Raw genomic sequence first — 72089 nt, 5'->3', positions numbered from 1 at the left:
TGCTATCTTTCCTTTTGTTTCTACTATTCAAGAAGGCTCAAGTTTAATTAATGCAAATTCTCTTTTAATAAAATACGTCTGTGTTAGACAATAACTAATCACTTAATGAAACTATAAATTTTATGTGTAATTTTTATGGTACTGGAAGGCAGTTTCATTCCCACTATCATTGATAACACTTGCCACACGTTAACTTCAGATTATTAGTTGTTTTGGCCATTATATGTACCGTCACTACCCATGGTAAATTATTGTTCTTTGTTCAATATGTCAATTGTTGTGTTTAATTTAACGATAATGAAGAGACTTCATGAACTTGAAGTGTTTTATTTGTTTTAGATAACTCTACATGAATGTTAATTGAGGATTTGAATGGAGAATACACAACGTTCTTCATTTTTGTACATATGTAAGTTTATTCTTTCTCTTTATAAAGTACATGTTTCTTTTAGATGTTGGTTACAGTAATTGCCTATTACAGTTCATTTTTCCCCTCTTTCCTTTTTTTTTTAATTTTCATGCTACTTTTATACTACAATTAAAACTCTATAGCAATATTGTTTATCCTAATATTTTTCCATTAGTATAGTGAAATATTGTAACAGAATATATAATATAACACAAAATGAAAGATTGTATCACTTAAAGACATGACATTTCATAATAAATGTTATTATAAAGAATGATTGTTTTAGAGAGATGTGACTCTATCAGGAGTATACAATAAGAAAAATTGTTTGCTCTTTACTAAACTAGAGATATTTCCTTATTATGTTTTATTTTTTCATGTTGGAAATATGGTTGGGGTACTCTTTTATTTTACTTGCCATGTTTATTGTAAAATAATGTATTGATATTTTCTTTCCTTACATATTTCATGTAACTTATTGTCCTGTATTACTATCTTCACCTTGCAAGATTCTTATGTCCTCAACTGTATTTTCCAGGAAGTTTTTGTAGTAGAGAAAAGCTCAAAGTTGCTCTGCATGATGTTGCTTTAAAAGGTACGTAACACAACTAACCAAAATTTATTGCTACTACACTCTACAAGTGTTATAACACTTCTCATGTTTCCATATAAGCAATGGATTATTTGTAATCTTGGCAGGTGTTTTGTCAACCACATCTCACACAACTACAATAGTAACGAGAAGATCCAAATGATTATCAATAGCATAGTAGGTGGTTGTGTTAGAATTCTACCTTTCCCAGTACTAACATATGTAAATATGTATTACATCATGACTGTATGTATGCATATGAACAATTCAAACAATATGCTTAATTATATAGTAATGAGTGTATAAATCATTCAACAAAATGTTATGCTACCCATTAAATAGGTTGCCTTGAATTATATTAAAATTTGCATCTCAATACAATAGCACAAATATATATATTATAAATATTAGGCTCGTGCACACACGGACAACCACCATCTAGTAATAGTATAGTAGCAAGTGGGAACCAAATGTCTTGAAAACAGACAATTTTACTTGTCATACACACCTAACATATTACATGTATTAACATTAATGAACATGTGTTATTGTACCTTTATCTTTAAACTACCACAATATGATTTTTTTTCATTATAATATTTTATATTCATTTTGAACCTGATTTATTAATGTCACAACCCAACCACCGACTCGTGTGGGCGCCTAGGCTAACACCTAAGTAGGAGGATGCTCGATTCTCAAACAGTTAAATACATGTGGAAGATTTAGAAAACTGAAAAATAGACAAAAATTTATGTAGATTTCATAAATAAAATTTTAAAACAAATCAAATTTAACTTGTGAAGTAATGAACTTCCCCAGAGATGTAGTTTAAATATGTACAAGAGCTACTTATATTACAAGATACACATAATTAACAAATGAGGCAGCTCCCACCACTTGGAATGAAAAATGGAAGTTGTTTGAGATTAACTTAGTCTTCACCTATGAAACCACACTGACCCTGCAACCAAACTATGCCAAAAAAGAAAAGTAAGAGTATATATATTCACAAACACACGTACTTGTAGGAATTATCGGTCAACCTGATACCCACCACATAATATAAGAAATCAACTAGCAAGAAACATGCAATAAGACTTATCATTTATCCACCTTATAATTTCCTGCCCTTACCATTCTCGGATAATTTAATCATATCAGTAAACTTGACTCTAACCCTTAATCATTTTTTTCTTGATCATAACTTAACCATTCTACCTGTTAGAGGAGGTTCCATATGTAACAACTACCAACCCGGCCAACTACTCATGATAAGTCCTTACTTCTTCCACCTCACCACTGAACCCTTGACCCCATAGTACCTTCTATCAAGGCTTGTTAATTGTCTCAATACTGATTCTTTTTCCAGGGTATACCCAAATGTTACATTAACGACATAGCACCACCAAATTCATAACAACAATGCACATGACCATCTCTAGAAGTAAGACATAGAAACACCTAGACTCTTGGCCTCCTCTTATCATACGACATCTCAATTTATGCCTGACCATTCAGAATTTATTCAATACTAGATACACCAAATTTTCTAGCGACACCGCAACCCATATTAGCAAGAACATAATTCAGGTCAGTCCCGTTGAAGAACCGTCGCACTAATGGTATATAGCCCGCTCTAGCGGGTTGATGGACCTAGTATTTGCCCCAAGTTTTTCCTTTCATAAATAATGATGGTTCTAATTGTTACAATGAATACCAATTTTCCCCTTGTTTGTCCCCGAACGACAAGCAAAGGGGTCAGTATATGCCCTTTTTGAGTACTTCTAAACTAACGAATCGGCCCTACTATCGAACCACAAAGGATGGTATTTTTTCAATCTTAAGCACAAAAGGATAAATACACAATGGACCGATTTGGGGAAATGAGGCAACGCACGGACAAAGAAGTGTGTGTAATTGCACAGCTCGGCCTTGCCAGAGCGGAAGCCTTCCCGCTGGGGCAGGGCCGCTATGGCGGGGACACCCCTGTTGTAGCGCGGATGCAAATGAAGTAATGGGTTAAAAGAGGAATGGATTCCCCATTTCTTCTCTTTCTCTTTCCAAAACTCCCAAAATCCTCTTGGTCACTCTACTGTAAACGTCAAAATCAAGGTAACGTTCTCATCCCTTAATCTATTTACTTCAATAATTACTTAACAACGATTTCATGACTTTAAACAATTTATTGGAAGGGTCTTGAGTAGTTTTTTAGAATATAAACAATAGTTTCCTTGATTTTCTCAAAAATGTAGCATGAACACTTCAATTACGTCCCCAACATCTCCACAACATCCTCAACATAAGGATCTTGCAAAAATATGGCTAAAGGATTTTCTAAATAGGTGGGGGAAGGTGAAACTTACTTGGTGTAAACTTGGATTCGAGCACCATTGAGGGGTTACTTTGCTAGAATAATTGCATGTTTAGGTACTAGGTTACTTTATAGACTTTGATGTGTTGAAATTATTTGAAAATGAGGTTTTTGGGAGAACATGGCGATACAATAACACCTTGAGTTCATCTTTGATGAAGGCCACCCTGGAGACATGTCTAATACCATGGATTTCTAATGGTATGTTTCATAATTTTTGCAGGTTTGTCTAAAATGACTTCTTTTAAAAAAATCTACCCTTTGTTTGGTTTACCGATGTTGTCAGTCAGGAAAGGTACCACGATCAGCAGAACATAAGTTCTTCTATGAGAGGGGTTTGTATTTATTGGACCTATGTAGGAAAGTTCCTACCTTTTATACCAGGTTGATGGAGTTCGGATAGTCCCCGCTGACAGAGGCTCCCTCGGTTCCGCGCTCTAACTGGGTGAGGGAGTTCTATGACATTCTCACTACTATTCTTCTGGGATGACCCTCACCTTACCATCTGCATCTGGCGAGTCAACACCCCCCCCCAACACACAATTCAAAAATGATGTGCTCGAGGTTCTATAGGTACGCAATATGAAGTTTGAGGTCGAACTGCAGGAGATAGACTTGAGCTAGCTAAAGGACACACTAGTGGAGCCTGCACACCAGAACCGAGTCTACTGGGGCTACTACAGAAGGAATCACCAGTGCTAACTTGTCACTTGATGCTAAGAGGTGGCTGCACTTCGTTACAAATTTGATTCGCCCGTCGTGCAATCGCAACGACGTGACCTTTCCTCTAGCTTTGGTGGTGGCATGTATTATACAGGGCATTTGAATAAATGTGAGCGTATAGACCATCTCAGAGTGCAAGGTGTTATATCGGGGCAACAGGAAGGCGTTTTCCCTGCCTGTGCTAGTCATTGTAATGTGCAAAAGGGCAGGAATGCCACACTTGGACACTAACAAAGTACTTCTTATGGATCTCCCATCCCACCCTCTTTTAATTAGGTAAGGTTCCAGCTCTAAGAGCAAGATGAGGAAAATGGATAGGGTCAGTAGCAGTCAGGAAACTAAGGAGAACGATGATGAAACAGGGGAAGACGATGCAGGTGAAGACACTCTTCCTACCCAGTCCCAGCCCCTACTATCATATGCTTGGATAGAGGAGGACCTGGCCGCCATTCGGAGCAGATTGAGATGCTCATATGCTAGTGCCTCTCCAGTTCAATCCAACACTTTTCTTGAGGTAGAGATGCTCCGCTGCCAGTTGAGTTAGGAGAGGAGGAAGGTTTTGGTGAGGGATCGTTTGATAATTTCTTTATAAGAGTTAGAAGAGTCAACTAAATCTTTTATATAATTTGTTTTTAAGAGTGTCAAAAAGGTAATAAAGTTTGTTATATTTAATATTTTGCATGGAAAATTTTAAGTAATAAAAAAGAAGATAGGAAAAAATGGAGAGTAAAAAAGTGGTTGATAAATATATATTTTTTTAAAAAGGTTTCAGACATAATATGAACATCATTTTTCAGTTTTTCCCTTATAGTTATTAGAAATGGTACAAAATAATCATACATCCATATATTGGCTCAAAAATACCCTTCCCACCCATCTATTGACTGCAAAATACCCGTGTATCCTCCTTTGGGTTCAAAATTGACAATTTTATTTAACGATTATAAATTTAAACTATTTAAATATTTTTATAAGTATGTGGCGCTCAACTATTTGTTATAATTTGACTTATTAATATAATTTATAAATCAATCCACTACATACCCGTTACTAATTTAACTCCACCCAATTAATAAATAAACATGCCCATTACTAATGCAACAACGGGAAAAGTATTAAGGAGAAAATGTCTATAAAAGTACACATTTATCATGCATTCAAGTCCTCTATCAAAACATATTATAATTGAAATGTCTAAATAAAAATCACTGTTAAACTCTAACTATGTTCATATTAATTATTCCTTCGTCTAAATTATGTGATGTTATTAAATAGATAACTTTTTTTAAAAAAATAATATATCAAAGTTTTATTATTTAAAACAAATCATAAATATTTATAAAGTTATATTTTAAAAAATGCATGAATTAATTTGGGATGTATTATTTCTTTACCTTTAATCATAAATTTCAAATTCAAAATTGAAAAAAAGAATTACATTGGAAGTGTCCTCCTAAATAATTCGCTCAACCTAAAATAAATTGGGGCTTCGATTCAGACTCGGATAAATTTGGATGTGATTTTTAAAAATCTGTAATTTTGTCATTTTTCGTAGTGCTTAGAGCGATTTTGTTATTGAATTAGTTTCTTAATTGGGTGGGATTTAGTTAGTAACGAGTGGGTAGTGGGTTGGTTTATAAATGATATTGATAAATTAAATTTTAACCAGTAGTTGAGCGCCAATATTTTAAAAAATATTTAAACAGTTTAAATTTAAAAGCGTTATAAAAGTTGTCAATTTTGAATCCAAAGGTGGATGACAAGGGTATTTTGGAGTCAATAGGTGGATGATAAGGCATTTGGGAGTCAATAGGTAGATGGAGAGTAGTTTGTACCATTTCTAATACTTCAAGGGTATTTTAGGTCATTTTCCAATAATTCAAAATAAATTTATAAATATGAGCAATTAACTATCTTGAACTTATCACATAAAAATGTAAATGAGGTCAAAAAAAATGAAAAAGAAAATTCATACATTTATTTTGAACTTTGAATAATTCACTTATTTTAAACTATGTAAAAGAAACCCAAAATTCATTTAATATAGAATTTATGTAGCACAGATGAAATGAGAAGAGTCAACTAAATATTTTATGTAATTTCTTTTTAAGATTGTTAAAAAAGGTAATAAATTTTTTTATATTTAATATTTCACATAGAACAACTTAATTAATAAAAAAAGACAGGAACAAAAAAGATTATAAAAAAATAGGAAACACTCATGTTAAGTTATGCAAAAATAATAAGTAGGTGATAACAAGAATTAAATATTGTTCCACTTAATTTAAGAGACATCAAGCATGCATGTTGATACTAGGGAGGTTTCCACTCTTCAAATAAGTAGAAAAAAGAAGAAGAAAAGAACAGAAAAGAGAATTTTTTAAAAAAATTGTTAATTATTTTTTTAAAAAAATGATGGAATGCATATGTATGAAAAAAATTATTGTATTTGAGGTACAATTAGTACTAGTTGTATGAGAAGATAGTTTTATTAATATTATATTATGATGCATGTGTCACAACCCAAGGGTACCACTAGACATAACAAGGCACATAAAACCCCGAAAAAAACCATATAAGTCACTTAACATATCATAACATAACAATAAAGAGTAAAACACATTTTCTAGACTAAAATTTTCATAAAAGAAAGCGTAATTCTAGACTTGTCTCAATCAGCCATCTATTAAAATACTTGAGTCAAATAGGGTCACAATACTTACAACATAATCGAAAAGTTAAATACAAGAAAAAAAAAAGGAACTACAAAGATATCTTCCGACCTTGAACAATGAGGACCCATGACAAGCAAGGAGAATAGTCGAATCCAAGCTTAAATAAATGAAGATCGCCTTAAACACCGGACCGTACACTTATGGAAAATGTAGGAAATATGGTTAGTACAAAAATGCACTATGTATGATAATCATACATAAAATCATGAAGACATACTAAAAAGGACATTGTAGTTGAAAAAACTAGCACTTTACCATGTGTAAAAGTCATCATGAACATTAGTGTAAAAGAATAAGTCATAATCATATACATATAGATCATCATAACATAACGGAAAGATAACATAAGCACCCTTAAAATCTACTTGTGCAATGCATGTGTACGATCCTATAATCCTACCCACCCTAAGTAAAGCTTCTTGAGTAGCCATAGTTTATAGTTCATATTCTTGTTCACATTATTATAGTATGAGACTAAGTCTTAACCGACATAGACCATTTGAGCTTATCATGGAATTTGGTGTCTACCCCACACCAAAAATGGGTTGTCCTACTTGCCTAATGTAGAATCAAACTCTGAAATTAGTTGGATCCACTAGTTAAAGACCTATGAAGGCACATAGTTATTGGATAAGGAGATTGCTTCTAGATAGCCGTACTAAACTAAGGTAGAAGGTTTCCATCTCATGAGATACATACTTGACGAACCCAGACTCAACTATGGTAAGAGGAACCCATTTGGAAATCCTGACTCAACTAGTGTAAAAGTTTTCAAGGGGAAGTTGGACTGAACTATCGTATAATTAAGCTTTAATCTCATATTTATATCCACTCGGTGATAAGAATAAATTCTCATATATTATCTATTAATTCTTTTTCTTAAGATTCATACTCATGGAAGAATGTCTTGATACTCAATCCAACATAATTCATACTATAGCTACTAGATTCAATATGTGATAATTACCCGTTCGATATTAGAATCATCATATTGTGAGAAAACCCTTCACATAATATCATATTCATACATAAGTGTGTTCATCAGGATAATATTCCAACACAACAACAAATAGATCACAATGATATTCACTTCACTCTCAAAGTCTTCTTCAAGCATATACATAAGCCTCATAATCATGCATAATTCACATGCATCACCCTTCAAGGACCATAGATTATAATCAAAACATATAATATTACTACATAATACATGGATGATAACAAAAATTTTAATAGTTCAAGCATTGCATGCTTAATTCTATCATATTCTACTTGTATCAATCAACATCCACACTTTTAATCCAAATTGAGAAAATAAGGAGATTCATGGCTTTTTGGAGAATTCATCATAAAAATAGTAATAATTCAACAATTTGATCATAATATAAAGCAATTAAATCATTAGACTCATTTTTGAAAGAAATCCATGAATTTGAGTAAAACCCTAGCTTTTGGGAAAATTACATTTTGAGAGACTTCTTAAATGACGACTATCCATGGATGAAAAACTACCATACCTTGGTGATGAATTCCCACGAAATTGAGTAGAAAATAGTGATCCTTCAACCCTATCATCACCTTTCGTCTTCTTCATCCTTGGAGTTCTAGAGAGAGGATATTTGGAGAGGGTTTGGTTTCTTTTTAGGGATTTAGAAATTATGATTTAGATGAGTTCATTAAGGGGTATAAAATACTTATTGTCACAACCTAAGCCTACACCTTGTACGTGGCGGGCACTCGAAAACCAATGTTGGTCCCCAAGCGAACCCTCATCTTGGTTGATCAAAAATGGAAAACTAACTCAAGCATATAAAGCTTAAAACTGAGTAAAAATTAATGAAACTGAAATACAAAGTTTTACCTCAAATGGTAAAAAAACTCTAATAAAAATAATATATTCAACTCACTATAAAATAGGCAACTTAAGTCTTTAAAATATTAAATAAGCAAATGAACAGACTTCTGAAACTCTGCAGTCTATCTATAAAGCCTCTAAACGAAAAAGAGGGACGTCAAGACAAGAACCACAACCACCTAACAACTGATATAACTGAAACGTAAATGAAATCATTCACAATCAAGGAGTCTCGCCATAGCTAAATCAAACTCTCGGATGTATCAACGAATCTCATGTTGATGATCCTGAATACATATGTTTGTATCATGAAAAGATGCAGGTCAAATGGCTCAGTACGTGGAATATACGAGAATGTAAGAGAAATTCTAAAACATAAACATAGGCTTAAACTTGATAAAAAGGAAACATACTTGCCTTTTTTCAACTCAACTCAACTGAGGAATAAGATATCAACTCAACTCAACTCAAGAATAAGATACTCAACTTAAAGAATAAATACTCGACTCTAAGTACTCAACTTTGGATACATAGCTCTGGATACTCGTCTCAATATAAAGCAACAATACACATGCAATATATGGAAATCTTTTAAAACAATAAAAAACAACTTTGTGTATTAAAGAATACAATAATAATTCAATATATATAATAACAAAATATGATATAGATTTGTGGGAGTTTATCTAATCGACAATCACCACTTTGAGCATAAGAGATTATACAACGTCTTTCTCATACTGCCAAAATTATCCCATACTTTTTCGTCATATAGAACGTCTTAACTAAGTGGATCAACTAGTATATGATAAAAAGCACTAAGGAATCATCTAAAAAGTATGATCCTTTCTACCCGTAATGGCTACATGGTTTATGGAGGCTGTGAGTTATCTGAACTCTCTCATATCGCTGACCAATACTACTCCCAAAATATACTAGCTCATATGTTTTAAAACATAACTTTTCTGTGGTTTGATATAATTACTCAAAAACTAGCCCGAAGGCTCTCTTGGAAATCAGCGTTTCCTATCTTGTTTAATTAGGAAAGCATTTATTCTTTACAGGAAACTAGCTCAAATTCTCTTCTGGAAACGGAGAAGGATGACTAAGAGGTTTTGAAGTAGCTAGAGCTAGCAGGAAATGCCTCAAGGTAACTCATCTACAATATGTTGATGATACCCTGATATTATGTGATGCTGAAGAGGAACACCTCAAAATTTTGAGACTTATTCTAGTCTTGTTTGATGGAATGTCTGGACTTCGTGATAACTGGAGAATTTGCTTATTGTATCCAGTTAATCAAGTGTCAAGTATGGAAAATTTGAAGTTAATTCTTGGTGGTGAAGTAGGTTCTCTTCCAACTACTTAATTGGGTATTCCTTTAGGGGCCAAATCCACTTTTTTGGAAATTTGGAATTGGGTGATTGACAAGTGAGAGATGAAAGTAGCAAGGTGGAAGTCTCAGTGCCTCTCACTTGGAGGAACACTAACTTTGATCAACTATGTTCTTGATGCACTTCCAACATATATGATGTATTTAATTTCTATTCCTCGAGGTGTCATTAATAGGTTGGATAACATCAGGAGAAAGTTTTGTGGCATGGCAACAAGGAAAGAAAGGGTTACCACTTAGTTAAATGGGAAAAAGTGATAAATGATAAGAGAGTTGGAGGTTTAGGGATCAAGAACCGTAAGAATCAAATTTATGCTTTGAAAATGAAGTGGCTTTGAAGGAATATGATAGTTGATCTATTTGCACATTCGGGTTTACCCCCTAGGCGTAACCGGCGTCGTCATCCCTTTTATGGAAAAATACTAGCCTCTTAGTTTCATGTCATTACATTCATAGGTTGAAAATGCAGAAAAATTTAAAACTTTCATTATCACTACTTGGAGGTTTACATAGACCTCTACATACACATAATATATATTCATATCGAGTATACATAGACAATTCATATAGGAAGGTTACGTAGCCTTCTACTTGTATTGCACATACATATATAAAAATAAAGAAATAGTCTCAACGATTGTCTCATCTCATACCATCTAAACGGATATCACTATATGGGCATAGCCCTTACATCAATTCAACAACACCATGTAGAGGTCATACAAAAGTACAATATTCAAAAAACATTGAAAGAAATGATAGAGTCAATAAGCTCATAACAAAATCAAAAGCTAGAAGATGACATTTCCCTCTAAAGTTGAGGACCTACCCTACTTGGATGAAAGGAAGAAACCAAGCCTTCAACAATCACGCATCCCAAGACTCTTCAACGACCGGAACCTAAAATGTTTGGGAAAAGGGAAGAAAATAGGGTTAGTACTTAACATTTACTAAGTATGAGATCTTACGCACTTACACAAGCAAAACATGCTAAGAGGGACTCTTTTTTATAAAAACATGGCATTTTATCCCTTTAGGGACTTAATGCAAACTCAAGTAAGTCATATCAACCAACAAACATGCTTACTATCATTCAAGTAATTCTTATCCCAACATACTTTAAACCATGATTTACTACAACCCTAACATCAAAGAATAATACCACAAGATTGAATAAGAGTTAAACATATCATAATAAGCAAGACAATTAATCATAAGTCCTTATCAAGTCAAAAAGTGCAATGACCAAGCAAATCCCCATAACCTTACTCAACCAAGTATCCTTAACAAGAAAACATGAACAATGTCCAACTTTATTATCATGGCATTTAGGCTTGCATTTCATCATATTATTATCATTATAATCCAAGGCATATTCATAAATGAACTAATCAACATATAGTATCAACAATGTACCGTGGTCATCATATATTCATCATATATTATCATAACATAAAAATATATAAGTACCTCCTCCTAAGATACCCCTCAAGGTTAATTAGTGCAATGTCTAGGTAGAATCCCATACCCCTACCTAGACTAATCTAGACCACTTAGGTTATCCAAGTTACAGTTCAAGTCCTTAAATTCATTTTACCTTTTTGGGAACATCTTGCCATAACCAACATAGACCACATGATCTAGTGTGGAATCCAGTGTCATAAAACCTTTAGCCGAAAGAAGGTGTACTACTTGCCAAGGTAGTACCAAAACATGAAACATAGCAACTACGTGGATCCACTAGCTAGTATTCCTATGGGGACAACTTAGTTCAATAACTAGCAGATTTAGTTGGGACCCTCTTTATGTGCCATGCATTATAGTCTCCAATCTCAAAAGTAATGTAGTGTTCCTGCCTTCCCTATGTGAGAAGGGACACTCCTCTATCTAGTTCACTCGGTGCTAAGCTAGATTCCCTTTTTGAAATGTCTTTAAGCCTTTAATTATCAATCATAACTTAATTTAACCATAGGGTCTACCCCTTGTATAATCATCATCATTAATAGCTCAATAACAATTGTATGACTATATGTCCTTTCATCACAATTCATATAAGTGAGGTTAACATATTAGCATTTCATAACATATTAAGGAACCTTGATAGTTTTCACCATCCTTATAGCATATACACCTAATCAACCTCACAACATAGTCAAGACATTTCAATTCAATATCATACCACCCTATAATCCTAGTAAAAGACTCCAAATGTAATATCATGACTTAGCAACAATTAACCACAATTGGAAGTAAAGATAGAGATTCTAAGACTTACCAAGTAGTCCTCATAGTCTATCATCAAGGTCTTACCATCAACCCCTAACCCAACCTAACTTGAGGAATAACATGATCACACAATGATAACCAATAGAATAACAAGGCCAATTGCATCTCTTTAACACAATTCATCTTTGGATAATTTAACATTATAATTCATCATCCTAAATCACATCTCAAGAACTAGCATGATAGGCCTATAATTCATCTTAATTTAATCATAATAGCACCATAGTATATTAATCAAATCAACAACCAACTTAATTGAATGATCACAATACAATATAGGTCAAGATCACTACCTAGGGTTAGGGATAGAGGATCATACTCTTCAATTTAGACCAAACCATCAACAATTACCATTAAAAAGTTGAATTACATGTTAATCTACTCAATATAATCCTAAGAATTCATTAACAATTCAATCCATAACTTCAATTTCGTAATTGAATGAAATCCATAAGAAACTTAACTTTTTGATATCTATTTTGAAGGAACCCTTTGAGGAAAGGATCTCAAAGGTGAATAGAATACCTTAAAGTTTCTCAACAAATTGATGAAGAATCCACCCTTTTTTTGGCCCCCAAAACCTAGTTTTTGCTAGCCTTCAATGGTGAGCTCATGTAGAAAGAGAATAAGAGATAAGGAAGAAAGTTTATTTTTAGAGTTGCCTTTAGGTTAATGAGGGTTGAGGGTATTTATAGTGGGACTAAATCAACTTAATTAGTCTTCCTTTAATCCCCACTTACCCCTAAACCTCTTAAAATGTGCAGGAATTCGCAGACCCCATCGACGAGACCTCGATCGACAGAATGTTAGTCCACCGACAGTCCGTGTTGCACATCCGTAAGTTTGGTCAGAGACTGGTGCAGGTGAGGCTTTTCTCCAATTTTCTAAGTGTGGGACTACGGTGGCATCGACGCTCCGTTGATCCATACACAGAACGTAGCCTTCACCCCACACTCCATCAATGATTCCAGAAACTGTGCAGGTGAATGGACCTTCTCCACTAGACTAAGTGTAGGACGAAGGTGAAATTGATGCCCCGTGATCCACACACGGTCCGTCGTCTTACCATCAACCCCTAACTCAACCCAACTTGAGGAGTAACATCATCACACAATGACAACCAATAGAATAAAAAGGCCAATTGCATCTCTATAACATAATACATCTTTGGATCACAATTTGAGATAAGGTACATAGTCTAATTTCACATTATAATTCATCATCCTAAATCACATCTCAAGAACTAGTATGATAGGCCTATAATTCATCATCCTAAATCACATCTCAAAAACTAGCATGATAGGCCTATAATTCATCTTAATTAAATAATTACCATAAACAAGTTGAATTACATGTTAATCTACTCAATATAATCCTAAGAATTCATTAACAACTCAATCCATAACTTTAATTTCGTAATTGAATGAAACCCATAAGAAAATTTAACTTTTTGAAATCTATTTTGAAGAAACCCTTTGAGGAAAAGATCTCAAAGATGAATAGAACTCATACGTTAATGTTTCTCAACAATTTGATGAAGAATACACCCTTTTTCCAGCCCCCAAACCATTTCTTGCTAGCCTTCATGGTGATTCATGTTGAGAGAGAAATAAGAGAGAAGGAAGAAAGTTTATTGTGAAAGTTGTCTTTAGGTTAATCAGAGTTGAGGGTTTTTATAGTAGGACTAAATCAACTTAATTAGTCTTCATTTAATCCCCACTTACCCCTAAACCACTTAATTATTCAAATGAATTTAATTTAAAACGTGTAGGAATTTGGAGATCCCATCGACGGACCATTGGTCCACCGACAATTCGTGTTGCACATCCGTAAGTTCGGTCAGAGACTAGTGCAGGCGAGGCTTTTCTCCAATTTTCTAAGTGTGGGACGACTGTGGCATCGACGCCCCGTCGATCCACACACGGACCGTAGCCTGCGCCCCCGCACTCCGTTGATGATTCCAGAAACTATGAAGGTGAAGGGACCTTCTCCACCAGCCTAAGTGTGGGGCGACGGTGGCATCGACGCCCCATCGATCCACACACGGGCCGTCGTCTGTCCCGTCGATGCACACTGACAGGCAGTGCTGCATCAAATTACAACGGTCCTCCTCAAGGGCCCTTGGTTGGTCCTTGGGGAGTCGTACCCGGATGTTTTAATCATGGAACAACTCAAACACCCATTAGTTGCCTTTCCACTAATTTTCGTACATTTCCGACTCCTAAAAGTTAGTCAAAAGGCTAAGGTACACTAACATCCCTTTGCACTAACTTCCCCAACGTTTTGGACATTGTGGTTCTTATATATCCTAAATGACCTATATTCACTAAAAATATACTTAGAAATAGTGTTTAGACTTTATGACACCTATGTTAGGCTTTACAATAAGTCTTGGATTTTCAAGGTGTTACAACTATGGACACCTCATGGGTGAAATATTATATTTAGAAGGCACCTCAATGATTGGGAAATTCCAAGATTTACAAAATTCTTCTGCGTCATTGAACAATTTAGTGTCTTGGAGATAGGAAAAGACATATTACAGTGGTTAGGGAACAATACTGAGACTTTTTAAGTAAGTGCAACATATAGGAAGTTGAGCCACCCAATTATGCAGGCACCAAAATGGCCCTGGAAACACATTTGGAAGGCCAAGATCCCATACAAAAGTGGTTTGTTCATCCAGTGCAAGGTCACTGGCCATTTGTGGAGTCAATTCCTAAGGAGCTAAAAAACATCTCATGGATCATGTGGTAGAATTGCAGATGCCTTATACAACTGGAAAGAAGTAGAATTACAAGTACAGAATAGAAGAACTGGAGAATCATTCCCTCTACTATTTGGTGGACTATAGAGAGAGTAATATGTAATAAGTAAAATTTAATTGTATTCTAACTTTGTGTTTTTGGTGTAATCAGATCTACTCTAATGACACTGTCTCTATTATTGATGGTTAAAACTCATTATAGGGATAGGACAGTGCCATTGAAGTTCATTATGTATATATGATTTCATTACAACCCATGTATTGATTTAAAGAAATAAGAAACAATTAGCAATCTAAAAAAATATTTCATGGTCAAATATCAATTTTCAAATAAAGTGAATATTATATATATATATATATATATATATATATATATATATATATATAGGTGGATCATAAAAGTAAAGTTAAAAAAACAATGAAATATAAGGAATTTTTTTAAAGTACAATAAATGAAAAATGGAAGGAAAAGAAACAAAAATAGTTTTAATGATCAATTAACTTGAATATTTTTATGCCCATAGCCTTTAATTATAGAATAATAAAAATTACAGTTTGTAAGACATTTTCTATTTAACCAAATAAGGAAAATATAATTATTATTATCCTTTAAACAAATTAAGATAATAATTAAATTGATTTCCAAATAAAATTTTTTTAAAAAAGGAAGAAGGGTGATAAAGCATAGATCCCACAAACAAAAATAAAATAGGAATAAAATAACCCACCCCTTATAGAGTTGGGAACCAAAATAAGCCACAAAAATATAAAAGTAATCAAAATAAGTCACTATTTTAGTATATAACTAAAATAAGTTTAGTGGAAAAAAAGTTCCACTATATCCAATTTTCTAAACGTTTTTCGTTAGTGTGATAACATTTATTTTTAATATATAATAGAACTTTTTCTTCCACTTTATAAAGTGAAACTTTTTATTCCATTTTACCTTTTCACCTTCACCTTCACCTTCTCTCCCTTTCCTTTTCATGGCTCCCCAAAAAAATTCACTTTGAAGATGGTCCCAATCCGACATGTTGGAGAGGCCCCACACTAAACAAATCGAAAATTTAGAGTAGCACAACCTGACAACATACAACTCATATTCGTTGCTTTAGGTGCAAAAATAGATAAGATTGTAGCCTTGTACTTGTAGGGAAATTTTATCTTTTTTAGAATGTGATTTTGGTTTGATTTACTTTTAACCTTAGACTTAATTTAGTGTTGGTTAGGAAGGCATCTAAATTCATTAATAGAAAACTTTAGGTTACACATCCTATAAAAGTTTTAATAGTAACACTACTTCAAAATCATATGAAAATAAAATAAAATAAATTAAGAGGCAGAATAACGTAAAATATAAGACAAAATAAAAGTATCTATGTCATAAAGTACACAAAAATTTATCTTTTTGTCTAGCTTTAAGTTGAAACATTTTCTGATTATTTTCTTTCAAAAAAATATCAACAAATCTTCTATAATTTTCCCATATGGTGGATGTTATTGTTTGACTATTTCTGCACCAATATGTGTCTTGACTATCAACATACAAGTGACTACTCTTTCAGGACTAAAGTGTTTCAAAGCTTCCATGAACCTCGGCAAGTCGGCAAAAGAACCCTTCCAATACCATAAACTTTTTCAAAAGCCCGCTTGCAACCAAGATAGGCTTTTCTTTACTTATTGAAATTTCATATGCTTTAAGAACAACTGTTTGACAATCTTTGATGGAAAACCTAAAATTAATAATAATATTAATTATCAAATAAAAAATAAATATTTCCTTATTAAATAAAAATCATCTAGGGATAAAATATTACCTGGGCGTTCTTTCTATATCAACACGGAGGACTTAGCAATCATCTCAACATCCAAGTTGAAATGCCCTTCGATGCACGTACCCATATCACATATATGTTCTTTAATGTATCTTCCAACTTTCTTCATGTTAGTATGTTTATCAATAAAAGAAGTCAACCTAAATCGGCATCCTTGTTCTACACGCCTGCAAACAAGTCGTCATGATCTCTTTGTTGATTTAATAACAAAGCACTCCCTTACTATCTTCAAATGTAGCAGTTTAACTGCTCTGTGCAAATGCTTCTTTGAATTTAATAACATGTCTTTTTCAATATAAATAGCATCATTCACGAAATCTTCTGGTTCATGCCACGCACGTTGTGATGTATACTCATCATGTGTATTACCAAAGATATCTGGACTATCCGGGAGATGATCAAGATAAGGAATTTCATGATTACAAAACGGACTCATGGACATTAGTCTTGGCGATCAGTTGGGAGTCAAAAAATCATCATCACTAGATTATGCCTCAAATGAAACATTATCTCCTGATTCCTCAGCATTAGGCAAATCAACACTATCACTAGCTGAAGGTGAGCCGTAATTAGGAAGGTCACCATCATCGATATTCACAGTATCAATGGGCTCATCTTGTGTAATATTTTTTCTATATGTGTAAAAATATATCTAAATATTTGGCCCATGCAATTAATTTACTCAAATAAAAAAAAAGTGTTAGACATAGCGATAATCATCTGCATCAAAAGTAGGCGAGATATGAAAATTTGAGGATGTCCCAACATTTTCCTTCATTTCAAAGTGTGAGGACTGCCTAAAATAATTATTTAGTCCATAACTTGGAGCAATATTCCTATCTTGCTTAAGTAAACCGCTACAATATATATAATAATAAGAATAATAAATAATATAAATTAATAAATAATTGACAAATCAACAAACAATAATCGAAATATAATAATTGAGCATTACCGATCACTTTAATTGATAGTTTCGTTTAAATCAAAATCATATCGGCTGGTAAGAATATTTTGATAATGTGTCATTTTAGGAAAATCAGTAGATTCGATTATTGGAAATCCATCAATGCTATTACGATTTTCTAATTAGGGATGGACATCGACTGATAAAGGAGAACATTGTTGACTAATCTTAGGATCCTTCCTAACATATATTTCAAGTATTGTTAACTTGATTTGATCTATATAGTCATTTGGAACCCTCAAAAAGTCGGTCAACGATTCGTCATTATAGATAATCCACTCTCCAAAATTTACTTGTTCTTGTGATAAAAATGAAGTAGGGCATTTTCCGACTATAATCAAATTATAATCCGTACTGTTTATACGCATTCTTTTATAAATTGATGAAATAAATTTATGATATCGGACATTAATTGGATATTTAGCATTGTGTTTAGGAGGACAATTATAATAAACGGTATTTTCGTCATGTATAGTTTCGTCATCCCAATAAAATGAAACTTTAACTTTAGGTGTAGATGACATTTTTTTAGATCGAAATGAACAAATATATAAGACTTTATGTTGTAGGTGCTATCAACTACATATAAACATCCTTAAATAGAGATTGAAAGATTTTTCAGAATAAAAAATTAAAAATACATAATGAAATATTTTTTTCCGTTTTAATGACATATCAAAATCAATATAATTTATATGACAACACTGAAAAAGCTTCTTAAAGACGTGAAAAATATTCTTCTTATAAAATGTAATAAAAAGTAGAATAAAAAATTTCACTTTATAAAGTACAATAAAAAATTCCACTTTATAAAATGGAATAAAAAGTTCCACTTTATAAAGTGGAAGAAAAAACTCCACTTTATAAAGTGTAAGAAAAATTTCCGTTATATATTAAAAATAAACGTTATGACACTAACGAAAAACGTTTAAATTATTGGATATAGTGAAACTTTTTCTTACACTAAACTTATTTTATTTACTTACTAAATTAGTAACTTGTTTTGGTTACTTTTATATTTTTGTGTGTTATTTTGGTTCCCAACTCTCCCTCGTACAACTAGTAAAATTTTTCCATTTGTATAGAGATCCTCCAATTGTGCAAGTCCAAGTGCCACAAAATTTCATCGTCCAGCTTTGCGTCTCTACTCTGTATCCTTAGCCCTCTTTGTTGACCGCAAAGCTCAAAATCGCCATGGGAGATGTCAGAGGAAATTCCAATAGCAATCGGCCAGAGTGGTTGCAACAGTATGATTTGATAGGGAAAATTGGGGAAGGGACTTACGGGTTGGTTTTTTTGGCTAAGATCAAAGCTAACCGTAGCAAATCTATTGCTATCAAGAAGTTCAAGCAATCCAAGGACGGTGACGGCGTTTCCCCCACCGCCATTCGCGAAATCATGGTCCCACTCTCTCTCTCTATCTATCCCACTTTCCCCTTTTTTTTTTGTTTCTAGTAAACACTATTATCATTAAGAACGACTATCTTGATGCAGTTGCTTCGGGAGATATCCCATGAGAATGTTGTAAAGCTTGTCAATGTGCATATCAACCAGGCAGATATGTCTCTCTATCTCGCTTTTGACTATGCCGAGCATGACCTCTATGTCAGTATACATTTTGTTCCATTTGTCTAAACTCTAATCTAAACTATATTCCCTTCCATACGTGTTTACCTTATTTATTGTGGATTTTAAACTATACAAACTCCAGCAAACCTTAAAGGTTATGATTTTGAGTTTATATACCCTTTTGGGGACTTTTTATTCAATCAATGTGGGGCTACTATTTATACCACGTGTGACCTGATTTTGGGATTTACACATGACATTAATGCAATGTTAGGAGTGCCATATTCACGCCACAAATATTTATACCGTGTGAAATTGTTCGAGCATCAAACTTAAAACCTTTAGGTGATGGGATAAGTAGTACTAGACTTCTATATCCCTTAACAAAACCTAAGCGGGATGACTATATAACTGGGTAAAAACAATAGATAATGATAAGGTCTCTTCATTAATAGCAAAAACATAAAACGAAAACCTCTAGTCATCGAAGCCGGAGACTAGCTTTGGACCAAAACAACTGATGACGAAACTAACACAAGGAAATCAGAAAAAGAAGAAATGAGAAATTAGAGATATAATTTCAAAAGACATGATAAATTCTAGTAAAGGTAGCAATTATTCAGCCACAAGTTTAGAGTAGTAGCCAACAAATTAAAATTCAGTCACTAGAATAGAATCCAGGGGGAGGAGCAATTGATTTCATATAACAATACACACTAGAAGTATTCAAGAAAGTTTTAGTTGAAGGGCACTAACATTAAGGAAGGCTCCCTCAGGGCCCCTCAAGAGAATTCATAAAAAAACTCTAGGTTACTTCTATTTATGCTATTAGCTTAATGATGGGCTTGGGTCCAAGTCCAAGTACTTTAACATAATAAAAGTCCTAACATAACTAAATGAATTGTGAGGCAAGTGGGGATATGTGGGACCATGCTTCTCCCTAGAACTGTAATGGTAGTTGCTATCTCATCTATTCAAATATAAAACTAATTATATCCTTATCTCTGCCTTCTTGAATAATATGCCTGTATCTTTTGCTCCTAATGTCTTAATTATCTATGTGGGGGGCAATTGTCATCTGACTCCATTGTCCATTTGAAACCTTCATTGACCTTAGGAAATTATCAGACACCATAGAGACAAGGTCATTCTTTCAATCAATCCGTACACTGTAAAGTCTCTGTTATGGCAGCTGCTTAATGGTCTCAATTATCTTCACAGGCAAGACATGTTTGTTAAATTTCTTTGTTACTTTATCTTTTGCATTTCGTTGTAGTAATTGGATTGTTGCTTAGTGTTATCTTTTGCATTTCCTTGTAGTAATTGGATTGTTCATCGAGACCTAAAGCCATCAAACATCTTGGTATGGTTCTGGCTTGTCTATCCTAATTTCTCTTCTTTACATTTTCTTACAGTAGCATTGGGCCATATGAAATTCTTGTAATTAAAACATCCCTAACTTTGTATCCTTCACTTCCCTTTACAGGTAATGGGCGAGGGAGAAGAACATGGAGTTGTTAAAATTGCTGATTTCGGCCTTGCAAGAATTTATCAAGCTCCACTGAAACCATTAGCTGAGAATGGGGTGAGTTACTCCTGTTATTGCGACTATAACTTTTGCGTCTCTTCTTTTTGGTTTAGCTTGTGATTGCTGCCAGTGTTATCAAAGGCGCGCTTTAAGTGCGCTTAATTCCTGAAGCGATGCTCAAAACGTGTTGAGCACTTCGGTGTTGTCATCAAGGTTCTAAGGCAATCATTTCCTTGCCAATGAGCCTCTTATGAAGAAGTGACACTAAATAATTGATACTGCACTTTATCATAATTTTTTTTTCAATTTCTTAGGTCATATATTTGTCATTCGTATTTATAATTATTAGTCTTGGACTCAACATATATATTTGTATTCTTTTCTCCCTTTGTGCCTTTTTTCAATAAAGTCCATGCTTTATTTGCGCTTTGCGCATAAAGCCCCCACAGACCTTAGAGCTTTTCTGCGCTTTTCGCCTTTGATAACACTTAATTTGCTGCTGTCGATGATGCTTATGCTTCCCCTTTCCCAGTAAAGTAGTTACACCTTATATATAAAAACTTAAGCTACTTTCTGTTAAGTGGAAACCAAAGGTGTAGTCTAGCGGTCAATAGAGCTGAATGGACCATGGGAGACCAAAATTCAAACTAAGCAGGACCACGTTTGGTGGTTCCCAATTCTATAAGCCTTGATGGAAATGCTATGCTGGATTTCAAATTGTTTTGTTTTGTGCTCTTGTTTCAGAAATTAATCTAATTTTTTGTTTTGAAAAAGTAATTGTGGATATTTGTGTGAGAAAATAAGACAAGAAAGGGGGTTATCAAAACAAATAAGACAAGAAAGGGAGAATTGAACAGAACAGAGCCTACTTATTCCCTCAAGCAATAGGGTATATATAGTTAATGCACAAGTGCTAAAAAGGAAAGTAAATATTCTAACTACTTGATTACAAGAATCGATCTATTTAATTCTAAGTAATCCTAATCGGTAGACAATATCATCTAATATTCTTAACCATTTGGATTTGGAAGATTGATTTGGCTATGTTGTTTTTGTTGAAAAATATCATCAAAGCCCTAAACATCCTTCTTTCATTTTTGAAATCAAAACAAGTTGATCCCAGAATGAAACAGATAGATGCCATTATGGAAAATGTTTAACCCCTTCAACTTTGAGAGAACTGATACTAGAACTGTCAAAAGCATCACTTGGTATATTATAGACTTATTTATCACCTATCTTTTATTTCTGGTCAATGAATGGTGGAGCCAAAAATGTGATTGTTGGAAGTTCGGTCTTTTTTCTTTTTCTTTTTCAATTAAGTAATAATTTATTGATGTTGTTGACAAACCCTGCTATACAAGTCTTGTATGAAAGTGTAGAGGATTGATGTCGATTAAAACAGGAAAGACAAGAATTAAAGATAACAAGTATGGAATGTAGATACGACTAAACTGGAAACAAATAATGAACATTCATGGAAGTACAACTGTCCTAATTAAGCTACAAGTAGAGCAAGCCTTATTGGATACTCTCAAGAGAACAGTAATCCCCTTGAAAATCCGCTTGAATAGTCTTGAAGCAAGAATGAGAATTATCCATTCCCACTGGTTCAATATTCATCAAAGAGGTAAGCTCTTTTTTTACTCTTAGTTAAAAAGTATTTATACTAGGTAAGTCCTCAACTAGGCCTAAAAAGGAAACATACCAAAATTGTTAAGCTTTGACGATTCAACTTCAAAGTGTGGATCTGGTTGCTTTTGTGGAGATGTTTAGTGGCCTCCAGCTTCAGAAGGTTGGAGATCTTCATGGAGATAATAAAGATAGTGGGGCTCTTCAGGGAGATGAAACACATTTTCTGGAGATGTTTGGTGGCCTCTGGCTTCCGAAACATGCAGATATTCGTGGAGGTGATCCAGATAGTTTTTTCAACTCTTCTTCCTTTTTTTGGGTTATTCAATCCACCAAATATAATGATATTTTAATCACTATATGACAAGCATTTGCAAGTGTCCAGAGCTTTCGCTTGAGCCCTTGTGAATGGCCCACATGCTTGTATGCTACTTTGATCTATATCAAGGCCAGGCAAAAACATGTGGCTTTTCAAATAATACCTGTTTATCTGGATCAGAGTAATAGGGATCTCTTGGTTACAATTCAACAAAAGCAAAGTCAGTTTTTCATATATATATATATATATATATATATATATATATATATATATATATATATATATATATATCTGTGTGTGCGTGCGTGCACGCATTTATGCATGTATTACTAACATAGTCTATATGACTGATCTGTTGAACCAACATTTTTTTTTGTGTCGGTAAATGCTGATGATGAGATGGATTTCTAAATAAAATGTCAGTATTCGAACTGAGAATTTTTAAGAGTTTGAGAATGAGCAAAATAGATCTGAGCAACATAACATTACTTCTGATTGTCACAACTCTGCTGTGTTAATTCTTTTGTTCTGAACAAAATCAACAGTCCTGGATTTTTATATGGATTGCTTTTCTGATTGAGCTGTAAGACTGTAAGTTAAAAACATGAAAGATGATTCCTTGATTCTTTTCTTCCTCTTTAGGTGCATGTTTGACTTTCTTTGTTGGACATCACTTCTTTGCAGTGACTCTGAAAAGTTGTACATTGAGTAATGACAGGTTGTAGTCACTATCTGGTATCGTGCGCCGGAGTTACTGCTTGGGGCTAAACACTACACAAGTGCAGTTGGTATGACCCTTGCGTGTTTTTGAACTTTGATAATTGTTGTCCTAAATAAGCAAACATTTTCTTCTTCTTTTTCAACCAAGAGGGAAAAATGTGTTTATGTAGATATGTGGGCCGTTGGCTGTATATTTGCTGAGCTTCTTACTCTAAAGCCACTATTTCAAGGGCAAGAAGTGAAGGGCACACCAAACCCTTTCCAGGTTAATATTTTTATACTCTCCACATCACATTTTATGCTTTTCCTTCTGGAGGTTCAATAGCAAACCTTTTATTCCTTTCTACCGTGTAATTTTCTCATTTTAGTAATCTAATACACGATTCTCGTAATGTAGCTTGACCAACTGGACAAGATATTTAAGGTTCTCGGTGAGCATGAATTTTTGTACATTCTCTGTTTTTCCTTTTCATTGGTTTGAACACTGCGCTAAGTTCATATTGTGTCAGGACATCCCACACCAGAAAAATGGCCAACACTGGTAAACCTTCCGCATTGGCAATCTGATGTGCAACGAATTCAAGGACATAAGTAGTAGGTTCTTTCATACTATTTTTAGTATTAAAAAATTTCTTTTAGCAGTGATTCTCTTGCTATCCTTACCTTGCAATTGGAGTTTCTCATATAAAAATTTTATTGTTTCCCCTGCAGTGACAATCCTGCACTTTATAGTGTTCTGCACATGTCTCCCAAAAGTCCTGCATACGACCTTCTTTCAAAGATGCTTGAGTATGTGCTTATTTCTTAGTTAATGTAACATTGAAAATTTAATGCCTTCAATATGTGCCAATATGCTTGCTAGTTGATGGTATGCTTGCTAAATTTCTAGGGGTGCTAATCTTTGTTTGAGGTGGCACACTTACACATAACTAGTCAAGTGTACGTGCTTTGCACATGTTTATCGTGTTATTACTAATACAAATATAAGTAATAAATTATTGTATGTACTTTATATATATATATATATTGCATTGAGCGAATCAATATAACCATTCTATCTGACCCTTCCACCATCTTATAATTTAGTTAAGCATTGTCGTTTTAAACATATTAAGTGCTGTTACTTTTACAAATATAAAGTATCATCATTTAAACATTATGCACATACGTATGTATAACAATGCAAATAACCTGTTTTGGAATGTGCGACCATTCATGATAGTATTTTTATATGATCTGAAATCTTCTCATTCTAGGGCTATCATGCACGTGATGTCAAGACTCATCATTATGTATCTTTTGAAAATGTGCACCCTCTTTTACAAACTGAATTTAAGCTTGCATATATAACACTTTGAGCTCCGAACTCCCAACTCAAAATTTCGACATAGATAATGCTACCCAGTTTCACATTTATATAGGCCAGTTGCTCGCATGAGTTATTGAAGTGATACTGTACTAGTGCCATATCCCTCTTTGTATGCAAAACATTATTCCTAATATTCATCAGCACACTTTAAAGTCTTAAAATCTCGTGAAATTTTCAGGGTCTCTGCACCAACATTCACTCTCATATAGTCTCCCTCCGTCCTTATTTAAGTGTCTTAGTTTGACTGGGCACAAAGTTTATTAACAAAGACATGCTTAAATCTTGTGCTCTTGAATTAAAGAGATGTGAAGTCATTTAAATCTTGAGGGTTTGAACTTGTCATGTAGGAGGATGGAATTGAAAAACTTACTAAATATAGAAAGAGACTTTCTTTTTGGAACAAACCAAAAAGGAAAGCAAGAGATTTAACTCGGACGGAGATAGTGATGTTGCTAGTCTTATAACCGTTCTATAGAACTTGCTTTTATTTTGTTATAAGTATCCTTTTATTCCACCACACTTCTGTAGCACTTTTACATTTTCGACCATCATGTTTTTATTTTGCCTAAACTTTTTTTTTTTACTCTATCATAACATTCTTCTGTAACCTTGAGCTTAGATATATGATTATCTGCATTTGGGCACAACCAATTCCATTTAATCTCACCTAAACGTCTGTATATTTGTTTTTTTTTGTAAAAGAAACGAAAGATGCTTGGAAGGAAATTTGAGTTTTTTTATCTTATAGAAATGTACATGCTTCTACCGTTTATATTTTTGGTGTTAAAATCTAATTGTTAGTGATGCAGACCGTATGATTGCGTTTGTGAATACACTACATACATAGCTATATAAGGAAAGCTTTTGTATTTGTATATACTAAATACTTGTCTTAGAATTTTTTTTGGTGATATACACAACGGAAGTACCAACCCTCTCTCTCTCTCTCTCCCTTTTAATATATATAATGCGATACTAAATTATAATACTGGCATGTTACTTATATTCCAGAAGCTTCTATTTAATTGTGATTAACATAATATTTAACGTCATCTAATGTGCAGATATGATCCTCGTAAAAGAATAACAGCAACACAAGCTCTAGAGCATGAGTATGAAATCTTCATCTCAATCCCCCCCCCCCCCCCCCCCCCCGCGCCCCAACCTTCACAGCCACACACTCTTTGCTCTATTGCGTTAATTCACTTACAAATGGTTGTGAAAATGACGGACACATTTCATCACAAAATAAATTTGTAAAATGGTTCAGGCATATTCACTATTAAAAATTCACTACTAAATATTTACTAGTTGATTATCTTATACATCTCTGATCAAAAGAATAGACAAAGTTGACTACTTCTCTATTTTTTTGTTGTCACCTGGCCAGATAACAAATTTACCGTTTTGAATTTTGATGTCCTATGTCCATCCTTTAAGCGCTGGGCTTACTCTACTAATCAATTGTTGAGCGTATTTAGTGAACATATTTTCACTATTTAATTGCATTTGCCATATCATAATCTTTTTTAGCTGATCTTCCAGCCAATCAAGGCCTCTTGCTAATAATAGATTTTCTCCTTGTAGTGGGAAAGTTGGCATAGTGTTTGGCCTAGTGAAGTTTGGGGTTATTCCTTTTACTAAAAACTTTTCATGATCTTGAAAATTTCTTGAAATGAAAATATGAAATAGAGGAGTCCTATTTTTGCTTTGGTTTTACAATTTCCAATATGGTTCCTAAAGTAAAAGGTGAAGGCCTAGAGTTTCTTTTGATATCTTGTAGTAATAGGTGGTGCCTCCCAAGTATCATTGTTATAGCTTTCTGCTTTTTCTGGTTTATAGGTACTTCCGGATGGAACCTCTACCTGGCCGCAAGTAAGTGCACAGCTTTCCAGTCTATTGGCATACAATTGATCTATAGGAACTTCATTAAGCTAGTTTAATAAGGTCATATGCTACAACACTAAAAACTATTATGAAAATTGAGCTTTACAAGTTCTACCTTTCCATATCCATTTAGACATGCTGTAAATTTAAACATATATAACCTTTTAGATCATTGATTCCAACAAAGAGAATATTCTATTCACGTTCACATTGGCGCTTTCCTACGCTTGTGCTTAAAACTGGCAGTACACTTATGGCCATTTGTCTTTGATTTTCTACTAAATAGGTACATATATGTAAGTACGAAGTTGCTATACCAGTTTTTGGAGAACTGTTTAGACTGTTTGAATGAAGATGTGATTGCTTACTCTTTCATTATTTCTATGTGAGCGATGTATATTATACCCAAGAAACCAAATGCAATAAATGTCAGAGATCTGACACATTAGTTTAGTGGGCCAGCATATTAAAATTCTTTGCAAGGTGCTTACAGAGAGGATTAAACCGGTGATGGATAGCGTATTGTCACAACCCATTTTGCCTAAGCTGCGATGGCACCTAGCCCAACCATTACATGAATCCAAAAGGTATTCCAAATCACAACATGATTGATAGGAGACAAGAATAAATCTTAATGCAGTTTATATCATATGGAAACAATTGAAATTCATGTAAAGTTGCTAATTTGACTTTCTAATAGGCTTGTTATTTCCGCAACTCAGGGAGAAAAATTGGATGATTTAATTGTTAATAGTTAGAAGGGAGATTGCTTCTTTAGAATATACAATAGTTTTTGTTTCCCCTACAATGACCCCTATTACAAAATAAGTGTGAATAATCATTACAAATCTCTAGGGACTGGTGGTATAAGTTATGAGTATCTAAGATAATGGATGTCTCAACAATGTGGTACTATCTGGAATAATGAACAACATATAAAAATAAAAGAGACTCCAAGGTGCTGTGGATCAGATCAAGTAGCTCAACACGACAATCTCGTGTACTCCTAGGTTCTGCAGGAGCATGAATCAGTATCTGATCTGCTGCACATAGTGCAACGTTGTAGTATGACTACATTTACAAGTATTCATTAAGTATTATCATCCAAAACCTAATAAGGTAGTGCGTAGGTTAGTTTGAAATACTCACTTAAGAAAACTTGATAGAAGTATAGAACAGTACAACAAAATAATAACAACATACTCAGTGAAATCCCACTAAATAGGGTTTGGTAGGGTAGGTTGTACGCATGCGTTACCACTACCTCGTGGAAGTAGAGGGGCTGTTTCCGAAAAACCTTCGGTTCAAGTGCATCAAACTTAAGTTACAAAAGAAGAAAACAATGAAGAAAATATAACAGTTTATACGAAAAGCAGTGTAGTGCGTACAAGAAAATAACAATACCAACAGCAAAATAGTGTGATAATTGTAACATCTTACATAATATATGATGATAGATAACAAAGGAAAACCAACACTCTATCCCTATTAACTTCGACCCTGATACCCGACCTCCACTCCTTATCTATGTCATGTCCTTGGTAATATGAAGCTATGTCGTGTCTAATTACCTCTCCCAACTACTTTTTTCGGCCTATCTCTGCCCTCCTTGTGCCACCTACAACTAGCCTCTTGCACCTTCTCATTAGGGCGTCAGTGCACATCCTCTTCATATGACCAACCCTCTCAGTTTCGCTTCCCTCATCTTGTTCACTACAGGGGCCACTCCCACCTTTTCCCGAATAACCTCATTCCTAATATTGTTGCTCCTAGTATGCCTACACATCCATCACAACATCCTTGTCTATGTAACATGCATTTTTTGAACATATGAGTTTTTGACTCGCCATACAACAAGAACAGTCTAACCACCATTATTTAGAATTTACCTTTTAAGTTTAGGTGGCGCGTATTTATCACACAACAAAATAAAGTATGCACAAATACAACATAGTAAGATATACACAAATATATTCATTATTTCCTTGAGTTTACAATAGATACCTTATATAGTTAGGGGTGAAGATGTAAATATGATGATTCTTACCGGGTTAACAGTAAAACTGAGTACTCCGCCCCGCATTGATAAACCATTAATTATGAAATTCTAATTTGTTCACCAATAGTTTACCCGGTAATCAAATACCATTAAAACAATAAGCTAATTTTGTAGTTGGATTATCAATTATGGTTAGGTTTTGAACACCCTACTAAAACTTGATTGGAGAAGGCATACGCCAATTCTATTGGCCTTTCTTATATAATATACATTTCATAAGATGGAGTTTAGTGACAGCTGGATGATTGGATGAGATTCTGCATCATGTCGTCACATTTGCCATTGTTTTCATTCACTCGCATGTTGGATTTTTCTATTCCAAAGAGGATTGAGACAGGGCAGCTTTTTGTTGCCTACCTTTTTTTTATGGTAGTGGAGACACTTGGGGAGTTAAACTGGCTGAAGGGATGTAAGATTTCTGATAATGTTGGAGGTAGTGTGGATCTTTCTAATATTTTGTACGTTGAGGACACATTGACTAACTGTGACATCGATAAGTAGCAAATCCTTTGATTGAAGGGGATTTTAATTAAATTTGAGTCTGTGTCAGGTTTTCATATAAACCCAAAGAAAATTAGTTCTTTTTCGGTTGTAAAGAAATAGACTTGGGCCTAATTCAACTCCAAAAGTTATCTTGGGGGATGGGGAGGATTGTCTAAGACCATATAAGGAGTCCATGTATCCATCCCACAAATGATGTGGGGCTCAACATCGATAACTGCAAATTAGTAGGTTGAAGATTTTGCTGACGCAATGGAATGCACAGTTAGAAAATTCTCCACTATGTATCTTGGTTTATCTCTTGAGGCAAGGTACAAATATCATAGCATATGGAAGGTAGACACTAATAACTGTGAGAAGAAAATTTTGTACCTGGAAAAACAGTACCTATCACAAGGTGGTTGAGTGACATTGTTAAATTATATTTTTTATGACATTCCGATCTAGTTAATGTCATTGATTGCCATTCCAGGTAAAATGGAGCCTTAGCTAGATAAATAAGAAGTTTTTGTAGGAAGGGAACCAAGATATCAAGAAAGTACATTTGATCAGCTGGGAGAAAGATTACTATGCAAGGAAAACAGAGGATTGGGTTTTTGGAGATTTAGGGCTACAAAATAAGATCACAGAACCAGACAGAGTAATGGAGGAAATCATACAGTTTTATGTGAAACTGCATTTTGAAGCAGAAAGATGGAGACCTGATGGAAATTTAGTGAATTCTCCTTCAATATTAGAGGAAGAAATATTGCAGCTACATGCCAATTTTGAGGAGTAGGAAATTTATAAATGCTTGAAGTTATATGCCATTGATAAAGCCTCAAGACATGATGGTTACACTAAGGGTTTTTTCATCAAATGTTGGGAAATTCTTTAACAGGACATCATTGAGGCCTTCCATTCTATGAGCAGGAAATGTTTGAGAAGAGTTTTAATGCCCCCTATATTGTCTTGATCCCAAAGAAGAAAGGAGCAAAGGAACTTAGAGACTTTAGACCAATAAGCTTGATAGGCAATTTCTATATGTTGTTGTCTAAAGTTTTAACAGAAAGAATCAAAAGGGTAATGTACACGCTGGTAGACTCCCAACAGATGGCTGTTAACACCCCTTTAGTCTACCAACGGTTTACACATGGGAGATTTAAGGACATCAGAAAGTAGATTACTTTAGCTTATAAGTTATTTAGTTGTATGCAGTAGATTACCACAACTTTTAAATATTTATGTTTTCATTTACTGTCTAGCAGTTATTGCAGTAAGGAGGTTATTCCTCCACTTTCTCATTCAGTTGTAGTAGGAAGTTACTTTCTTGTTGTATTTATGTATTTGAATTCAGTGAAATGTTAGGCAGAAAATTACTAAGTCTTGGAGTACTTAAAACTCAAGAGATTGCAGGTTCTCTCTAATGAACCAACGCCATAGGTCATAGGAAGAAAACGTTTGATTTTACACTACAACGCCCCATAACCAGATCCATATCAGGGGACCATAACAACTTGGTATCAGAGATGGCTGTTATGGGAGATCAAATTCAACATCAACTGGCAAAATTGGTGAACTTATTTCAAGAAGAACGTGCAGCCAATATAGCGAGACAGGAAGCAATAAATGCTCGCTTAGATGCACTCACAAAGGACCTAGCGAATTCGAAGGTTGATATCATACCAATCAAAATTGGGGCTGGAAGGGTAAAAGTGGAGTGGTAGAAGGGTCAAAATCAGACGCAGAAGGAAGTTCCTTCATTCTTAGGTATACTGGCCAAGGAGACCCTTTGGGATGACTGAACAGATGCGATCATTTTTTTCGACACCAACAGACTCTAATGAAGAAAAAGTTAGTCTTGCTTCTTTTCATTTAGAGGGGAATGCACAACTTTGGTTTCTTCAACTAGAGACAGATATGCCTGAACCGTCTTGGGATGAGTTCAAACATTACTGTAACCTTCGTTTTGGGCCACCAATCAGAAGTCAGAAGTTAGGAGAATTGGCTAAGTTGCACCAGATTGGGTCCGTGGTAGATTTCCAAGAAAAGTTTGAGCAGTTAGTCTCCCGGGCTAGTACACTCCCACAATTGCAGAAGACAACTTTATATTAGTGGTCTTGTGGATCATATAGCGATTGAGGTTGAGTTGCATAATCCTCTAGATTTGGCTACGGCGATGAGTTTATCCCGGCTTTATGAACGCAAGGGACAACCTTTTCATTTGCAACTATTAGATGGTCGCAGATCCAAAACATTAGATTTCTCACCTCCAAAATGCACCAGATTTGTAAGGAAATTGACTAGATCTGAGATGGATGAAAGACGACTTAAGGGTCTCAGCTTCAACTGTGATGAAGTCTTCACTCGGGGCCATCAGTGCAAGAAGTTATTTTGGATCGATTCCATAGACGAAGAGGAAGAATCTCTGGAACAGGAGACAAATTCTAATATAGATCAACCTGAAATTTCTTTGCAAGCCATCATTGGTGTCGCAGCCCCACAAAATATGCGGTTAAAAGGCCAACTGGCAGGGAATCCGGTGGTGTCATTAGTCGATTCTAGAAGTACGCTTTGTGAACTCTAAAATTGTGTCACAATTCAATCTTCAAGTTGAGAGGCGAGAAGGGTTACGAGTAGTGGTGGCAAATGGAGAACGGGTCAGAAGTCCAGGAAAATGCAAAGAAGTCTCAATATGGTTTGGTAATAATGTTTTCCATATTGATTTATATGTCCTCAACCTAAGTGGATTTGATGTGTTTCTAGGTGTGAATTGGCTTAAAACTTTAGGACCTATACTGTGGGTATGTGGATGTCATTCTTCAAAAATGGAAAAAAAGTGGAGTTACAAGGTGTTAAGTCTCCTGATTCAACTCAAGGAGCAACAACTCATGTTATGCTGGCTGACAAAGATAATCAGGAAGAATTGCAAATCATTCTGAAAGATTTTGCTTGCCTCTTTGATGAACTAGTAGGGCTCCCTACTAAACGTGATTGTGACCACAAAATTGTTCTAGAACCAGGAACAAGACCTGTTGTGGTTCGACCATATAAATATCCACATAATCAAAAGGATGAAATTGAAAGACAATGTTCAGAGATGTTGAAGCAGAGAATAATTCGGCCAAGTCAGTCTCCATTCTTTTCCCCGGTTCTTCTTGTTCCTAAACTGATGGTTCTTGGCGTATGTGCATTGATTATCGTGAGTTGAATGCAAAAACAATCAAAGATAAATTTCCTATTCCAGTAATTGAAGAATTGTTGGAGGAATTGTTTGGGGCTAAATATTTCTCTAAATTAGACTTACGCCAAGGTTATTATCAAGTTCGGATGAAAGAGGATGATGTCGAGAAAACTGGTTTTTCGCACTCACCATGGGCATTTGAATTTTTGGTTATGCCCTTTGGCTTAACCAACGCTCCATCTACCTTTCAATCATTAATGAATGAGGTATTTCAGCTTCACTTAAGAAAATTTCTTTTGGTGTTTTTTGATGATATTCTTATGTATAGTCGCACTTGGGTCGAACATATATATCATCTGCGACTTGTCTTCAAGTTACTCTCCGATCATCATCTTTCTCTGAACCAATCAAAGTGTTCATTTGCCCAAACTAAAATTGCTTATTTGGGCCACCTCATCACTGCTCATAGAGTTACTGCAGATTCGAGCAAATTTTCAGCCATGACTGAATGGCCCAAACGTACAACTTTTAAAGGGTTGCGAGGTTTCCTAGGCCTCACAGGATATTATCGCAAGTTTGTGGAAAGTTATGGATCCATAGCTGAACCATTGACAGCCATGCTCCGCAAGAATTCATTTATATGGACAGATAAATCAACACAAGCTTTCGAAAAACTAAAGGTTGCTATGACAACTACACCTGTATTGGCATTTCTAGATTTTTCACAACCTTTTGTTATTGAATGTGATGCTTCAGATCTGGGTATTGGGGCTGTTCTATTGCAGAATAAACGACCCATTGCCTTTTTTAGCAGAGTATTGGCAAGAAGACACCAGCCACTACCCGCTTATGAAAAAGAATTGATAGGCCTAGTGAAAGCTATTCGGCATTGGGGTTCTTATTTATGGGGGGCAACACTTCATAGTTCGTTTTGATCACTACAGTTTGAAGTTTTTATTGGAACAGAAGGAACTAACTCCTCCGCAACAACATTGGTTGGCCAAGATTCTGGGTTACTCATTTCCGGTTGAATACAAGGTTTGTCGTTTAAATACTGTTGCTGATGCCATGTCCCGTCGAGATAATGATGAAGCTATGTTTCTTGACATTTCCATGCCTCAGTTAAGTCTTTTTGATGACATTAAAAATGAACAACAGAACTCTTTTGATTTTCAGCAACGAATATCTGCTGTCCATGATGGTACTGCATCAGATCAGTGGAGCGTCAAGAATGGGTTGCTTCTGTATAAACACCGAACATTCTTGGCATCAAACTCTCCTTCCATTCAGACAGTCATGACTACCTTGCATAACCAGGGACATGAGGGGTACCAAAAACACTTTTTCGAATTGCAAGGGATTTCCATTGGACAGGTATGAAGCGTCATATTCGCGACTTTGTTCGTGCTTGTGATGTTTGCCAGAGACATAAAACAGAAACTTTGCAACCTGCTGGTCTTCTTCACCCTTTATCAGTTTCAGAGCAAATATGGTCAGATATTTTCATTGGATTTTGTGGAAGGCTTACCTACTTCACGTGGGAAAAATGTATCTTAGTGGTGGTAGACCGTTTCTCTAAATATTGCCACTTATTGTCAACTGCTCATCCATACTCTGCATTAAGTATTGCCCGACTCTTCTTTGACAATGTTTCCAAATTACATGGTTTACCAGTAAGCATTGTTAGTGATCGGGATGTAACTTTCACAAGTGCTTTTGGAGAGAACTCTTCCGCCTGAGTGGTACCAAGTTGTGTTTTAGTTCAGCGTATCACCCTCAATCTGATGGTCAAACTGAAGTTGTCAATCGGACTGTGGAGATGTACTTGAGGTGCTTTACCAGTGCACAACCTACCAAATGGATGGACTGGTTGTCGTGGGCGGAATATTCATACAACACCAGTTTTCATTTTTCCTTGAAAACGACACCCTTTGAAGTGGTGTATGGACGTCCTCCACCACGTCTTTTGCCTTAGTCGCCTGGAATTTCAAAACTGGATGCAGTGGATATAGCATTACATAGTCAGGATCAAATTCTGCAGTCCTTAAGACAGAACATATTGCATGCTCAACAGAGAATGAATACTTTTGATTCCAAACATCGACATGTTGAGTTTCAAGTGGGGGATAGAGTTCTGTTGAAGCTACAACCATATAAACAGTTTTCTGTTCGTATTCGTCGTCATCAGAAATTGTTGCCCAAGTTTTATGGTCCTTACAAAATTGAGCAGCGTATTGGGCCTATAGCTTATAAATTAGAGTTACCAACGGGTACAAAACTTCATCCATTTTTTCATGTCTCTAAATTGAAGCTTTTTCATGGAGGAGACTTTCCAACGGCTGCTGCTCTTCCTTCAAGGTTGCCAAAAGCTCCCTAACCCCATCCTATAACTGTGCTTGAACATCGGGTTGTTCGTAATGTACCTGAAGTCTTGATACATTGGCAGCATACTTCTCCAGCTGAGGCATCATGGGAAACTGTTTCTTCTATGCAGCAACGCTTTCCACACTTCTCGCTTGAGGACAAGCGTGATTTGGAAGGGGGGAGTAATGTTGACACCCCTTTAGTCTACCAACGGTTTACATATGGGAGATTTAAGGACATCAGAAAGTAGATTACTTTAGCTTATAAGTATTTAGTTGTATGCAGTAGATTACTACAGCTTTTAAATGTTTATGTTTTCATTTACTGTGTAGCAGTTATTGCAGTAAGGAGGTTATTCCTCCACTTTCTCATTCAGTTGTAGTCGGCAGTTACTTTCTTGTTGTATTTGTGTATTTGAATTCAGTGAAATGTTAGGCAGAAAATTACTAAGTCTTTGGGTACTTAAAACTCAAGAGATTGCAGGTTCTCTCTAACCAGATCCATATCAGGGGACCATAACCAGATCCATATCAGGGACCATAACATCGACTTTCATCAAAGGAAGTCAAATCAGGGATCCTGTACAATTTGGACATTGATAAAGCTTATGATCATGTTATCTGGGGTTCCTTCTCAATATACTCGGGAAAATGGGATTTGGAGAAAAGTAGATTAGATGGATACATTTTTGCATTTAAACATAAGTTTTCTATCTCATTCATTGTGCTCTTGAAGGTTATTTTGAAGCTCAAAAAGGAATCAGACAAGGGTATCCTTTATCTCCATTCCTCTTTATTCTTTCCATGGAGGGACTTAACAACATAATCAGGACAACTAAAACAAATAGGTGAATCACATGATTTGAAGTGTGTACAAAAAATGAGAGGACTTTGGAGGTGACACATCTCCAGTATGCCAATGACACTTTGATTTTTGTGATGCAGATGAGGAACAACTAAGGTACCTAGGTCATACTGGTGCTTCTTGAAGGCATGTCAGGTCTTCCCATCAACTGGGGAAAGAGCCATTTATATCCCATAGACTTGGTCTCTAAATGGAGCTTTTGGCCTCAGTGCTAGGAGGCGAGGTGGGTGCACTACCTGCGGATGCCATTGGGAGCAAAATCACAGTCCAAAGAAATTTCGAATTCTGTCTTGGAGAAATATGAGAAGAAGTTGGTCAGATGGAAAGCACAATATTTATCAATTGGGGGGGGGGGGCAGGCTCACTTTGATAAATGCAGTCTTGGATGCCCTTCCTACGTACTATTGTTCCCAATACCTGCGGAGTAGTACAAATATTGGATAAACTAAGACAGGATTTTTTCTTGGCAATGAAACAAGACAAGAAAGGGATGCCATCTGGTAAAATGGAAACATCTGATCATAGGAAAAAACAAGGCGGATTAGGCATCAAAAACTTGAAGAACCTAAGCAAGGCCTAAACCTGAAATAGTTGTAGATATATGCTCATGAACCACACTCAATGTGGAGGAAGGTGATTAAACTGAAGTATGGAGAGATGAACCAAGGAAGCAACCAATCCCTTTGGTGTTACTGTTTGGAGATCAATTATGAACTGGTGGCATTTCCTTAGGAATCATACTATATACACAATGGTATCAGGCTATGATTCTAGAAAGATTGATGGCTTGGTTCATAGTTTGCCAGAGATCTTCCCTGACATCTTTGACTTAGCACTACATAAAGACTAAACAGTGGCTGAAATGTGGTCTCCCCAAGGTTGGGGTCTATCTCTATGAAGGAATTTAAATGACTTGGAATTCTGTAGATTAGTTGAGTTCTTTAAAGGTTGAAATCATTTCAAAAAGTTTTAAGGAAGGGAAGGACTGCCTACAGTGGACAAAGCACAACAAAGGAAGATACAAATTTGGAAAGCCAAAGTTCCACTTAAGGTGACATGTTTCACTTGGCTCCTAGCAAAGGAGGCAGTACTAACACGTGATAATCTAAGAAAAAGAAACAACATTCAGGTGACACATTGTTCTTTATGTGGGGAAGCAACTGAGATAGTCAGACATTTTTTGTGGAAGATTTTTATCAATCTCAGAGGCATTCAACGGACAATGCCATGCAAGGTTGTTGACACTCTCTCAACTTGGAAGAAAAGCAGGAATTGGGGAAAAGAACAAAAGTTATTGGAGGACCATTCCAGCATGCATCTGGTGGATCATTTGGAGAGAAAAGAATGCTAGAAGCTTTGAGGATATAAGCAGATCCCTACAAATGATCAAAACAGATTGCATTATGTTGTTATGTTTTTGGTGTACAAAGAGTTCCCCTATAGATGCAAAAGCAATCCTAGAAGTTTTAGAATCATGCTAGGCTTGCTGTTTTTATTCCTATATTTTCATACTTGTAAAGGGGCTTTCCGTTCTTATGTAAGTACTGGTTTATAATACAAATCGTTACCTTCTCAAAAAAAAGAAGAAAATATTTTTGTTAAAATGGCTGTGGAGTTGGAGTTATTACAACAAGGAGCATTGGATAGATGTATCAAGCTAAAATACGTGGGTCTGGATTGTGGGAATTCTGTTTTTAGTACACCCCATGGTTCAACCTTCTGTGAAGCATATAAATAGCCTGAGATGAATTCCAAGAACATACTAAGCTGGTAATAGGGAATGGAAGGATAATAAATTCTGGAATTTTTGATATATGTCTTGGGGATAGTATGTTGGTTGCTTTCCTGAACTGTACAACATAGGCTGTTGAGATTGCGTTATTGCTGATTGTTAGTATGACAATGCTTGGACATTTCTGCTTAGAAGAAACTTTAATGGTCCTGAGGTCAAAAGGAGAAATCTAGTAGAAATTGTTGGAAACATTTCCCTGGTAAGCTCATAATTGATTCCTGTGTGTGGAAGGGCTGCAGGAACATTGAATTCTCTGGTAAATCAAGCTATCAAACATGGTTGAGGAAATACCTGATTTCTCTGGTGTTGGGGACACTTGCCCATGGAAAATGCTCTGGAAATCAAAGGCTATGACCAAAGTTGCTTGTTTGGATGGGAGGCGTTGCATGAGGCTTGTTTGATGCAAGACAAGCTTAGGTTTTGAAAAGCCCTACTGAATCTTGATTGGGAGACGTCTTATGACCATCTCTATTTGCCTTTTCTATATAATATACATTGCATAAAATGGAGTTTGGTGATAGGTGGATTGACCTGATGAGGTTCTGCATTGTGGTCGTCACATTACCACTGTTTTCAATGACTCTCATGTTGGATTTTTTTTATTCCGAAGAGGATCGAGACGGGGCAACTCTGTCACCCCCCTTTTTATTATGGTTGTGGACACTTGCAGAGTTAAACTAGCTGAAGGGATTTAAGATTTCTGATAATGTTGGAGATAGTGTGAATCTTTCTCATATTTTGTATGTTGACGACACATTGAATTTTTGTGACGTAGTTAAGGAGCAAATCTTGTGATTGAAGGGGCTTTTAATTGAGTTTGAGTATGGACTGAATATAAACCCGAAGAGAAGTCTTTCAGTTTTGGTTGTAAAGAAATGAACCTTGTGCCTAATTGGCAATGACATGCAGTGTTGAAAAATTCTCCACTATGTATCTTGGGTTTTCTCTTGAGGCAAGGTACAAAGATCATAGCATATGGAAGGTTGACACAAATAAGTGTGAGAAGAAAACTTTGTACCTGGAAAAAATTGTATCTATCACTCGGTGGTTGAATGACATTGACATACCGATCTATTTAATGTCATTGGTTGCCATTCCAGGTAGAATGGAGGCTCAGCAGGACAAATTAAGAAGTTTTTATAGGAAGGGAATCAAGATGTCAAGAAAATACATTGGATCAGCTGGGAGAAAGTATTACTATGCAAGGAAAACAGAGGAATGGGTTTTGGAGATTTAGGGCTACAAAATAAGATCCTTTTGTGCAAATGGCTGTGGAGGTGGAGTGATTACAAGAAGGAGCATTGGAAAGATGTATCAAGCTAAAATACGTGTGTCCGGGTTATGGGAATTCTGTTTTTATTACTACACCCTGTGGATCAGCCTTCTGGAAGCATATAAATAGCCTGTGAGATGAATTCCAGGACATACTAAACTGGTAATTTGGAATGGAAGGATAGTTAAATTCTGGAATGAAAATGAAAAGTGCTTGGGGATAATATGCTTTGCTGGCTGCCTCCTTTCCTGATCTGTACAGCATAGGCTGTAAGATTGCATTATTGCTGATTGTTGGTATGACAATGACTGGACATTTCTTCTTAGAAGAAACTTTAATGGCCTGGAGGTCAAAAGGAGAAATTTACTAGAAATTGTTGGAAACATCTCCCTGATAAGCTCACCAAGTGATTCCGGTGTGTGGAAAGGCTGCAGGAACATTGATTTCTCTGTTAGAATTCTCTCTCGTTGGGGACAATTGCCCATGGAGAATGCTCTGGAAATTAATGGCTACGACCAAAGTTGCTTTTTTCGGATGGAAGACATTGCATGAGGTTTGGTTCATGCAAGACAAGCTTTGAAAGGAGGTTACAATCTCATAAGGTTGCTTGCTTTATTTGGTTGTTAGCTAAGGAATCTGTGCTAAAGCATGAGAACTTGATGAAGAGAGGCATTTCCTTTGCCTCAAACTGTTGTCTATGTTGGACTGAAGCTGAAACTGTAAGACACTCACTTTTGCATTGAAAGGTCACATGCCAGCTATGGTTGATTTTTCTCAATCACAGGGGCATCTCTCGGACAATGCCAATATTTGGTATACCATGTGGAAAGAAAGGAATGCTAGATGTTTTGAGAGATGAATACAGAAGATCAAGCTCAACTGTGTTTTGCTATTTTGTTTTTGGTGGACAGAGTCATATCCTGTAGACACTGACAAATCCTAGATGTATTGGATTCATTCTAGGATTGTGTTGTGTTTCTTTTTGTTTTATTGTTTTCTCTTCTACACTTTATTCTCTGAAGGGGGTTTCTGGTACATCCCCCCTAAGTACTGGTTTATAATACAAAGTTGTTACCTGTTTCAAAGAAAGGGGCTACAGTCTATGTGGCATACACTACTTATGCAAAGATGATGCTGAATCAGTGTACCACTTGTTAAATTGTAGATTTGTGTAGTAGGTCTTGTTTATGCTTCTCAATATATTTGATGTTTAGTGGGTTATGCCCGCAAGTATCAAAGTAGTTCTTTGAACCTGGCAAAGTTAGAAGATAGGATATAAGCATAGGAAGTTGTGGAGGACTGTTCCTTTTTCTTAATGTGGAGTACTTGGGCAGAGAAAAACCAAAGATGCTTTGACGGCAAAGAGGAAAATAGTTAGTGAAATCAGATTTATCCAAAATCTTAAATTTGGTGTACTGCTGATTTTGTCTGAGATACTGTTTTAAATTTCCCATTTAGCAAAAAATCCCTGTTGTTCTGTTAAGAGTTTTTGGAATCCCTTATGTCCTAAAGTATTCCAATCTTTTTAGATCTTATACTTGATTTAGTATTAGGCGAAATTGTTTGGTGGCTCCTTATACTTGTGTCAGTTTGTATTATGGACCATTTTACTTACATTTTTGTCAACTGAACCCTTATACTCAATTAAAACGAGACTTTTAAGCCCCTCCAACCATGTTGTAGCTCACTCTCCTTTACATAAATGACATGACATATCCACGTCAGATATATTAATTACATGTCATAATTACTTCTAAAATTATTCATCAAAATTCTTTAATTAAAGGTTAATAAAATTTTAATTTAATTTTTAAAATAAAACTCCATACATTCTCTCCCACTCCCACTGTTTCACGCCAAAGTTAAGACCGCCGTCGCCATTTTTATCGGCGAAACCACCCATATTCTCTCCCTCACTTGCCTTCATCTCCGTTGAAAATCATCACCATTTTCTTTCCTCATCCAACCTCCCCCAAATCAAAAACATAAGCACCACACTACTAGATCTGGCCAAACACCATTACCATTTTTGAATTTATCTTTGCTTTACACCATCACCATTTTCGCCGCCATGATTAGATCCTTGCGCGCCCTCACCCACCTCGTTCTCTTCTCCGCTGTAACATGAACTTTGGCATAAGTCCTTGAACAAAATCAGGGACCAAAAACTTGATTTAAATTTGTTCACATCTTATATTTTAGTCTAAGTATTTCCTCCCAAAACTATCAATACCTTCACCAAAGGTTAGAAGAGCTGCTACTGCTTGTGGCTGTGCAGTCGCACCTCTTTCTCATTCCACTGCGTATCAGTGGTTTCCGACGAGCATCACCAGCGCCGCTCTCTCCCTTCATTGGTGAATTAGTGAACTCAAGAAGTGCCAAAATATGCTAAATAGAAGACAATATATTGTGGAAAATAAAGAAAAACGGGGTGGACATGACTGAAAAATAGGTTTAATGGGTGAAGAAGAAGAGATTTTTTAATTGATTGTTTTTAAAATAATTACTTCTTTTATAAATTTTAATATTTTTTAAGTAAAATTGTTGCTCACTCGCCTCAAGAAGCGTGTGACTACACACTTTTGCCAACTCATACATTCTAATGCCACCTATGTTTGGTCAATGATCATAGGGGTTTGTTAAATTGTGTTTTATTGAGTATAAGGGTTCAGTTGAGAAAAATGTAAGTAGAATGGTCCAGAATACAAACTGACACAAGTATAAGGGTCCACCAGACCATTTTGCCTTAGTATTAATCTCGGTATTGAATCTATTAATAAAATTTCCATTTGCTTGTCAAAAAAGAAGAAGAAAGAAATGAAAGAATTGTGTAGCTCGATTTGTTATGACAACTTTGAAAAAAGTTGAGCTTTCAACTCAAAACTTTTACCAATGTTTTTCAGTTGGCTCAAAATCTTTAGAGGTTCGATGGTTATATATGCCTGATTTGGGACTTTATATATTCTAATAGAAGAACGTGAACATCCTGTACGAGTCCTTGCGACAATGGATGATTTCCCAAAATCTTTATAAACCTTTTTGGATACTCTTTTAAAGCCAATGAGGGAATTTGTTTACTTTATGTTTTTTATATGTATAACCCAATTTTGGATACATGCATGGAATTTAAAACCAATTTGAGTGTGAAAATGGCTTCGCAACCCATGTTCTTATACTGAATCCAAGCATCTAATGTAGAACTATGACTATAAAATAAGGAGTGGGATCGTTCATGTTCTTTTAAACCCATTTGACCCTATGTGAAAGATGTTTGACTTTATGTAATTCAACAACAAACATTTCATCCCTTGTATTCTTGTTGACAATCATTATGAGGAAACACTTTTGCATGGTAATGTGTTGGTTTTTCTATAGTTATTGAAATGTGAAGCTGTAGCACTTATAGATGCTTCATCTTTCCTTCATTTCAGGGAGAGTATTTTGTCATTATTAAGCTAGTTATTTCCGTTAATCATTAAAACTGCTTAATTGTGACAGTGCACTTGTACCACCACAACCTGGAGAAAAAGTTGTGAATTATCCAACTCGACCTGTGGACACAACTACAGACTTTGAAGGAACCATTAGTCTTCAAACGTCTCAGCCGGTAAGCATAAAATTCTGTACATTGACTAGGTTTATATCCCTATGCTTTCTGGTTTATTTTTGGTGTTTATTTGCTGCTGATATATTTTTAATTTTCTATTTATTAATTTCAGTCAAAATGTGTAGGAGTCAACTCAAGAAAGCCAGTCAATTAGAACTATTATCTAAGTAAAATTGAAATATTTCCTCTGCAATTCAGCTAGAGTGGTTGTTCTGCACTTCATCTAGAATGGGATTCTCTCAGTAAATCTTGAACTCTGGATTTCAGACAGCATAGGTGCTCTGTGCCATTGCTTAGAGCCTGTTTGAATTGGCTTATTTTAGGTGCTTTTAAGCCAAGATATCTTTTAAGCACTTTTGTAGTGTTTGAGTAAAATGAAAAGGTGTTTTTAAGCACTTGTTTTTAAGCCAAAATAACGAAAATAAGCCAAAAGTCGTAAGTTAGAATTCCTAAGTTACGACTTACGGCTTATAAATAAGCCATAATCTATAAGCGCATGACCTATCTAAAGATGCCCTTAGTCTGGATTTACTAAGATCCTGTCTTATCCAAGTTGGAAAACATAAAGTTTGTCTATATTTGTAGCCTGCTCGGTACAAATTTCAGATTTACGCATACCAAGGGAGGAGGATTTCCTAAACAGTAGTAATTTTTTTTTTGAACTCAAAAGTATAAGAAAAAGCTTGAGAAGAAGAAGGTAAGTAATTGTTTTATGGTTTCGGCAGATGTATTGTTTATGTTGGACACCGTTTAAGCACCACGTTGAATCTTTTTATTTTTCCTTCAAATGGGAGACATATTCTTCGTAACAAGTTTTCTTAAACATCATACTGAGATATGAACTTGTTTTATTAATCCTCATGTCCTACTTTATATATATAGTTATATACTATTATTCATTTGAGTTTAAACAAATTTTCCATCACTACAATCTTCAAAATTTCAATTATGCCTTTCAGCTTTGGGTGTGCATGAGTAGACACTTAGTGAACGAGTAGACACACACGTCCTACATGGCAGATTTCATGCGATTTTCATGTTGGATGCATGTGTCTACTTGTTCAATTTTATGTTAGTTTAAGTGCTACTTGTGTACACACAAAATTGGAGGCCATAAATGAAAGCTGAGGCCAAGTTAAAGGGCACATTTATGTATTATGCCTTTAATTTCGTACAATCCTGTGTTGAATACTTCCGTTTTGAGCCAAGGGTCTATTTGAAACAACCTCTTGTGGCATTGTTTCTTTCAAAGAACTAGCTAGATTCAATGTAAGCTATGGAAGAAAATTTTTGTTTTGAGATGATAATTGGTTAGGAAATGGCAGCCTCAAGCACCTCTTTCCAGGCATCTATCTGTTGATTCAGCAACAACAGGCCAAAAACAGGCCACAGTGAATTTTATGGCACCTTAGACCATTTTGGAGGATTGAAAGAGGGAGAAACACTTTCAGGTGGATTCATTACAGAAAAGGTATCTTCACAGTTAACTCTGCCTACAAGAACCTGAATCAAATGGGGACTCAACTCAGATTTTTGCCTTGGAGGCTTATTTGGAAAGTTAAAATTCCATATGAGGTGGCAGACTTTACTTGGTTGGTAGTAAAAGAGGCAGCACTAACACAGGAGAATCTAAGAAGGCTTATTGGAAAGTTAAAATTCCATATAAGGTGGCAGTCTTTACTTGGTCGTAAAAGAGGCAGCACTAACGCAGGAGAATCTAATGAAGAGGGGAATACATGTGTCCTAGATGTTTTTTTTTGTGAGTAACCGGTAGAGACAATCAATCATCTGTTCTTCACTGCAAGGTGGTTAGACAACTTTGTCACTTATTTTACCAGCTTTTAAGGGTACAGGCTGGACCATGCCACAAAGGGCAAGTCAGGCTATAGAAAGCTGGAATAATGAAGGTAGTGGTCGTACAGACGAAAGCAGATGGAGAATTGTCTCAGCAATGATTTGGTGGTACCATTAAAGTTACGTATTTCAAAAAAAAAATATTTGGTGGACCATATGGAAGGAGAGAAATATGAGATTCTATGAGAGCATAAGTAGTCCTTTACACAGGATTAAAATTATTTGCATTATCACTTTTTGCTATTAGTGCAGTTCTGAGTATGTAGATGATCCTATAGCTATTATAATATCCTAGGTTCTTTGTAAGATGAAGTAGGAGCTAGTTTAGTTCTGTTTTGAGTATACTCAACTGTATGTAGCTCCATGATGTAAATTTGGGATTCCAGCCTGAAGTTATCTTTGTCAAAAAAAAAAAATGGAAGTTGGGTAACAACTTCAATTAGTGGGTACAACAGTGGTTAAAGAAGATAAAGAGGATTGATGGTTTGGACAACAAGTAATTAAAAGCTGTTATAATCTTTTGCAGAAGCAAAACTTTCCGCTATGAAAAAATCAAAGCACCTGTCAAGGTAGCCTGTTTTGGGTAGGTTGTCATCATAGAAACTTAACCAAGTCAAGTTGCAAAGAAGAGGATTCATTTTAAGCAAATGTATTACCTATGTGAAGAAGAGCTGGAATCAGTTAACAAACTCTTTGTTCATTGTGGAATTGCTAAGCAATGCCGGGAACTTCTCTTGAATCTTTGTGGGGTCGTTAGGAGTATATTGTATAGCTGGTAATGGCAGAAGACAACAAAGATCCACAAGCAGTGCTGGAGGACTATCCTATTGTGCATTTTTTGGACTATTTAGAGTCGAAGGGATAGTGCTTATGTTTAGGAATATTTGCAATAGTTGGTCAGTGACATTGCTATCCCCAAAAGGTGCCTGATAATCTCCCTTTCAACATAGATGACATCTGTTTCACAAAAATAGGACATAAAGAGCAATTTAGAGCACACTAGGCTTGATTTATCTCCACTGAGTGTTTGGAGGAGTTATGTTTGTACGGAGCAGGTGGTTGCATGGGTAGCAGTCCTTTATATAATGCCTTGTAGATAATCTTCAAATAGATTCAAATGCTAATTCATTTCCGCAAGACCTGTTCTTTTCTTTGTCACTGAAAAAAATCTTCATGCTCTTGAAAAAATGCCATATGTATCTACCATATTACTTAAAACTTTGAACACATGTGAATCATCTTGGTGTTCTTCAATTTTATATAGCCAAGTATCATCATTCTAAAGGATTAGTATGACGCTGTTTTGTCAATTGCATCTTGCTCATGTTACTATTTGTCGGGGGCAGGTATCATCTGGAAATGCAGCATCTGGTGGCATGCATGGTCCCCATGTTATGCCAACTAGATCTGTACCCCGACCAATGCAAATGGTGAACATGCCAAGGATGCAACCTCAGGGCATGTCTGCTTATAATCTTGCTTCTCAAGCTGGCATGAGTGCTGGAATGAACCCTGGAAACATGCCCATGCAGCGTGGTGTTGCTGCTCAGGCACATCAGCAGCAGGTTGCTTTAGTCAGCGTGACATTATTATACTTTTGGTAGTTCTGATCCCTAATTGATTAATGCTTTTGGATGTCAAGCAGATGAGAAGGAAAGATCCAGGAATGGGAATACCTGGATACCCTTCACAACAGAAATCTAGGCGGTTCTGAAAGTTTTTCTCAATGACAATCATGCACATACAACTCTGGTATATTCTGTATTCCCTTTCCCCCTGAAAGTAGGAAGTTCCTATCATTTACTGTGTTTATTGAATGCCTCCTCTCCTTCTCTTATTGTCTCTAGTGGCTAAACTGGCAGGCAAACGGCAGTAGCGTCCAGAACGTTTTCAAATTAATTGTTTTCTTCCTTTTCAGTATGGGATTCTTTTGAATAGCTCTGGGTTGATGACTTTTTGTTCTTTTGAATTTCATGTTATGTTTAGTTCACAAGAAAAGAAGTAAAGATGCCTTTGCATTTTTTATTGATGGGCTGTGATGTTCATGGAAAACAATAATTTTTCTCTTCTTTTTCAGCATAGCAGGTGGATTAACGTTTCTGAAGCTGGCAATGTTAATGAACACAAGTAGATGAGGCTGAAGAGGGTTTACAGATAGGCAGTACTATGTCAGACTTGGATACAACAATGTTCTTTAGTGTCTCAGTCGAACATGATTGCGTAAAGAATAACTAGTGTTGTGGGTGAGAGATATCAGCAGCAGTCAGTAACAGATCTGTGATAGCGATGGTCAGCTGTCCATTATTATAGAGCTGTGTATACAAATAATATGTACACCAACCAATTGTCATTGTGTATCATCGTTTTTACTCCATCGGTGGCATTGCAATTGAAATAGTTAGAAATGATGTATAGTTAAGAAGGGAATGGATGTACAAATGAATAGTACATGAGTTGGGGTACCCTCCAGTAATCTTCACCAACTGCAGATGCTAATGTATTTATGCAAATATCCAATTTAACATTTCACTCTTCTAAGCAACAAATAGTATCATGTTTCTTCTTCCTCTGTCTCCCCAATGTTATCACCATATATCATCATTCATCAAATCATATATTATTATAAGCGAGAAGCTCCAAAGCAGAGCTGTCAATAAGGGCTAGCCTATCCCATTCGGGTTAACCCATACATGCTTTGATATTTTACGGGCTAGCCCATTTTTTAAGTGGGCCACGAAATGGTCGGCCCAGCTCACAAGTACGTGGGCTACAGGTTTGCCGGGCCAGTCCACTTTTTAAAAAATTATATTTTTATATAATTATTAGATTAAATTATAAATTATTATTTAAAAATATTATCATAAATATCGATAAAACAATATTATATTATGTTAGGCCTTCATTTGTTTGTAATTAATAGGGTTTTAATCTTAATCATTCAGATTTGCATCATTAAGTGTTTGTTTTTAAGAATTGAATCTTAATTATTCAGATTCAGTTCATTAAGTTCGTTTGTTTTATTTTCTTATAAGCCTCTTAATGGGTCTGGATATATCTGAATGAATCAGATATGTAACACACCTTTAACACTATTCATACTAAAAAATAAGACTCCTATCTTAATTCAACTAAATCACAACTCATAAAAGTTGTTTTCTTATTTAATTAATATTTAATTACATTCTTGCCATAATAATTTTCTTCATTTATATTAGGGATAATGCACAAGTACCCTCTCAACCTATGCCCGAAATCTCAGAGATAACAATAATAAATTTCTAAAATAAAATATTTTTCTAAACTATATATTTAATACTCTACATAAACTATTTTGAATTGCATTATATTAGATTCTCAAAGTATTTGAGTGCAAAAAATAATTATATTAATGATGTAACGTTATGTTGAGTTCTTAAAAGATAAATCATATTACCTTATTACGATAAAAAAAATTTAAAATATTATTTTATATGAAAAAAAACTATTTTACTAACAAGGTTTTGATAATATTTTATTGATATAACGTTTAATTTCATTCATGCATTCATATATTGAAAACAAACTGTCCCAATAATTTAGTTTCAAATTCAGAGACAATATTTTAATATTCAGATTTACACATCTAGATCTTAATATTTATATGTGTATTCAAATTTAGACGTCTTAATCTTAGTAGAAACAAATGAGACCTTAATGTCACTACTTGTTAATCAAATTCATAAATAAAATTATATTTATAATATTTAGTAAAAATGCACAAGTACCCCCTGGACTATAACCGAAATTCCAAATACACTTTACTAAGATCGTATTACCCCCCTAAACTTTTTTTTTTTTTGTAATTTTGTGTACCTTTTTGGCTTACATGGCATCCAAATGTCTCCGACGTGCCTCAATTGAGTGGAGTCACATAGAGTGCCACATAAGACCAAAAGTGTATAAAAAAAAGTTCAGGGGGTAATAATACCTTAGTTTAGTTAAGATGTGACTCTGGGATTTTGGTCATAGTCTACGGGGTACTTGTGCATTTTCCTTGATATTTATTAATTTTTTTCAACTAAAAGTATAAATATCTAAATAGAAATATTAACCTAATTGTTTTGATTTGGACTCTCTTTATTTTTAAATTTTAATATTATATTGTAATGACCTGTTTAGTCGTTTTGAGCAGTAGAGTTTATCTCTGGTAATAACTGTCTGGGTTGACGGATCCCACGACGGACCGTCGAGGGGGTCTCGTTCCAAAACACTTAGACTCTGGAAAAATTGAGTACTGAGAACAACTCTCTGAACTTCGCGACGGAAGAGCAGGATAGACCGTCGTAGGCACGACGGACCGTCACAGACTCTTTAATAAAATTGAGTCTCTGAACTCTGTGACGACTCAGCAGGATGGACCGTCGCAGGCACGACGGACCGTCACAGGCTGCGTAACCCTGACTGGATCGGATTTCTGTTAAAAGTTTTAAGGGGCGTTTTGGACTATTCCTGCTTATAATTATAAAGTTAGTGGTTAAATGTTAATAATTCAATTACTTGGGGGTTAAAGGAGATAACCTTGAATTAATTAGTGGGTTACTTTTGTCATCTTTTATACTTAATTATATGATAATTAGGGTAAAAGAAAAAGAGTTTGAATAAGGAAAAATCAGAAAAAGAGAAAGGGAGAACGAACGAACGAGAGAGGGAGAAACGAGGAGGAAAGCAAAGCATTGGAAAAGTAGATTTCTTGATCACGATTCTTCGATGGAGGTAGGTTATGGTTTACACTATTTCATAGTAAACTCTAAATAGCGATTGATATGTATTGGATGGTATTGTAGAGTCTTCTATATGCTTAATTGTGTTGTTGCATGGTGTGATTATGTAAATATTGATGGTTTATAATGATGAGGCTGTTGAATCTTAAACCTTAAAACCTCTTTGTTAATGATGATGTCTTGGTATAAAAGAAGGCTTGATGAACTGAAAGAATGAGATTAGGAGATCGGGTGTCACGAACCGACACGTAGAATTAGGGGATCGGAGTGTCAAGTTCCGACACCAGGATAGTAGAGGATCGGGTGTCACGTTCCGACACCAGGATAGTAGAGGATCGGGTGTCACGTTCCGACACCAGGATAATAGAGGATCCGGTGTCACGTTCCGACACCAGGATAGTAGAGGATTGGAGTGTCACGTTCCGGCACCACGATAGTAGAGGATCGGAGTGTCACGTTCCGACACCAGGATAGTAGAGGATCGGGTGTCACGTTCCGACACCAGGATAGTAGAGGATCGGGTGTCACGTTCCGACACCAGGATAGTAGAGGATCGGAGTGTCACGTTTCGGCACCAGGATAGTAGAGGATCGGAGTGTCACGTTCCGACACCAGGATAGTTCCGTTACCAGGATAGTAAAGAATTGGAGTGTCACGTTCCGACACCAGGATAGTAGAGGATCGGGTGTCACGTTCCGACACCAGGATAGTAAAGGATCGGAGTGTCACGTTCCGACACTAGGATAGTAAAGGATCGGAGTGACACGTTCCGACACCAGGATAGTAAGAGAATGAATCTTGAATTATGCTAATATACTCAGATTTAAAGGACCTGTTTCCCAATTGAGTATGGTATGGAGGCTTGAGTCCTCATAAATGTGCTTGGTGTCGTGGCCAATGGTTATGGTACTTGTTGTTGTCACCTGTTAAGTATGTGGTTGGTTTTATGTTATTATTTGATATATATTGTTTTCTATTCTGAGTTGGCCGATGATACCTACTCAGTACTTGTGTTTTGTACTGACCCCTACTTGTATGTTTTCTCTTTGTTAATTGTGGAGTGAAGCAAACGTACCGTCAACTTCAACTCAACCGCAACTCTAGCCAGACCTCAGCATAATCAGATTTCAGGGTGAGCTATTGTTTCTACCTTGGACTGGATCTTCTTCTTCACGTCTTGATGCCTTGAAGTTCTGGCATGGACTAGCTGTTTAGTTATTTTAGCTTCTTAGATACTCTTAGATTTAGTAATTTGAGGATAGATGTTCTTGTGGTGATAACTTCCAGATTTTGGGGATAGTAATTGATAAATTTTAGAAGTTGTTAATTGATTTCGTTAATGAGTTTTAAGTCTTCCGCATTATTTTCTGTTTATTATGGTTGAAATGTTGGGGTTTAGATTGGTTGGTTCGCTCACATAGTAGGATAAGTGTGGGTGCCACTCGCGGCTCGTTTTGGGTCGTGATATATTATATTTTTTAATTAATTTTTATTGGCCCACGGGCCGGCCCTAATGATATTTCTCAAGCCCACGAAATGAGCAGGCTTATTCAGGCCGGGCTAAAAAGCCCTTTTTCTTAAATGGGCTCCATAAATCTTAGCCCAACCCTAATTAAATCTCGAGTTAGGTCAGGCCGGCCCAACGGGCCTAGCCCATATTGACGGCTCTACTCCAAAGTAAAAAGTTGAATTACCATTTTGCCCCTTTACTAAATTAAAACTTTTATAATTTTCATATATATATATATATATATATGATCTTCTTATTCTCATTTCAAAATCTTGACCTTTCAAATTACTCACACAAATTTTGAAAAAATACAAATGAGTAAATATTCTTTAAAGACAAGAAATTAAAGTAGATTCATGTATCTTTTAAAGTTAAATTTCATCCCTATCTTTTTTTATATTTATTTTAATAGTATTTGACCTTTCAATTTTCTATGTGTCTTTTCATGTTTTCATAATTTTATTGTATAAATTTAACTTTTCTAAGAAAAACTTTAATTTACTATTTCATACAATTCTTGTGTGTAGGAACTTTAAAAATTTATTTCACTCATTAAATTTTTTTTCTTTCATCTCCCAACTACTTTTTTCATTTTCATTCATATTTTGATATATAAAATTTCTTTATTTTATTGGTTGGACATAGTTTAATCTTCTTAATAATATTTATTCTGGTCAATCTTTTCACATTCGTTAAATACTCTATAAAGTGTATTATTAGGTGAGTTTGTCCAATTATTTAATCTGCCTTCTTTGGTTAGATTTCTCCTTCTAAAAAGAGTCTTACTTTAGATAAATCTATTCCAATATAATTGATTTAGCTACAAATATTGACCAACACTTTTTGTATTATTTCTAAGCTAGCAGCATATTCACTTCTTTTAGTATTATCTATTTATGAAAAGTTTCTGTTCCAATAAAATTCAAATTCAGGTACAAGTTGATCTATGAATGTCTTTGAATATTTGAACTTTGAAATGTGGACATGGACTATGCTTGGAGCACACATGTTCGTTGACTGTGTGTTCGTGTAGTTTAAAATGGTATGAAATACACGTGCATTGCATGTGTTCGAGAACTAGTATTATTATAAGAGGAAGCTCCCAACTTAAAAGTTAAATTACAAAAACACCCTTCAAATAAAAAAAGAGAGATTTTTTAAAAATAAATGCTTGTAATATAATTCTATATTTATTAAGTTTTAATTATTTTGTATAATCAATATATATATATATATATATATATATATATATATTTGAATCCAAAACTGCTGATGTGACACCTCTATATGGCCTCCATTTGTTTCTTTCTTTTTTTTTTATTCTTTTTATAAAATATTTTTTTTATTAATTATAAAATTCAATCATATTTAATATTGTAATTACATGAAATGAGTTACAAAAAACCTCCATCTATTGACATTCTCTACTTAAACATCATGTCTTTTCGATTCCCTTTTAACCATTTTTAGGACTTATTTTATCTATAAATACTAATCATCTATGGAGATGTTGCATGTTTATTTCCATTTTTTCGTTCTTTCTTTTAAGTAGTATAATCTTTTAATTTTATTTCTTCATCTTTTTCTTCATCAATCATGTAGTTAAGTAATAAAAAAAGAAGACATAGAAAAGATGATGTCATGATATGATCTTCACTTTGACGAAGATCATTGATATATTCTTGAAAGATTCATCACATTATTTAGTACAAGTTCAACAAAATGAAGAAAGAAACTTAATTATTTTGAAGATTCATGCATAGAGAGTTGTAGTAGTATAAAAGTTTGATTGGTTTTCAAACATTTTGAAGATTCATTGTTGTACTATTTTGATTTCAACTGATATTGTTTTGTTCTCTTTTATTTTGTTTCTTCATTTTGAACAAAAAAATGGTTATTTCATTCATTGTTGTTGTTGATGATGATGAAAAGATGCACAATATATATATATATATATATATATATATATATATATATATATATATATATATATATAAATAAAATTAATATTTTAGATTTTTCTATGGTTGCATTAAAGATATATTATTTATGGTACACTTTTTTAATATCTATTGAATATTTTTGTCCCTAAAAATATATGATATGGTCTATTATATTAGTAATCAATCACAAAATAAATGAATAAATATTTTTTTATTGAATATTTTTAATGATATATTCTAATTGAGCACACCCGGTATCACTTTGTAAGAATACACTACATTGTTGTTGTTTTAATTAAACATATAAAGTTTGTATTTTTTAAGTTAATAATGAAACCGTATGAGAATATATGTAAATTTGTGACTAATAAAATTAATTTCGATTAGAGAACTTTTTTAATTATAATTTGTTATTAATAACATTTTAAGTTTATTACCTATTCATTTTCTCCTATTAAATAGATAAAGGAGAAACTAATCTTACAAACATAATTGGAACTTTGAATTTAGCATTCCCTAAAATTAATCTCATTAATTTTCCCTTCTTAAACAAAGAAATATGTATCTCTTTATCTTCATAACTTATATTTCTATAATCTTTATAACTCCTCAAAACTCTCAAATTTTGAATGAGTAAACTTATGATAATTTATTGTGTTTCTCAATGAATAACTAAATAAATGTGTATTGTAAGACAATCCTTTTTTAAGCAAATGTTATTGTATTCTAATTCATTTGATGTACTCATGATAGAGGAAAATTTTATGAATTATGTATATTGATTTTTTCTTGCTTTTTAGTTAGTCATGTTCAAGAGATCAATTCTTGGCCACATAATCTTAGTTCTAAATTCATATTTCCATAATCTTTATAAATCCTCATAACTCTCAAATTTTAAATGTATAAACTTATGATAATTTATTGTGTTTCTTAATAAATATTTATATAAATGTGTATTGTAAGACAATCCTTTTGAGGCAAATGTTAATGTATCTTAATTCACATTTGATGTGCTCATGATGAGGAAAATGTTTATATATATATATATATATATATATATATATATATATGAACTATGATAGAAGATATTTAATTCATTTGCCAAAATAAAAAATAACAATTAAAAAAATTATATAATTTGATGAATCATGTTTTTGTTATTTTATTTATTGTTTTTTTAATTCCACTTTAGTTTATCTATTTTTTATTTCACGTTTTATTAGAAGTAATTGAAAAAAAAATCTAATAAATGAAAATATTGATCCCATAATTGAAGATTTTATAATTTTTTAGTCAAAATTGTTCTCTTTTTTTGCTTTGGTTTACTTATATGTTAATTGTGTTCCACACAAATATTTTATAATATTAAATACTTGTATTTTATATACTATGAAAATCGTATTTTGTAACTCTTTTGAAGTATAATTAAATATAGATCAAAATAAATAAAATAGTGAATATAAATATTTAATATACATTTTATGAAATTTAAAAATAGGACAAACATATATGCCAAAAAAAATTATTCATGCATTTGATAAATTAATTTATTTTTGTTAAATATGTATCTTTTGAAAATTTTAAATAAAAGATGAATACAAATGACTAATTAAGTTGATTTGATTTTTAATATATTTTTAAAAAATAAAACACAAAATTTTGTACATAAAAACTTTACATATTAGTATGATTAAATAAACACAAAATTAAAATTAAAATTTTAAATTATTTTAATATACTAAGTAATGAGTATATATCTTAGGGGGTTTATGTATTAATTTATATAGAAAGAGGTGCAATCATTGATTTGAGAATGCAAGAAGTATATTTGAAATGAAAACATATTTTCAGAGTATTCAATTTAATTAACTTTTGAATTTTATTGTTCTATACACATTACATGTGAAGAGGTTTATTATCTATCAAATATTTTTACGTAGTTTATATGAATCCATCTATCTTTATATTTCATATAAAATATATAGATTAAAATATAGTAAACGCGTTAATAATTTTTGTAAAAAAACATATTCTCATTCGAGGTTGAATATATTGAAACTTGATAATAGCGTAACATTTTGGATAACATTCTTAAAAAACAAATTTGACAAATGATAACAATTATCTTTGATATAAATGCAACTAAAGAATCTAAAATAACAATAGATGTGATTCATGCAAAAATCATACAAATTTAAATTGTATATTTGAAAAGGGAAAAAAATGATAGAAAAATGAAATATTCAAAGGAGTTTTATCATATCAATATGAAAAAAAATAATAAGACTTGTAGATTAATTTTATTAGTATTTTTCAGTTACTTTATAATATAATTCTTATATACTCAAGAAAAAAAGTACATCGAAGTATATGTTGTAATATAAAGATACAAACTCATTGATATTCCAATAAAATGTAGAAAGTGACATATTAACTACCTGTCCAAACAAAAAAATTACTAAGAAAATATATATTGACATTTGACATTTTGATTAATAATGTACTATCCCCCATTTAATAGATTATAGGTGTTAAATTTGTTAAGTTTCATTTCGATCGTCATCTCAAAACGATCTTCATAATTAATATATAATAAAAAAAATAAAGTGATAATATTACGTTTGGAAATAAAGAGAGCTATATAATTGATTGAAAAAAAGTAATCCTTTATATTTATTTTATTTCGCGGGGTCAAATTCCCTAGTAAAATAATAAATGGAAATTAAAAAAACCAAGGAGACGATGATCAGATGATAATTTTTATACCTAAAGAACTTTTGATTTTTCGTGTTAGAGAAAAAAACTGTTTCCTTTCTTTATTTACTTTTTAAAAAAATATATCAATAATTCTCGAAATTATCTCATCTTTCCTCTTCTCCAATACCAATAACTCTATAAATTATCTAATCTTTCATCTTCCCCAATTTATTACTCAATTAAATCGTAAAATAATTTATAATTATATATATTGAATGGGGTACACTACTAAAAAGAGGCCAAAAAGAGACCTAGAACTGGAGACCTCAAAAATAGGTCAATAATAAGAGACCTCATGAGGTCGCTATTTAAATTAATATCTTTTAATTTTTTTTTAATGTAGAAGAGACCTCGTGAGGTTAATATAATGAATAATTTTTTTTATCTGACTTATTTAAAAATTTTAAATTTTTAATCTAATTCTCATAAAATTGGAGACCTCATGAGGTCTCTAATTTTTTAACTATTCAATTAAATTAAATTATTATTTTTAATTTAACAATTTGAGACCTCATGAGGTCTCTACTTGTTAAATTAAAAATAATAATTTAAAATATTTAAAAATTTAGAGACCTCATGAGGTCTCTTAAACAACACCAAAAACCTAGCCAAAATTAAAATAGCTCTTTCTTCCCTCTCTCTTAATTTTTGGTCACGACTGCGCGCCTCTCTCTCTTTCTCACAGCTCGTGACCGCCTCTCTCTCTTTCTCACTGCCCTCGCGACCCTCTCGCTCATCGCGACCCTCTCGCTCATCGCGACCCTCTCCGCCGCCAGCTCTCGCAGCAGCAGCACTGCCCTCTCGACCCTCTCCGCCGCCAGCTCTCGCAGCAGCACTGCCCTCGCGACCCTCTCGCTCATCGCCAGCTCTCGCAGCAGCAGCAGTCGCCTCAGCAGTGCCTCCATCTCCAGGTAAATTTATTTATTTTTGGTTATTGAAACTAAATGTGTTAGATCATTGAGGAGGTGTTTGAGGTTAATTTGATTGTATTATTATATATTTATATCTCATTGTGATATTGTAACTTTGCACATATACTTATGTTGTTATGAATCTTTAATGAAAAGAACCTATTGGTAAAATGTGTGTGATACTACCTTGATCTAATAAGCTGAAAAATGTTCTTTCAAGCACCAAGTAAACATGAAAAAAAGGTGACTATCAAGAAAATCTTTTGACCTAATTATAACTAATTTAAGGATCTCAATGATGTCAAAGATATTGAAAGTTAATACTCAATAAGAAACTCATTTATAATTAAGCAGGAAGACACTCACGAAATGTTCCCCAGAAAGTACTGAAACTTAGGCCATGTACTATGCTGATTATTTTTCATTGCATGAATGTTTACTTAATTTGATATATTTCAAGTTGATATACAATATATAATTTTGAATATTCTGAAACATAATAAAAACAAAGTGTTCCTATCATTATTTATTAAGCATAAGTACCAACACTAGTTGATCCTATTGATGACAAAATTGATTTTCTTTTGAAAATCAATTTGTGTCCATCTAGTGTTAACACTTAGCTTTAAATTTTAGAAATAATTATTTGTTAAGCATAAGTACCAACACTAGTTGATCCTATTGATGACAAAATTGATTTTCTTTTGAAAATCAATTTGTGTCCATCTAGTGTTGACACTTAGCTTTAAATTTTAGAAATAATTATTTGTTAAGCATAAGTACCAACACTAGTTGATCCTATTGATGACAAAATTGATTTTCTTTTGAAAATCAATTTGTGTCCATCTAGTGTTGACACTTAGCTTTAAATTTTAGAAATAATTATTTGTTAAGTTTGTAACTATCGTGTTAGTATTAAGTTAAACTAAATTAATTAAACTTAGAAATTTGTTAAGTTAGTTAATAAGTTAAACTTGTTACTATAGTATTAGAATTTAGTTAAAACTAGACTAATTAGACTTAGAAATTCATTAAGTTGGTTAATAAGTTAAATTTGTAACTATTGTGTTAGTGCTTGACAAATTTAATTTATGATTCTTATGTAGATGGATCGTAGTTGGATGTATAATATGACTAATTTTGGTCGAATGGGGATAAGACCTAAATTTGTAGAAGGTGTCATTGGTTTTGTGGAGTATGCAAAGACATTAGATCCTTTTCAACGTAGTGGTATGATTAAGTGTCCTTGTAATAAATGTCAATGTTTGAATTATGAAAAACCAGATGTTGTTGAGCTTCATATCTATCGAAATGGGTTTAAAAAAGAATACACTGTGTGGACTAGTCATGGAGAAATTGATAATAACTTTGATGTATTCCAACATTATGTTCCTGGTGAAAGTAGTAGCAATGTGAATTCTAATGCACAAAATTATAGAATTGATGACATGGTTCAAGATGCTTTTGGTGTGCATTCTGATTTTGATTTTGCTAATCAAGGTGAAGAAGCTCCTAATGTTGAATGTAAAATTTTCTTTGAACAATTGGAATATGCTAGTCGACCTTTATATGAGGGGAGTCCACACTCACAGTTGTCTATTGCGGTTAGATTATTAAGTATCAAATCAGATTGGAATATTCCTCAAGGGGCAATGGACTCTGTGATTGACCTTATTCATAATTTAGTTGACCCAAATCTAGAGATACCTGATAATTTCTATAAGGCCAAAAGGTTGGTATCAAAGTTAGGAATGTCATCGATGAGAATTCATTGTTGTGAAAATGGTTGCATGTTATACTATAAGATGATATTGATCTAGAATCGTGTAAGTTTTGTGGAAAATGTCGTTATAAGCAGACTGCTAGTGGGAAGAAAGTTCCTATTAAGGCAATGCATTACTTACCTCTTATTCCAAGGTTAAAGAGGTTGTATGCGTCTAATAGATCTGCTCCTCATGTGAGATGGCACCATGAACATAGAAGACCACCTGGAGTTATGTGTCATCCATCCGATGGAGAGGCTTGGAAGCATTTTGATAGAACACATCCACAATTTGCAGCTGAACCATGTAACATTAGATTGGGTTTATGTTCAGATGGATTCACGCCACATTCTGTTTCTGCTGCACCATATTCTTGTTGGCATGTATTTGTAACACCATATAATCTTCCACCCGAGATGTGTATGACCAGTCCATATATATTTCTCAATTGTGTCATTCCTGGCCCTCGGAATCCAAAAGTATTGGTTGATGTATACTTGCAACCTTTGATTGATGAGTTGAAACAATTGTGGGTTCAAGGGGTTGAAACATTTGATGTGTCTCTTAAGCAGAATTTTAATTTGCGGGCTGCCTTAATGTGGACTATTAATGATTTTCCAGCATATGGAATGTTGTCAGGGCGGATGACAGAGGGAAAGTTAGCTTGTCCTTATTGTATGGAAAATACTAAATCATTCACTTTGAAACATGATTCTTGGTTTGACTGTCATCGACAGTTCTTGCCAATGGATCATGAGTTTAGGAGTATGAAAAATGCATTCAGAAAGAATTATGTTGAACAAGGTTATCCTCCTCATATCTTAACTGGAGAACAAGTTTGGGAGAGGGTTCAAAACTTTCCAAAGGTCGCAAAATAACAACCCTATAAATTTGATGGATATGGTGTTGCACATAACTGGACAAAACAAAGCATATTCTGGGAGTTACCATATTGGAAGGACAATCTTCTTCGACATAATCTTGATGTCATGCATATTGAAAAAAGTTACTTTGATAATTTATTTAACACAGTAATGGATGTCACTGGAAAGACAAAAGATAGTGTTAAATCTAAAATGGACTTACCTGAATATTGCAGGCGAAAAGAGCTATGGTTGCAAGAGAAACAGAACAACAAGTTCTTCAAGCCTAAGGCTAGTTATTCATTTACAAGGGATCAAAAGCGTAAAATTTGTGAATGGGTCGAGCAACTTAAGATGCCTGCTGGACATGCTTCAAATTTAGGAAAATGTGTTGATATGGAGCATGGAAAATTACATTGTATGAAAAGTCATGATTGTCATGTCTTCATGGAAACATTACTCCCCGTTGCATTTAGTGGCTTGCCTGATAGAATTTGGAAACCTATGACTGAAATCAGTTTGTTCTTCAAGGACTTGTGTTCTAATACGTTAAGGGAAGACAACCTAGTTCAGATGGATCAGAATATTCCTGTAATTACGAATAAGTTGGAGAAGATTCTTCCACCTGGATTTTTCGATGTGATGGAGCATCTTCCTGTACATCTAGTGCATGAAGCACGCCTTGGAGGTCCGTTCAATATAGATGGATGTATCCTTTTGTGTTACGACCCAAATCTGGGCCACGACTAGCACCCACACTTACCCTCCTATATGAGCTAACCAAGTAATCTAAACCTTAACATTTCAATATAATATCAACAGAAAGTAATGCGGAAGACTTAAACTCATTAATAAAATCAATAACTATTATTATCCCCAAAATCTGGAAGTCATCACCACAAGAACATCTATGATCAAAGTACTAAACTAAGAGTATTCTAAAAAGCTAAAACAAATAAAAGCTAGTCCATGCCGGAAGTTCAAGGCATCAAGACATGAAGGAGAAGATCCAGTCCAAGCTAGAAGCGTTAGCTCACCCTGAAGATCCGGTGTGACGAAGACTGGCTAGAATTACTGTTGAGTTGAAAACGACGGCACGTTTGCTGCACTCCACAAATAACAGGAAGAAAACATAAAAGTATGGGTCAGTACAAAACACGGGTACTGAGTAGATATCATCGGCCAACTCAAAATAGAAAACAGTATATATTAAGCAATATCATAAAATCAACTAATATCCTTAGCATGCAGTATTTACAGTTACCATAACCCTTGGTTACAACACCAAGCACATCAATGAGGACTCACGCCTCCTCATCATACTCATTTGGGAATTAGGTTCATTAGATTTGAATATATTATCATCTTTCAAGATTCATTATCTTTATTCCCCTCGTGTCGGTACGTGACACTCCGCTCCTCATTCTATCCTGGTGTCGGAATGTGACACCCGATCCATATTCTATCCTGGTACCGGAACATGGCACCCGATCCATATACTATCCTGGTGTCGGAACGTGACACTCCGATCCTCATTCTATCCTGGTGTCGGAACGTGACACCCGATCCATATTCTATCCTGGTACCGGAACGTGGCACCCGATCCATATACTATCCTGGTGTCGGAATGTGACACTCTGATCCTCATTCTATCCTGGTGTCGGAACGTGACACCCGATCCATATTCTATCCTGGTATCAGAACGTGGCACCCGATCCATATACTATCCTGGTGTCGGAACGTGACACTCCGATCCTCATTCTATCCTGGTACCGGAACGTGGCACCCGATCCCCTAATCTCACTACTTTCGTTCATCAAGCCTTCTTTTATACCAAGGCATCATCATTAACAAAGTAGATTAGGGTTTTGCAAGATTTTGGATTCAATAACTTCATCATGCTTATATAATCACAATTATATAATTACGTTAATGCAAGCATACAATTAAGCACATAGCAGGGTTTACAATATTATCAATACATATTATTCGCTATTAAGAGTTTACTACGAATATCGTAAGAGAAACCATAACCTACCTCCACCGAAGACTAGTGATCAAGCAAGAATTTCCCAAAGCCTTGTGTTTTTCCTCTTCGTTCGGATCTCTCTATCAATTCTCCTTCTCTCTCTTTCTGTTCTTTTCTTTTTCTTATTCAAACCCTCATTCTTTTAACCTAATTAGCATATAATTAAGAATAAAAGATGGCAATAATAACCCACTAATTAACTTAAGGTTACCTCTTTTAACCCCCAAGTAATTAGACTTATTAACATTAACCCACTAACTTTATAATTAAAGCAGGAATAGTCAAAAACGTCCCTTAAAACGTATCAAGAAATCCGACCCAGACTGGGATTACGCAGTCTGTGACGGCCCGTCGCGCCTGCGACGGTCCGTCCTGCTGCCCGTCACAGATTTCAGAGACTCAATTTCTATGAAGAGTCTGTGACGGTCCGTCACACCTGTGACGGTCCGTCACACCTGTGACGGTCCGTCACACCTGTGACGGTCCGTCACACCTGTGACGGTCCGTCCTGCCATTCCGTCACGAAGTTCAGAGAGTCGATTTTCAGTACCCAATTTCAGATTTTTCTAAGTGTTTTGAAACGAAACCCTGCGACGGTCCGTCGTGCCCATGACGGTCCGTCATGGGGTCCGTCGCCTCAGCCTGTTTTTCCAGAAATAAAATCTGCTGCTCAAAATGACTAAACAGGTCGTTACAATAGATACCAATTTACCCATTGTTCGTCTCCAAACGATCACAAGAAGAAAAACAAGGGCGAAAAGGAGTACCTGAATCTGTAAACAGATGTGGGTATCTTTGTCGCATATCGACCTCCTTCTCCCAAGTTGCTTCTTCAACCGGCCGATTCTTCCATTGCACCTTGATGGATGCAATCTCCCTTGATCTCAACTTGCAAATTTCTCTATCTAGAATGGCAACAGGTTCCTCCTCATAAGACAAATTCTCATCAAGCGAAATTGAATCCCAACGGATAATGTAGTTTCCATCCCCATGGTATCTTTTCAACATCGACACATGGAATACCGGATGTACTCCGGACAGACCTGGAGGCAAGGCTAACTCATAAGCCACCTCCCCTACTCGCTTAAGTACTTCAAAGGGACCAATGTACCTTGGGCTTAGCTTGCCTCTTTTATCAAACCGCATCACCCCTTTCATTGGCGAAACTTTCAACAAGACTTGTTCACCCTCAATGAACTCTAAGTCTCTAACCTTCCGATCTGCATATTCTTTTTGCCTACTTTGCGCCGCTAGAAGCTTTTCTTGAATAGATTTCACTTTCTCTATCGAATCCCGCAAAAGATCAGTACCCCAAGGTCTAACCTCGAATGCATCAAACCAACCAATGGGGGACCTACATCTCCTACCATACAATGCTTCAAATGGAGCCATATCAATGCTTGAGTGATAGCTATTATTGTATGAAAACTCCGCTAAGGGTAAGAAGCTATCCCAATGGCCACCAAACTCTATCACACATGCACGAAGCATATCCTCCAACACTTGAATCGTTCTCTCAGACTGACCATCGGTCTGAGGATGGAACGCAGTACTAAGGTCCAACCTAGTACCCGATTCCTCATGCAATGTTTTCCAAAATTTAGAAGTAAACTGCGTACCTCTATCTGATATGATGGATAGTGGAACCCCATGCAACCGAACGATTTCTGAGATATAGATCTTGGCTAACTTCTCGACATTGTAAGTCACCTTAACCGGAATAAAATGAGCAGACTTAGTTAACCTATCAACAATCACCCAAATAGAGTCGTACTTACCCATCGTCTTTGGAAGACCAACCACGAAGTCCATTGCGATTCTCTCCCATTTCCATTCTGGAATGGGCATCCTCTGAAGTGTTCCTCCGGGCCTTTGGTGTTCATACTTTACTTGTTGACAGTTTGGACATTTGGCAATAAAGTCAACAATATCACGCTTCATTCTACTCCACCAAAAGTGTTGCTTTAGGTCACGGTACATCTTGGTTGCACCCGGATGTATAGAATACCTTGAACTATGAGCCTCTGTCAGAATAGTGTTGATCAAATCATCAACTCGGGGTACACATACCCTTCCCTTAATCCTCAAAACACCTTCCTCATCGATTGTTGCTTCCTTAGCCTCTCCTCGCAACACCTTATCTTGGATTCTGCTTAGTTTCTCATCATCAAACTGTTTTCCCTTAATCTTGTCAAGAAAAGAAGATCTTGCCTCCACACAAGCCAACAATCCTCCCTTCTCGTTTACTTCTAACCTCATCAAGTCGTTAGCTAGAGTCTGAACCTCTCTAGCCAATGGACGTCTAGAAACTTGCATGTGAGCTAGACTTCCCATGCTCCTTGCCTTTCTACTTAAGGCATCTGCCACAACATTAGCCTTTCCCGGATGATACAAGATAGTGATATCGTAGTCCTTTAGTAGCTCCATCCATCTCCTCTGTCTCAAGTTCAAATCCTTCTGAGTAAAGACATACTGAAGGCTACGATGATCCGTGTAGACCTCACACTTAACCCCATATAAATAGTGTCTCCATTGCTTTAATGCAAACACTACCGCAGCCAATTCCAAATCATGAGTTGGATAGTTACGTTCATGCACTTTTAATTGCCTCGAAGCATAAGCAATCACATTCTTCTCTTACATTAGTACTGCACCTAAACCAGAATAGGAGGCATCACAATAAACAATGAAGTTCTTACCCTCTACGGGCAAGGTGAGAATGGGTGCGGTAGTCAACAAAGTCTTGAGCTTCTGAAAGCTTTCTTCACACTCATCCGACCATACAAATGGAACATTTTGCTTAGTCAAGTTCGTCAGTTGGGAAGCAATAGAAGAGAATCCCTTGACAAATCGGCGGTAGTAGCTAGCTAACCCAACAAAGCTCCGTATTTCTGACACATTAGTAGGTCTTACCCAATTCTTTACTGTCTCAATCTTAGATGGATCCACCATCACTCCCTCCTTAGAGACCACGTGTCCCAAGAAGGACACTGAATCTAGCCAAAACTCACACTTGGAGAATTTGGCATAAAGCTTCTTCTTCCTCAATAACTCTAACACCATTCTCAAATGCTTCTCATGTTCCTTCTTACTCTTGGAGTATATCAATATATCATCAATAAATACGATCACAAAGAGATCCAGATATGGCTTGAAAATCTCATTCATCAAACTCATGAACGCAGCAGGGGCATTCGTAAGACCAAAAGAAATTACCACAAATTCATAATGCCCATACCTAGTTCGAAAAGCAGTCTTTGGCACATCCGTTGCCCGTATTTTCAGTTGATGATAACCGAATCTCAAGTCAATCTTAGAGAAGACACAAGCACCTTGTAACTGATCGAACAAGTCATCAATGCAAGGAAGAGGATACTTGTTCTTAATAGTTACCTTGTTCAATTGCCGGTAGTCTATGCACATCCGAAAACTCCCATCCTTCTTCTTCACAAACAAAACTGGAGCACCCCAAGGAGATGCACTTGGTCTAATGAAGCCTTTGCTCAACAACTCTTGAAGTTGTGCTTTTAACTCTCTTAACTCCACGGGAGCCATTCTATAAGGGGGTATAGAAATGGGGCGAGTACCCGGTTCAAGATCAATACAGAAGTCAATATCCCTATCTGGTGGCATACCAGGAAGATCTGCAGGGAACACATCCAAAAACTCGCGGACTACCGAAACCGACTCAATCGAAGGCACTTGGGTAGTGTCATCCTTGAGATGTGTCAAGAAAGCTAAACACCCTTTACTAACCATTTTCTTAGCACGAAGAAAGGAGATGATACGCACCGGATTGGAAGTGTAGTCACCCTCCCACACTAACGGATCTGTCCCAGGCTTGGCTAACGTCACCGTTTTAGCATTACAATCCAAGATCGCAAATTGCGGAGAAAGCCAAGTCATACCCAGAATTACATCAAAATCATCCATTTCTAAGATAACCAAATCTACATAAGTGTTGCTCCCCATAAAGTTCACCAAACAAGACCTATATACCTTTTCAACTACCACAGACTCACCCACCAGAGTAGAAACACGAATAGGCATATCAAGTAATTCACAATGTAAATTTAGACCATTAGCAAATGAGGAAGATATATAAGAAAATGTGGATCCAGGATCAAACAATACAGAAGCTATGCAATCACAAACCAGAAGATTACCTGTGATGACAACATCAGATGTCTCAGCTTCAGACCGCCCAGGGAAAGCGTAACAATGGGCCCTATCATTTGTCTGTCCAGTGCCCCTACCATGTTGTGATGTAATGGCTCCAGTTTTCCCATCACCCCGACCGTTTTGGTGACCACCATTACTTCGACCACCGCGTCCTCCAGAATGACGACCTCTTCCATAACCACCTCTACCTCTAACATTTGGAGGTCGGTAACTCTGTTTTGGACAATACCTCTTAATGTGTCCGATCTCCCCACATCCATAACACTCTCTCGGTTCAAGCATAGGTCTCTCAGAGAAGTGTTGACCGGTCTGAGGTGGACCCCCAACTACAGTCTGTAGTGAAGACTGAATTGGTCGGACTGAGTAACCTCCGGAACCTTGTCCTCTAGAGTAAGAACCATTAAACTCACCTCCCTTTCGAAACCTTTTTGATGTCGATGTCGTGGTGAAGTCATCTGGCTTCACTCCTTCCACCTCTATCACGAATTCTACCACCTCTTGGAAGGATTTTGCTGTAGCCGCTACCTGTAAGGCTGAAATCCACAACTCTGACCTCAACCCCTTCAAAAAGCGACAAATCCGCTCTTGTGGACTAAAACAAAGTTGAGTGGCATATCTGGATAGTGCACGAAACTTAGCCTCATATGCATTGACCGACATCCTACCTTGCTCTAGGCTCAAGAACTTATCCCTTTTCCTATCCCTCAAAGTCCGGGGGATATACTTCTCCATAAACAAGCTAGAGAATGAGGCTCAAGTCATAGGTGGTGCCTCTGTTGGTTGACACTCAACATGTGACCGCCACCACATTTTGGCGTTCCCTTGAAACTGATAAGTCACGAACTCAACACCAAACCGTTCTACTATACCCATCTTGTGTAGTAGCTCATGACAGTCAACCAGAAAATCGTAAGCATCCTCAGATTCAGCACCCTTGAAGACTGGAGGTTTCAATTTCAAGAACTTACTGAAAAGTTCATGCTGATCATTTGTCATTATAGGCCCAGTAGTCAGACGTGGAAACGTGCCTATGTCCAATGAGGCATCCATACGAGGAGCTATAGTGGCTGCATGTTGTACCTCTGAAACCGAAGGTGTTGGTGCAGAAAACACTGGAGGTGCCTGACCTTGATCAGACAACCCGCTGAGATAGGCGAGAACCTGATTGATCATCTTTGGGGTAGGTTGGGGTGGCAATCCCTCATTCTGCACTTGTTCATTTTCCCCATCCTCCCCTTCTCTTATTACTTCCTCAGTCGGTGGAGGAGTCACTGCCCTAGTATCAGATGGGCTAGGTGCTCGTCCTCTTCCCCTAGAGGACGTCCTCCCACGACCTCTACCACGGCCTCTTGCCGCTGCTCTTCCTCGAGCTACAGCCCCAGTGGCTGGCTAAGACGCACCCTGTCCCGCCGGTGCTGGTGTTGGTATTGGCGTAGTCGTTGCTCTAGCTCTAACCATCTGCGAAAGAGAGCGAAGATGGTCAGATACCAATTTGTATCACCTAGATACCAATTGGACCCAAGTAATAGCACGAAAGAAAGAATGAAAGAATGGAATTTTCCTAAAGTCTTATAGCCTCTCAAAGAAAAGTAAAGGCGTCCCCCTACCGTTCCTTAAGACTCTACTAGACTCGTTCTTGTGTGATGAGACCAACGAACCTAATGCTCTGATACCAAGTTTGTCACGACCCAAATCCGGGCCGCGACTGGCATCCACACTTACCCTCCTATGTGAGCGAACCAAGTAATCTAAACCTTAACATTTCAATATAATATCAATAGAAAGTAATGCGGAAGACTTAAACTCATTAATAAAATCAATAACTATTATTATCCCCAAAATCTGGAAGTCATCACCACAAGAACATCTATGATCAAAGTACTAAACTAAGAGTATTCTAAAAAGCTAAAACAAATAAAAGCTAGTCCATGCCGGAAGTTCAAGGCATCAAGACATGAAGGAGAAGATCCAGTCCAAGCTAGAAGCGTTAGCTCACCCTGAAGATCCGGTGTGACGAAGACTGGCTAGAATTACTGTTGAGTTGAAGACGACGGCACGTTTGCTGCACTCCACAAATAACAAGAAGAAAACATAAAAGTATGGGTCAGTACAAAACACGGGTACTGAGTAGATATCATCGGCCAACTCAAAATAGAAAACAGTATATATTAAGCAATATCATAAAATCAACTAATATCCTTAGCATGCAGCATTTACAGTTACCATAACCCTTGGTTACAACACCAAGCACATCAATGAGGACTCACGCCTCCTCATCATACTCATTTGGGAATTAGGTTCATTAGATTTGAATATATTATCATCTTTCAAGATTCATTATCTTTATTCCCCTCGTGTCGGTACGTGACACTCCGCTCCTCATTCTATCCTGGTGTCGGAACGTGACACCCGATCCATATTCTATCCTGGTACCGGAACGTGGCACCCGATCCATATACTATCCTGGTGTCGGAACGTGACACTCCGATCCTCATTCTATCCTGGTGTCGGAACGTGACACCCGATCCATATTCTATCCTGGTGCCGGAACGTGGCACCCGATCCATATACTATCCTGGTGTCGGAACGTGACACTCCGATCCTCATTCTATCCTGGTGTCGGAACGTGACACCCGATCCCCTAATCTCACTACTTTCGTTCATCAAGCCTTCTTTTATACCAAGGCATCATCATTAACAAAGTAGATTAGGGTTTTGCAAGATTTGGGATTCAATAACTTCATCATGCTTATATAATCACAATTATATAATTACGTTAATGCAAGCATACAATTAAGCACATAGCAGGGTTTACAATATTATCAATACATATCATTCGCTATTAAGAGTTTACTACAAATATCGTAAGAGAAACCATAACCTACCTCCACCGAAGACTAGTGATCAAGCAAGAATTTCCCAAAGCCTTGTGTTTTTCCTCTTCGTTCGTCTCTCTCTATCGATTCTCCTTCTCTCTCTTTCTGTTCTTTTCTTTTTCTTATTCAAACCCTCTTTCTTTTACCCTAATTAGCATATAATTAAGAATAAAATATGGCAATAATAACCCACTAATTAACTTAAGGTTATCTCTTTTAACCCCCTAGTAATTAGACTTATTAACATTAACCCACTAACTTTATAATTAAAGCAGGAATAGTCAAAAACGTCCCTTAAAATGTATCAAGAAATCCGACCCAGACTGGGATTACGCAGTCTGTGACGGCCCGTCGCGCCTGCGACGGTCCGTCCTGCTGCCCGTCACAGATTTCAGAGACTCAATTTCTATGAAGAGTCTGTGACGGTCCGTCCTGTCATTCCGTCACGAAGTTCAGAGAGTCGATTTTCAGTACCCAATTTCAGATTTTTTTAAGTGTTTTGAAACGAGACCCTGCGACGGTCCGTCGTGGGGTCCGTCGCCTCAGCCTGTTTTTCCAGAACTAAAATCTGCTGCTCAAAACGACTAAACAGGTCGTTACATTTTGAGAGGTAAATATTTAACAAATAATATTTTTATATTAATATGTTGTTTAAATCAATGATAACAATGTATAATGTAGGACTATTGGAAATTCTAAACGGGGCATGAAACAAAATCATAGAGTTGAAGGCTCAATGGTTCAATTCCATCTTTGTAGGGAGATAACTAATTTTTGTTCTTATTACTTTAAAAGAATTGTGTCATGCTTTCAAAATAGACCCAACTGCCATGACGATGGTGGTGAGACTATGAAGCCACTATCAATCTTCAATCAACCAGGCAAAGGTTCAAAAAAACGCACAAGGAGGAATCTTAGTGCCATTGAGTTGCAGTCTGCATCTACACATGTCTTATTGAATTGCCCACAAGTTAAACCATTTGTTGAGTAAGTTTTTTTTCTCACTAAAATATGTAATTACAACACAAAACAATTAACTCAATATACATCTTCTTTGACAGTTACTTTGTGCATTTATATGGCAATGAAAGAGTATTTGAGAATTTCTCAAAGTGGTTTCAAGATTACGTAAGCCTTATAATATTTTCATAATACTATTATTATTAAATAAATTTATATTTAATTGATGCTAATTTCTTACTTTTTAAATATTTATAGATTTATGACACAAAAAATGGTCAATTTGACTAATTTTTGAAGGACATTTCTTGGGGACCCATCAAGACTTATTCAATGAATAAGTATGTTGTTAATGGTTTTAAATTCACTACTGAAGAATACTCCAAATATAAAAAAAACTAACAATAGTGGAGTTTGGGTAAAAGGTGGTGATGGAAATCTAGATGGAGTTGATTATTATGGGGTACTCAAGGAGGTTTTGGAAATGGAGTATTCCGGTTGGCTTACAAAAAAAATTATATTATTTAGATGCAAGTGGTTTGATCCAACCCCCAAAAGAGGTACGAGAGAAATCAAACAATATAATATCATTGAAGTAAAGCACACAAGGGAATATGAAGCTTATGATCCTTTTATTATTGCACAAAATGTTAAGCAAGTGTACTATGTTCCTTATCCCTTGCGTCCAGATAAAGCTGATTGGTGGGTGGTTATTAAAACCAAACCCATGGGCCGTGTGGAAGTTGAAAACGTGTTGGATGTTGCATACCAAAATGATGATTCATCAATTGTTCACCACACCGTCGATATTGAATTAGAAAATAATTTAGAGCATCCTGAACACATATTAGAAGAGGTTGATATGGAAGAAATAACAAATTAAGGGGCAAATGCAACAATTCATGAGGATGAGTTTGAGTATGATGATGAGGATTAAGATGAATATGAGGACGAGGACGAGGACAAGGATGAGGATGAGGATGAGGATGGGAATGAGGATGGGGATGAGGATGAGGACGAGGAGGATTAGTAATTACCATTGTATCTCTGTATTGATTGCTTTATAGATTTATTAATGATACAAAGAGTAATTTATAAATCTATCCTTGTGTGCCTTTTGTTTTAATTTCAATAACTTCAACTTCATATGTTCTCGTGTGCCTTTTGTTGGATGTTGTTTTCGATATTATTTTGTACTTGTGGTTGTGGCTTTATTTTATTTTAAAAAGTGATGAACTGCTAGATAAGCTACTGGATGATGTTTGTCTCTCATATCTTCAATATCTAACAACCTTTGACTTGAATGTTTTTGTTACTAATTAGATGACAGGTAAATGTAAGAATAAAGATATTGATAATGGCCCCAAAAAGAAAAAAAAGAAAGAAGGTATGGTTAGTAGACAACAAACAGGTATACATATGAGATAAGACAACACAACATCTCTCCCACTAAAAGACACTCAGCCACATAGCTATTCTAGGCAGACCGTGCCTCCACGTATTATTCCTCCTTCGACCTATATGTATCCACCACTGGAATATACTCAGCCGCCCCCTCAAGTACCTTTGATGAAGACCACATCAGGGAATGCTACCTCATAGGGATACAGTGTTTTGCCTCAAGAGGATAATCGACCAACGTCTAGTGTCTCTCGCACTAATACTCACAACCCTGCAGACTCACAACCATCATCATCATCTGCTTCACAACTTATGATGTCGAGTCTTCGCATTCAAGGTAATAGTTCTGAGCCTAACACTCCTACCACAAATCAGTCAGATACACCTGGTCATGACAATACACAAGTTGGCATGAGGGACATGCATAATAGACATGTCATTGAGCCTGAAGGCTACACGTAAGTTTTTTTTAAAAAGATATAGTATGTTTATTATTATATGATTTAATTCTATTTGTTTTAACTTGTAAATGTTAAAACTTTGTATTATAGTTTCAATCCAGATGATGCTGTGGGGATCATTTCTCAGACAATCAAAGAACTTTATAGAGATGCTTATCCTACATGGGGCAAGTTCCCTAGCAATCTCAAGAGACAAATATTTTTGGAGTTCAGGGTATATTCGAATTTATTTGTTTAACACTATTAAAATACTTGTCTTCATTAATACTTATCAAATAAAATAATTTATGCTTTGATTGTAGAAAAAATGTGCTTGACGTCCGGAACATGAGGTCAAAATTTGTGCAAACTTTCACAAGAAAGCTACGCATACTCTTGCTAGTTTGTTTAATAAAGCTCGTAGAGATAATAGCAAACCTAGTTGGGTTCTACCGGAGGATTGGGAAAAATTACTCGTGCATTAGAAATATGATCCAAGATTTAAGTAGATGAGTGAGATCGGTAAAAAGGCAAGATCATCTACTAAGGGTGGTTCTCTACACACAAGTGGGGCTCAAAGTCAAGGAAGGGTGAGGAGGAAATTGGTGTGTATCATTTTTCTTTGTGTTTATATATTTTATGTATTAATATTTAATTACTCTTGATTATAACTTTATTATTTTATGTAGGAAAAGGAACTAGGAAGAACGATAACTCAAGCTGAGGCATTTAAGGCAACACACATTAGAAAGAAGAAAAATACTGAAGATCCAGACGTGTGGGTTGAACCGCGAGCTGAAGTGACCTATGTAAGCCTCTAATTTTAAAAAATAATTACTTATTTTCTAAATTTATATTCTCATATGATAACATTCAATTTAGAATCGATATCTTCAAACTTTGGAGGATTTACAACAAACTCTGCCTGAAAAAAATCGAGGTATGCCACTTACTCAAGAACAAGATGAGAGAGTTTGGTTAGACTTGACTTGTGGGCCGAGTAGATATGGGTATGCATATGGAATGTCGCATAAAACCTTTTGTGAATTTTCTTCTGAGTTTGAAGGCCTAAATAGTTCAAATCATGATGAATCAATGAAGAAAAATTTGGCTATGGAGAAAAAGATTGTTGAGCTATCTAGCCAAGCCGAAGAATCACGGGCTAGGGAAAGGCGGTTGGAATTACAGTTTGCGGGTCTTAAGGCTCAATTCGATGCATTACTTGCCTCAGGAGGGATTCCCCCTTGTTCTGGTGAT

At 35.4% G+C, this 72089-nt stretch overlaps 2 protein-coding genes across 5 annotated transcripts; both read left to right on the top strand.

The window, feature by feature from the left end:
* The first annotated feature begins 18936 nt into the window (after positions 1 to 18936).
* Positions 18937 to 47002, top strand: LOC101261787 (cyclin-dependent kinase E-1). Of its 4 annotated transcripts, none has more exons than XM_010315830.4 (16): positions 18937 to 19337; positions 19431 to 19541; positions 20623 to 20726; positions 20826 to 20868; positions 20992 to 21090; positions 23703 to 23772; positions 23875 to 23969; positions 24102 to 24135; positions 24214 to 24298; positions 24416 to 24493; positions 26138 to 26185; positions 26916 to 26948; positions 42475 to 42583; positions 45784 to 46002; positions 46083 to 46189; positions 46520 to 47002. In XM_010315830.4, the coding sequence occupies exons 1-15, from the start codon at positions 19131 to 19133 to the stop codon at positions 46149 to 46151; spliced, it is 1404 nt and encodes a 467-aa protein (XP_010314132.1). In that variant the 5' UTR covers positions 18937 to 19130; the 3' UTR covers positions 46152 to 46189; positions 46520 to 47002. The 4 variants fall into 4 exon arrangements, with proteins under 4 accessions (XP_010314132.1, XP_004252198.1, XP_069148874.1 ...); XM_004252150.5 differs by having other exon boundaries at positions 46515 to 47002; XM_069292773.1 differs by lacking the exon at positions 26916 to 26948.
* Positions 47003 to 57448: 10446 nt separating this feature from the next.
* On the top strand, positions 57449 to 58959 carry LOC101243680 (uncharacterized). The gene is made up of 2 exons (XM_004252157.2): positions 57449 to 58054; positions 58177 to 58959. The coding sequence occupies exons 1-2, from the start codon at positions 57449 to 57451 to the stop codon at positions 58957 to 58959; spliced, it is 1389 nt and encodes a 462-aa protein (XP_004252205.2).
* The last annotated feature ends 13130 nt before the right edge of the window (positions 58960 to 72089 follow it).

This window comes from Solanum lycopersicum, chromosome 12 (genome assembly GCF_036512215.1).
Source record: "Solanum lycopersicum chromosome 12, SLM_r2.1".
Lineage (NCBI taxonomy): Eukaryota > Viridiplantae > Streptophyta > Magnoliopsida > Solanales > Solanaceae > Solanum > Solanum lycopersicum.
This window is presented reverse-complemented; position numbering and strand designations above follow the sequence as displayed.

Coding starts and splice junctions, on each gene's coding strand:
- LOC101261787 (XM_010315830.4), top strand. CDS start 19,131: ATGGGAGATGTCAGAGGAAATTCCAATAGCAATCGGCCAGAGTGGTTG. Junction 20,727..20,825: donor GGTCTCAATTATCTTCACAG/GCAAGACATGTT, acceptor ATTTCCTTGTAG/TAATTGGATTGTTCATCGAG. Junction 23,970..24,101: donor GCACACCAAACCCTTTCCAG/GTTAATATTTTT, acceptor CTCGTAATGTAG/CTTGACCAACTGGACAAGAT.
- LOC101243680 (XM_004252157.2), top strand. CDS start 57,449: ATGACTAATTTTGGTCGAATGGGGATAAGACCTAAATTTGTAGAAGGT. Junction 58,055..58,176: donor TCTATAAGGCCAAAAGGTTG/GTATCAAAGTTA, acceptor CGTTATAAGCAG/ACTGCTAGTGGGAAGAAAGT.